This window comes from Mus caroli, unplaced genomic scaffold, assembly GCF_978045245.1.
Source record: "Mus caroli unplaced genomic scaffold, Mus_caroli_1 scaffold_13, whole genome shotgun sequence".
Lineage (NCBI taxonomy): Eukaryota > Metazoa > Chordata > Mammalia > Rodentia > Muridae > Mus > Mus caroli.
In genome coordinates, this window is record NW_028227268.1 from 47941494 (window position 1) to 48012511 (window position 71018).

Here is a 71018-nt window from a genome sequence, read left to right on the forward strand (position 1 = left end):
GCTGCTGAGACGCTGTTCCCTACTTGGGTAGATTCCTTCTCTTCCAAATCTGTATTGTTTGCTATGGTAGCAACTAGCCATATGTGGCTGTTAGGCGTTTAAAACCTGCTTAGCGCAGGCTGAGATGTGCAATAAGGTAAAATATGTGACAGGTTTCCAAGAATTGATAACTAAGAAACATAAAATGTAATCTCAGGCCAAATGCAGTGTTTGGGAGGCTAAGTGGATCAGGAGAAATGGGAATTAAAAGTAGGGCTTTGTACATGGTAGGCAAATGCTGTATCAATGAGCTTTATAGCCCCAGCTATTCAGACTCTTGTCTCAAAAACAAAACAACACAGAAGCTAACAGAGGAAATTCACCTTTTTTTGAGACAGGGCCTTATTGTGTCACCTAAACTGGCCTCGACTTTATAATCTTTCTTTCTTTCTTTTTTCTTTTTTTTCCTCTTTCTTTTCTTTCCTTTTTCTTTTGTTTTTGTTTTTGTTTTTTTAGAGACAGGGTTTCTCTGTATAGCCCTGGCTGTTCTGGAACTCACTTTGTAGACCATGCTGGCTTCGAACTCAGAAATCCACCTGCCTCTGCCTCCCAAGTGCTGGGATTAAAGGCGTGCGCCACCACAGCCCCGCCTTTATGATCTTTCTATCTCAGCCTCTCAAGCCAACCTTGCTTTGGTTTTGCTGGTAGAGCAGGCTTGTCCAACCATACTGGGTTTGACTTTTCCTTTTCCTTTGGTTTGGTTGCCACAGAATATAAAAATATGGCTCCTATTATGTTTTATTGGGAAGTAATATAAATTTAGTAGGAGGTTTTGGCTTTTGCCTGTTAAAAAGGGTTCAGTGTTTCCTCATGTGTGTATGCTTATGGGTGTGTGTGCAAGTGAGAGGTAGGGACTGAATCCTTGACCTTATAATCCTAGGCAAGTACTGAAGTACATCTCCAACTTTGCTTTTAAATGTTTAAACTTATTTATTATTGCTGTTTGTGTGTGTGTATGATGGGGGGCAGTTCCTGGGGTGGATGGAGGACCACTTTATAGAGTTGTTTTGCTTACTCCATCTTTACATCTGTTTTGGAATGTGAATGCAGAGACAATCGCCTATACCCACTGCCCAATCTCAAAGGCTAAGGCTACAAGTTAAAATCAAAGTGTTTCCAGGTGGTGGTGGTACTTGCCTATAATTCCAGCACTTGGGAGGCAGAGGTAGTCTAGTCTATAGAGCCTGTTCAGGACCCTTAAAGCTACACAGAGAAACCCTGTCTCAAAAACCAACAAAAGAAACCACCACTACCACCACCAACAATAATAACAAAATCAATACAAATTCATTAAGGTGAATGTTTAGGGGAAATATATTTATCAAAGCAAAATCTCCAGCCCAGTTTTTGATCAATTTCTATTAGTAGAGTTACTCTTTCCAATCTTTTTCTATTTTTGTTTCAGTAACTTTTTGTCCTGTTTTGCTTTAGGATTTTCGTTTGCTTGCTTTCCTTTGTTTTTGTTTCAGAGACAAGATCTCAGATAGTCCCGGGTGGTCTCCGACTCTGGCTGTAGTGAGGATGACTTTGTTTTTTTTTTTTTTTTTTTTTAATCTTTACATATGAGCTTCATGACTTATTTATTTATTTATTTATTTATTATATGTAAGTACACTGTAGCTGTCTTCAGACACTCCAGAAGAGGGCGCCAGATCTCGTTACGGATGGTTGTGAGCCACCATGTGGTTGCTGGGATTTGAACTCTGGACCTTCGGAAGAGCAGTCGGGTGCTCTTACCCACTGAGCCATCTCACCAGCCCGTGAGGATGACTTTGAACTGATCCTCCATTTCTTGAGTACTGGGATGACAGGCCTGTGTCATCATGCTTGATCCACAGGTCCTGGGATATTGAACATAGTCCTTTGCACAAGCTGGGTAAGCACTTTTTATCAACCTCTCTCTAATAAAAAGTTTTATTCACCTACCAGGGGTAATTTTACTATCTTTAAACATTTTTTTTTTCAGCCGGGCATAGTGGCGCATGCCTTTAATCCCAGTACTTGGGAGGCAGATGGATTTCTGAGTTTGAGGCCAGCCTGGTCTACAGAGTGAGTTCCAGAACAGCCTGGGCTATACAGAGAAACCCTGTCTCCAAAAACCAAAACAAAAAAACAAAACAAAACAAAAAAACAGCAAAAGATTAACTCAAGGGCTGGAGAGATGGCTCAGCGGATAAGAGCACTGACTGCTCTTCGGAAGGTCCTGAGTTCAATTCCCAGCAGCCACATGGTGGCTCATAACCATCCGTAACGAAATCTGGCACCCTCTTCTGGAGTGTCTGAAGACAGCTACAGTGCATTTATAATAAATAAATCTTTAAAAAAAATTAACTTAAAACAGGGACTGGGGTGCAGCTAGGACTACAGACACATGATACGAATCGAGTCCAACTGTACTAATTTTTGTTTTGTTTCTTGAGTTAAGGTCTCTCTGCATGGCCCTGACTGTTTTGGAAATCACTGTGTAGACCAGGCTGGACTTGAACTCACAGAGATTCACCTGCCTCTGCCTCATGAGTGCTGGGATTGAAGGCATGTCCTATCATGCCCGGCCAAACTATATGTATTTTTAAATATGCCCACGAAAGAAGATAGTCATCAGTTTTCGAATATTCCAGGGTAGTTCTGCCATACAGGACTGCTTCATTGCACTGCTTGTTCTGCTTATCCACGGTTTCTGATCACTCCAGGCCTTCAGTAGGGCAAAGAACAAAGGGCAATTTCAATTTTCCTTGAGGAATTATTATTAACCTTTTAGGTGTTATAATGGTAGGCTGTTTTTCATTAATTTTCATTAGTTTGTTTTGTTTTGTTTTTTTCGAGGCAGGGTTTCTCTGTCTGTCCTGACTGTCCTGACTGTCGTGGAACTCGCTCTACAGACCAAGTTGGTCTCAAACACACAGAGATCCACCTGTCTCTGCCTCCCAAGTACTGGGATTAAAGATGTGCACCACCACTGCCTGGCTTGTTTTATTTATTTTTTAATCTATGTATTTTTTTTTAAAGTGACAACAGGTGTGATGATAAATATCTTAAATTTCAGCACTCAGGAGTCTGAGGTAGGAGGATTGTGTGAGTTCAGGGCTAGCTTTGAGTTATGTAGAGCACTCTTATCCTAGATAAATAAACAAATAGGCTGCTTTTTGTCTTAAAACGACACACTAAATTACTAGTACACAAACTAATATATTTAACCTGTGTAAAATAACGTGGAGAGGAATGTGTGCAAACCCAGATGACACAAAATCTGCTATGACTCTGTAATTTGTTTGTTTGTTTTGTTTTGTTTTTCGAGACAGGGTTTCTCTGTATAGCCCTGGCTGTCCTGGAACTCACTTTGTAGACAAGGCTAGCCAGAAATCTGCCTGCCTCTGCCTCCCAAGTGCTAGGATTAAACGCGTGTGTGCCACCACTGCTTTTAACTGTGGAGCCAACTCTCCAACCCTCAACAGGAGATTTAAAATTTTCTTAAAATCAAAAGGGTGGGTCAAAATGAGCATGTTCTTTATTCTGTTTCTTTGTTTGCTGTTTTGAAACAGGGTCTCCTGAAGCCTAGGGTGCCCTTTAAGTCGTAATTCTCCTGCTTCTACCTCCTGAGGGCTTCTGTTCTGTTGGCAAGTACTGCTTGAGGCTGGGGATTCCAGCATTCCAGACAAGCATTTTTATCAACTAAACTACACCCCCACCCCAGCTCCTCCTTTGCCATTTTCAGAAATGGATTTCATTTTAATTATTTTAAAGTGTGAAATGCTTTATGAGCTTGTGTGTCATCATTGCACAGGGGCTGTGTGCATCTTTTCTATGTCCTTTCAATTGTCCTATATGTGTTGCCGAAATGAGTACCAAAATCTATTTAAAAACCACCTCTAGGCCGGGCGTGGTGGCGCACGCCTTTAATCCCAGCACTTGGGAGGCAGAGGCAGGTGGATTTCTGAGTTCGAGGCCAGCCTGGTCTACAAAGTGAGTGCCAGGACAGCCAAGGCTACACAGAGAAACCCTGTCTCAAAAAACAAAAAACAAAAAAATAAATTAAAAAAAAAAATAAAAACCACCTCTTTCACAAAGACTTCTTTAAGTTCTCCAAATAAGAGCTAACCTGGGCTGGAGAGATGGTTTAGTGGTTAAGAGCACTGGCTGCTCTTCCAGAGGTCCTGAGTTCAAATCCCAGCAACCACATGTTAGCTCTCAACCATCTGTAATGGTATGCCCTCTTCTGGTGTGTCTGAAGAGAGCAAGAGTGTACTCATATATATAAATAAATCTTTTAAAAAATAACCCTTTATCCACTAAGTACACAGAAACAGGCATGAAGACAAAGACCCTGTGCTCGGTCTCTTCAGTGACATCCTATTGGACAGCATACATCTTTTTGTGTTGTTTATATTAGTACTTTAACTTTTCTTTATTATCATTGTCACATGTCAGTGTGGACATGAGTGTGCCACGGAGTGTGCATGTAGGTCATAGGACAACTTGTTGAATTCAGTTTTCTCATCTTATCAGTGGATCTGGATGATAGAACTCATGTTGTCTCTCTCATCAAATGCTTCTACCTGCTGACCCATTTCCCCCACCCATAGGTTTTTTTTTTCCTATGTATATTTCATGTCTATTTAAAGTATTTGGATTATAAAGGTTCCCTCTGGCTCCTCCTTGTTCCACTAAGCTGAGAGTTTGACTCTGTGGATTCCCTTTCATTTGCTTTTATGTGCTCGCAATGTTCGTGACACATCCGGATGTCACGATGCTGAGAAGAATGACTGGTCTCGTTGGATCTGCCCACACTGACACATCTATGCCTTGTGGAATTTCAAGTACCCAAGTTAATGAGTGGAACTCTCCTAGAGTCAGTGCCTGGTCAGTTGGGTCATGGTTCTCTTCTGAATGGACTTTAACTTATATAACTTGCATTTCCCCAAGCTTCCTTCTTACCATTTGTTAGTTTATTTCTCTATTATTTTCACACATGACATTGGACATTTTCCTGTAAACTACAGAGGCCAGTTGAACTTTCAAAAAAATTGTTGGTTTTTTTTTTTTTTGATGAGTGATTTTTCTTTTGCGTGTTCATGTTCATATGTGGGAGTTTGCTTGCACATGTGTGTGGTGGTTGATACCCACTTGGCTTTTACCAGCATGTGGGGCATCAAACTCAGGTCCTGATGTTTGAGGAGCAAGCACTTTACCTACAGAACAATCTCCTTGGCTCCTTAGAACAAAGTTTTAACATTCTTACCCTTTGTAAACAATTTTTCCTTTGGCCATACTTATAGAAGACATTTTGTTCTCTCCCCAGTAGCAATATTTTTGGATTGTTTCTTCCAGTCAGCTTATTTGCAGAATTGTTTTAAGTAACACTAATTTTGCTGCAGCAATTGAAACAAATTTGAAAATGTCTACTGGAAAAATAAAGATTTGTAATTCAAATGAATGGAGGGATTGTTAGATTGTTCTTAGAAAAAAAAATGAAATGTTTATTTTTTCCACAAGAAAATATAAACACTATTCAAAACATCCATTAGTAAATGTTTCCTGAGGAGACCTAGGTTCTACATAAGGACTTATGAACTATGATTGATGGCACAGATGTCTTAATTCTCCATTTTCAGTAGACAAGTATTTGTCAAAGTGGATATACAGTGTTAGCAACTAACTGAAAACGCACAGAACTGTAACACAGTTGCTTCATGTCAATTTAAGCATATGATCTGTTCAGAAAAATTACAATCCAGGGAGAAAAATGTTATATCTTCCCCCAAAGGAGACTTACTGCTTTTTTGAAGGATTGCTACATAAATAAAATCTTTACTTATTTTAGTACATAATTGTACAATCTAGGTCTTATATTTTTCTATACATAAAACATGTGATCTCAGGGCTTATTCGAGTTAAGGCTACCTACTTGTATTAAATTGGTGTTTATCAATGTGCTTCCAAGCAATTTTGTTGCCTTTTAGAGCATTCGTTAAAAAAAAAAAAAAAAAAAAAAAAAAAAAAAAACCCTAGCCGGGCATGGTGGCGCATGCCTTTAATTCCAGCACTCAGGAGGCAGAGGCAGGCGGATTTCTGAGTTCGAGGCCAGCCTGGTCTACAAAGTGAGTTCCAGGACAGCCAAGGCTTTAGAGAGAAACCCTGTCTCGAAAAGCCAAAAAAAACCCAAAAAAACCAAACCAAAACAAAAAACAAACCAAACCAAACCAAAAAAACCCTAAAGAACTGATTCACTCATCTGATTAAATATTAAACAAGATACCAGGCAATATTGAATATTTCAAAAGATAAAAAATGAGAGGTGGGTGAATTCTTAGAATCAGGGACACTTTAATATATTGAATGTTTCTTGGCTGCTTTTGGATATAAGTGATAGGATCAGGCCTCTGTCTCATGCTGTCCATAGTTTTGACTACAGAATCCAAATACTGATTATTTGATTTAGTTTCTTGTGTTGATGAAGGAAAAAAAAAAAAGAACTAATCCCTTCAGGCCATTGGATTACATTTTTTAAAAAAATTTCTAGGGATAAAGATAAGCCATCCCAACACAAAGAGACTGGCTTTGGTTCTAGACAGTAACGGTTACATGAGTTATGAATCAAACCTCATGCATTAACCCATGCAACATCTAGTCTCACAAAAGCCTCACAGATAAATCAATTCTATAATTTTTTTTCTTTCTCTCAGCAAGTACTCTACTACTGAGCTGTGTCTTCACCCTTTTAAAAATGATACATTTAAAAACATTTGAGTTTTCCAGGTAGCCCTTAAACTTGTGATCCTTATTCTTCAGCCATTCCATGCTGGAATAAGGGATGTGTGCTTCCACCCAAGGTTTGCTCAATTAGTATTTATTCTTGGAGACAGGGTTTCTCTATGCAGTTGTCTGTCCTGGAATTCACTGGGTAGAGAAGGCTCTTGAACTTGGAAAGATCCACCTGTCTCTGCCTCCAAAGTGCTGACATTAAAACACCATGTCCATCTTTAAGTCATTATTTTAAGATAGGGTCTTACTATATACACCATGCTGGCTTCAAACATGTGGCAAGCCTCCTGCCTCCGTCTCCTCAGTGTTAGCATTACAGATATTTACCCTAGCTTGTTTATTACCATCATCATTGTTTCTTGTTTTTTATAAAAAGGATGCTCCTGAGGCTTGCAGAGAACTTCTGGGCTCTTGCTGGTCTCCTGCCTCCTGAGTAGCTTGGGCTACGTGCCATGTGCCACTTTGTTTGGCTACTAGGTTTATTTTATACTGATACTGAGGCCAAAAAGATATGATAATTTAGTCAAGGTCACATTCCCAGTGGTGACACCAGGATTCATACTGGAGACATTAACTCTGCAGCTTCCCAAGCGCTTTTTACAGTATTTACCTTCATCGAGGGAAGTTATAGAATCAGTTACGCCTCAGTGCTGGAAAACACAAGTGGATAATGAAGTAATCTCATTCAATACTTAAATATCCTATATTGAATTATTCAGAGCCCCAAACCTTCCCTTTCAAAAATCAAGTGTCTCTTTGTGGAAAAAATTGACATCAAATCCCCCCAGACTTGTCATCAATATATAATTCATAATATAGTAAAACACAGACATGTTTTGTAGAGAATAAAGTTCCAGGTCTTTCTGTGGATTTCAGTTTCCAGAATCTCTGATGAATACAAGTGACTAAGGAAAAGAATAGCTGAATCACATCTACAGGCGATTCCTTCCAATTAAAAATCTGTACCAGAAAGGAACACAAGGCAGTCCATCTGCCTTTTAACCTCAACAGCTCTTCTGTCCAAGCCCACCAATTTACTTTGGTCCTTTGGGGTGGGTAGGTAGGTGGGGGATGGGGAATAATCCCACAGGCTAAGGCAGAAAGGAAGCATCCTGGCTTGGCTCCTGCTCTAGTCAGCAGGGGCCGAGATGCCTTTGCACCGGGTACCCGCGGTCCGCCGGGACAGCGCAGTGACCGCTGAAGCAGAGCTAGAGTCGTGATGGACGCCAGCCTTTAGGCAGTCTAGAGAAAAAGGGGTGCTTCCCAAGGGATCAGGGGGCAGAAGCGAGAAAAGCCGCGGACCGTGCGCAAGCTCGCCCGTCGGCTCGGGGTACAGACGCCAGCTCACCCTGCGGAAGGGCGCGCGGCCCAGGCCCAGGCCCAGGCCCAGGCCCAGGCCCGGCCCGCGCATGCGCCGAGGGCCCTCCGCTCCCCTCCCTCTTCCTGGCGGGTCTGGGGCGGCGGCGGCGCGGTGACGTCAGGGCGTTGGGGCAGCTCCTGTGACAGACGGAGCTGGAGCGGCGGGGCGGCGGCGGAGTCCGGCGGCCGAGATAGCGAGTGAGGGAGCGAAGGAGCAGCGAGCCGAGAGTCCAGGGAGCGAGGAGGAGCCGGAGGGGAGCGCTCAGGCGCGAGCGAGAGGACGAGCGAACGCTGGGCTAGGGCTCGAGCCCCGGAACGGCCGAGGAGCCCGCCCGCGGCCCTCCCCTCCCCCTCCCCGGGACCGGGCCCAGCGCGCCATCCTCCCCCTCCCTCCCTCCCTCCCTCCTTCCTCCCTTCCCTCTCCCTCCCCCTCCCCCGCTGGTGGATGGGAGTGAAGGACGGAAGAGGCCCTGCGGAGGCGGTGGTGCAGCGCTCCGGTAAGGCGGCGACGCTCTGTGCCCTCCCCTCTGTCTCTTCCATCGCGCTCGGGCGGCTGCGGGCCGGGCCGGCGGCCTGACGATGTGGCTGCGCCGGTCCCCTCCCTCCCATTCTCCCCTCCCCCTGCCGCCGCTGCCTCCTCCTTCTTCTTCTCCTCTCCTCGCTCTCAAAATGGCGGCCGCGACGGCCGTTGAGTGAGAGGCACCGAGGAGGGGGCCCTGGCCTGGGAGGGTGCTTGCCCTGGCTCCGGTTCCTCCGACCCTGGCAGCGGGCTACTCGGGCTGCTGAGGCTTCAAGCCGTGGCCTCTCGGGCGGCATCGCCCTCCTGCCGCCGTGACTTAGCAAGAAAAGTATTCTTGGGTGGGAAGGGCGTGGATAGCAGGTCGCTCTCTGATCTCGGGGAAAGGGCTCAGCCCTCCTGGGCCGCGGAAGCGAACCCGCAGTCCCCACCCCTCCGCGGCTGGCGACTCGCCGCCGGGGCTCCAGCAGCTACCAGGCCTTCCAGGCGTCGGGTTCTCCGCCTGTCCTTAGGTTGAGGGTGGACCCGGGGAGGATGGCCCGCCGCGCAGGCCCTCGGCCCCCCGGTGCGGTGGTGGTCCAGCCTCTGCATTCAGTAAAGATCTGCAGCATCCACCCACCGAATCGGGCAGGATTTTCCTTTTCGCTACTGACTCCTCGCACGGGAGTTGTCTTTTGACGCTGCTAACACTGAGCTCCCAGGTTCTCGATCATTCCCTTCATCCCATCTCTCCACTCCATTAGGAAACGCTGTGACTATTTACCCTCTCTAGCCTCCCAGGTGAGAAAATGTTTTTTGAGACGGTGGGCTTATTTTGTCTGCCAAGAGGAAAGAATTTCATAGTCTTGAGATAGGAGAAAGCAAGGTGCCTGGCTTTATTAACCTGCCTGTTTTTTCCAGTGACTTAGCAAGAAACTCCTTGGGAGGAGCGCAGGAAATTTTCTGTTGAGGTTGGGTTTGGGTGTAATTCCTATCAGTATTTTTGGCTAAGAAATTGTGCCTTTGAAGAGTACCAGATTTGTGGTCTCATTCTCAATGGGCGATGTCATGTCAAGGATACCCCCACCCCCTAAGAGACAATTGGGAGAAAATAAAATTACTGCTTTTCTTACCTTTAATTTCAAACACACCCTCCTAAAGATTTACAACCTTTAAAAGATCCAGTAACAGAAAGGTCATTTTAGCAATTCTCTTTTTGTTGGGTTGGCTTGTTTTGTGTGAAATTTCTTTTCTGGGGGTGGGATGGTGGAGACTTTGTTTGGGCCTCATACCAGTAATATTGTCTTCTCTCTTCATTTTGCCACAGCAGTGTTTGCTGTATTTCCCCCTGCAGTAGAGCTTCATTGCTGCAGGATTCAATCCCTTAATTAGGAATATTCTTAGTTGGGTATGCTAGTAATACTATGCTGAATTTACATTAAAAGCTTTAACTTTAAAATTTGATTTGGTATTAAGGCTTTAGCAAGCTTTTATTTCTAATGTGTCTTTCAGGACATAGTTGTGCAAATAATTGGCAGTTACAAATTGTGTTTTTTTTTTTTTATTAACACAGAATATGTATTTAGAGTAATTTACTCTTTCACGGTCTATTTAAAAGATCATTGTTTGATTTCAGAGGGAAGGATTTTCTGTAGTATATTTAAAGCTGTTATATATAATTTTAAGAGTCAGAAAGGAAACCAGTTTTTTCACAAAATATTTGTGCATATGTTGGTTTTGACAGAGCATACCCTGTTTTGGTACATCCTCCCACCCCCTTAAAAATAGGCTAATATTTGTGGCTGCTGTAAGCAGCCATTGAGCCGAGAGGACTGGGTGGAGTAAGGGTGCGCCAGCAAAGCTGTGAAATGCTCAGTTGCCCTTTCACTGGGTTTTTTCTCATCCTTAATGATTGTAAGGTTATTCAGTATTAATTGTAGGGACAATTAAGGCATTTCTCTATAGTGGATCTTAGAATCTCAGAATCTCAGTTTTTCTACCTTTTTTTTTTTTTTTTTTCTTAAAGAAGGGCATTGAGTAATTGGAATAAAGGCAGTATCCTTGCTCTGAAACAAGTACTTATTGTCCATGTGTGTGCATGTATTAAAAAAACTCCACATATATGCTCTGGATAATGTTTTTTTAATTATTCTAGCCAAATGGGTGTTAAATTAACGAATGCTAGGGATATTTGGCAACAAAAAGCATGGTGTAGTGAAAAAAAATCAAGTTAAGAATACTAATTTTCACTAAAATAGTTTTTTTTTTCTCTTGATGAACATCAAAGATGAGAAAATAGACAGTGGTTATTTTGTATTAAGAGCTCTTTAAATAGACCTTTTCTCTTGTGTTGCTTCTTGCATAGGACCTTTTCTGTGATAAAGAGCATAGCCCACTTTAGTTTCTTCTTGTAAAGAATTGTAAATATGACAATGTAATTCTGATGAACTTTATGAGTGTTGTAACTTTGTATTTACATTTTTTGCTAATTTTCATGTAGTTAGGAAGTAGAAAGGCTATTATGGTGATGGATGAGAACATTACTATATTGTGTCTCAAATATCTTTAGCCCTACTCTTCCTAGTTAAGAGTGGTGAGCCTCCACCCCAAGCTCACGGCCACCCAGGAGCTTACTGATAATTTGATGGAGAGTACAAATGTGCTTTCATTCCTGGTGAATCTTACTTAATTTGATGGAATCAGTTTTAAAAATCAATTTTTTTTTTTTTTTTTTTGGAGACACGGTTTCTCTGTGTACCCCTGGCTGTCCTGGAACTCACTTTAGACCAGACTGGCCTCGAACTCAGAAATTCGCCTGCCTCTGCCCCCCCAAGTGCTGGGATTAAAGGCATGCGCCCACAATTCTATATTTTTAAAAGTTTAATGAAGTCTGTTTGAATTTCTTTTTTTTTTCACTTGTTCATTTTTATGTGTTTATGTGCATCAATTTACAAGGATTACAGCTTTCCTGTCACCATGTAGGTCCTGTGGATTGGACTCTAGTCAGATTTAGTGGCACACATCTTTATCCACTGAGTGGTTTCACCACTTCTTTCTCTTGCTCCTTTGAGATGATGTCTTACTGTTATGTATAGCCCAGGCTGTCCTTGAATTTGCTGTGGAGCTAGTCCTGACCTTGAGCTCTTGATAGTTACAGACACTCTTGACTGGCTTAGCTCTCACTCCTATGTATCCTAAGCAGGCCTCTAACTGCCTTTTTTCTACCTTAGAAGCCGCCTGAGCTCTGCAAAGCAGGTGTGTGTCAACATACCACACTTTTAGTAGTGTTTGGTATGTTTTTAAGCTCTGTTATATACATAACTTTCTGGATAAAATATCCATATTATGAAGGGATTTGTTTCTGGGAATGAAACTCAGTATCTTATAATTGTTGGTTTTCTAGTTTAGAGCATCCACGTTACACGTCTGTTTTAAGAAAAGGAAAGTGGGACTGGTGAGATGGTTTAGTTACCACTTGCTGCTAAGCTTGTCAGTATGAGTTTGATCCCCAGTGTCCACACGGTGGACAGATCCAAGCCCCACAATTTGTCCTCTGACTGACACATACACATAATGGTGAAAAGGGAAAGTAAACGTTGCTGGCTCTTAGATTATATACAAAGCTATCTGGATATCTGGATGTGCATGGGTATAAATGACTTAATGCTTGTATTTTAAGTATCTGAAAAAGGGACCTTTTTGTTCATATATGGTTCATATTATTATTCACAATTGTCATCTCAGTAAGTGAACTATAGTAATTGTAGACCATGTCATTACTAAGGTAGCACTTTCTAGTTTGATTACATGAGTGTGTGTGGCTAGTTGTAAGTGTGAGTACAAGTGCACATATTGCGTCCTCTGAAGCCAGGTGGTTGTGATCTGCTCAGAACTAAACTCTGGTCCTCTGTGAGAACAGTAAATGCTCTTAACCACTGGACTCTCCCTCCAGACTAATATTATTTTACATTACTTATATTTGTGTGTGTGTGTGTTCTTTGTGTGGAGGAGGTCAGAGTACAAATTTAGGGGGGTACTCTTTCCACTCTTGAGTCTCAAAGTTCAAACTCAGGTTGGACAGGCTTGCAAGCAAGCACCTTTACTTTCTGAGCCATATTGCCCATTTTAAACAAGCCCCTTCTAGTACCCAGGAGGCAGAGGTGGATCTCTGTGAGGTCCAGGCCAACCTGCCTCAAACAAAGAAACAAAAACATGCCTTTCCCTTGCACCCCCCCAAAACAAAACCAAAAACTAAGTAAAAATAAAAAACAAGCCCAAAGCAAAATACAATACAAATCGAATGTTCAGTTCTAAGGCTGTGATATAAGGTTTTTTTGTTTGTTTGTTTGTTTTGGTTTTTTGCCCCAAAACTTAAAAAGTTAGCTTGCATACTTAGTTGGTTGTATGGCTGCACTAGCTTGTGGTCCTACGAAGAGACTGGGGTGGGGTGCTGGGGATAGATCTCAGGCTTGCCTCTTGGGCATTATCCATCACTGAACTAGCCCTGGACAGAATTTTTAATTGCTTCTAATAGAAGTCTGTTATAAAAGTATTTTATAATGACTGGTAGCCTACTTTTATAGACTTTAGAAGGAATCATTTGAAGTGAAAATTCTTTGTTACTGTTTTTTGTCTTGTGCAATATAATCAATACTTTTTTGGTTGATAAGTGTATTTAAAATAAAACTAAGCCATGTGGTAGCATAAGCTTTTGATCCCAAGAGTTGGGAAGCAGAGGCAGGTGGATTTTGAGGCCAGCCTGTTCTACAGCCAGGGTTACACAGAAAACCTGACTTGAAAAACCTGGGTGTGTTGATTTGGGGGTATTGATCTTTGTTTTTTTTTTGTTTTGTTTTTTGAGACATGGATTCTCTGTGTAGCCTTGTCTGTCTGTCCTGGAACTCACTATGTAGCTCAGTCTGGCTCTGAATCTCGACTCCTGAGCACTTGATTCAAGGCATAAGCCACTGCTACCATCATTAGGCTTGATTTTTTTTTTTTTTTTTAACAATGAAAAACTGAAGAGAAAAGCAAATTTACTTATATTTTGAAGATGCTTAGCTGTAGAATGAGTCCTAGTTTTAAAAGCCATTTTGGGAAATGTGTATGTCTTTTCTTTGTTCTGGTATGGGGGTCTCACATAGGCTAGGTTTTGAATTCTATATAACTTAGCTGTCCTTTAACTTCTTATCTTGCAACCTCAAAAAAAGAAAAAAGGCATTTCAAGAAAAAAGATGCTATTACAACATATTGTGTAAACATGATTAACTTCACTGACGTCTTCTTGGATTGTTTCAACAAGGTTACTGGTTTGGTATGATAATTTGTACGTTGCACGGTCACTTAAATAGAACTTTTAACTTCTATTAATTTTTGTCATTGGCACAAGAGGTAGTTTGTGGGTTTTTTTTTTTAAGATTTATTTATTATACATAAGTACACTGTAGCTGTCTTCAGACACACCAGAAGAGGGCATCAGATCTCATTATAGATGGTTGTGAGCCACCATGTGGTTGCTGGGATTTGAACTCAGGACCTCCAAAGAGCAGTCAGTGCTCTTAACCACTGAGCCATCTCTCCAGCCCAAGAGTTAGTTAGTTTTTAATTGCTACCCACGCTTTATACTCGCTGGGAACAGTCATCATAAGTACTTATTATTTTGGTTGCTTCTTTTTAAAAATTGGTGACTGTTAAAACAGGACTAATCTGTCAGGGATTCTCTAGACAATCTCTCAATAGTATTTATTTATTTTTTGAGACAAGGTTTCTCTGTATCCCTGGCTGTTTTGGAACTCACTCTGTAGACTAGGCTGGCCTTGAACTCAGAAATCTGCCTGCCTCTGCCTCCCAAGTGCTGGGATTAAAGAAAGGCATGAGCCACCACTCTCAGGCTCTCAATATTATCATTTAGCTGCGTCAAACATTATCTAGTTTGTCGCTACTGAATTTGGTAGCAATTTCTACTTTTCTTTCTCTTTTAAGTAGATGGGTATTTTCATCTATGAGAGAACTAAAATTCTACAAATTTCTTCTCCTGAAGTCACTTGGGAAGTAGTAGCTGGAGTGCCACCTGGGTGTTGGCTTACATGGTCAAATAGTTCTTTTCTATAGTGATTAACTCCTTTGGGAAAAAAAAAAATTTACAAATACTTAGTTTTCACATGTTTATACCACAAAGCACAAATATTAAGGGTCTATGATCAAAACAACTACAGAGCAGCTGTTTAAGAGGTGAACATTTTTATATTTGAAAATTCTCACAGGCTCTCCCTTAAATAATTAAACAATTTACATTTTATTTATTTAGTTGCGGGTGTGGGAACACATACCACATTCTGAGTTGGAAAAGTCAGAGGACAACTTTCGAGATTCTATTCTCTTTAAAATCATTTGGGTCCCAGAGATTAAACTCGGGTACTCAAAACTTGTTAGTAGACAGCTTTGCCAGCCCTTAAATGTTTTGTTTGTTTGTTTATTCTCTTTGAAACCAGTCCTGGCTCGGGTATAATTTGAAATGTTTTCATTTCGGATGGGATGTTGCACTAGCTTTCACTGAGCAAGCTCAGATGTCAGTGTTTTGCTTTTTTACTTTTTTAAAAATAAGCCTTGAAGAAAACTAAGTTCTGGAGGCTGGCAAATCAAGCATCAAGGTGCCAGGATCTGGTGAGACATCTTTTTGTTTTGTTTTCAAGACAAGGTCTCTCTATGGAAGGCGTGGGACACACTCCTGCCCAGCTCAGACCTTGCGGCATCATCACTTTGCCAGTGCAGCATATGATGAGAATGAGATCAAGTGTGTAAACTTGTTTCTCTGCTTTCTTTTCTTTAACCTTTTTTATCTTAATTTTGAAAATGGTGACTGTAGCATTCATTTATTGCCTGTATTGTTTAATTTGGCATTTGTTACCTTTGTTCTTGCATTGGATATTTTGCCGGTATAAGGCTTTAGGCATTTGAGTAGGGGTTGTCAGATAATATCTAACATTGCCTTTTAAAAATTTTATTTATTTATTTTATGTATATGAGTACACTGTAGCTGTACAGATGGTTGTGAGCCTACATGTGGTTGTTGGGAATTGAATTTAGGACCTACCTCTGCTCCCTCTGGTCGGTTCCAGCTAGCTCTGGCACAAAGATTTATTTATTATTATATCTAAGTACACTGTGGCTATCTTCAGACACATCAGAAGAGGGCATCAGATCTCATTACAGGTGGTTGTGAGCCACCATGTGGTTGCTGGAATTTGAACTCAGGACCTTTGGAAGAGCAGTCAAGTGCTCTTACCCACTGAGCCATTTCTCCAGCCCCTAACATTGCTTTAAAAATACTATTTTAGTGGGCAGTGGTAGTATATGCCTTTAATTCCAGCACTGGGAGGCAGGCCAATCTCATTTGTAGGCCAGCTTGGTCTACAGAGCAAGTTCCAGGAAGCCAGGGTTACACAGAGAAAGAAAGCCTGTCTCAAAAAAAACAATAAAAATTATTTTAATACTTTACACTTGATTGAATTCAGACTTATGTGAAATGTGATAAAAAAAGACTAGGAGTGTGACTCAGTAGCAGAGCAGGGTCATAGGCACAACCTGGCTCCATAGGTAAGTGTAAGGGAGAGAGAGGCCTAACGTTCTTTGTAAATAGAACAAAAATCTCTAGAGGTAAGGTATGAGAGTCAGGTGGGGCTAGTTCTTCTATAGAAGGTTAGTGTCTCAAAGAACAGGATCACATACTTTTACAGAATGCATTAACTAGATAAATTAAGGATGCATTTTGTTAATTTGCTCTTACATTGACAAGAATTGGCAGTTAAATCCTACTAGGAAATTTTTTGACAGTTTGCTGAAAATATTGAAACTTGGGGGAAATTTAAAAATTAAAAATATTTTTAAGTGTTGGCTTAAAACCTAGGGCTTTATATATGTGCTTTTAACACTGAGCTGTACTCCCCAGGCCAAATATTTTAACTTTTGAAGTATTGTAAAAAGTCTTATGTTTGGAGTCATCAAGGTGGCTCAGCTACTAAAGGCATTAGTGACCTGAAAACCTAGTGACCTGAGTTGGATCCCCAGAACCCATATACAAGGATAGAATCATTCCACACTGTTTTCTGTAGGTGCACCAAGGCATAATATATATGGTCCCACATACACACATCATTCTTTTTCTTTTTTTTTTTTTGGTTTTTTGAGACAGGGTTTCTCTGTATAGCTCTGGCTGTCCTGGAACTCACTTTGTAGAGCAGGCTGGCCTCCAACTCAGAAATCCACCTGCCTCTGCCTCCCTTACCTTACTATACAATTTAGCCATATATAGTTCTTAATGGATTTTTTTTTACAGGTTTGTTTGCTTTTTTACTTTTTTGAAGTAGGATCTTGTGGTTTTATTGGGGGGTGGGTTGACAGGGTCTCACTATGTATGTGGTATGTGTCTTTGCCTGGCCTGGAACTTGGAGAGATCCATCAGCTGCCTGAGTCCTGGGATTAAAATCATGCTACCTTGTAATGTGGTCTAGTTTAAGCCTGCAACTTCTTCACTAAAGTAATCCTTTTGCCTCAGCCTCCTAAGATTAGAATTACAATATGTATCATTATATCTGCCCCCAAAGAAGATTGAAGTACTTCAGTTAAATTAATAAAAAAGTATTTTGACTAATTAGAAACTGAATATTTGTTTTTTATACCAATGTGTTAAAGATCCCTCAAAAGTCAAAGAGAGGTAGGATTCCTTCAATTGGAGTTACAGGCAGTATTTTGAAAAGACTCTTTTAAGTAATTGGAGCAGACACTGGGGAAGAGCATCTTGGTAGAAACAACAATATGTTGGTACAAGAGCATGGAAACTTTTTACATGTATACTGGTAGAGTTTGGGAGGGGAGAATGTGGGTTATGAGGATGGAAAATTATATGAGCTAAACTGATATAATTTGTATGTTCTGTATAGCTAGTAGGTAATTTAGAAGTCATTAAACAAGTTCTAGCAAAGGCAAGCATTCTGATCAATTGTGTATCACATATTTTATATGGGTGGCAACAAAGATGATAGATCGCAGTGTGAAGGTCACAGTTTTTCAGAAAAGAATGAAAAGAATGATTACTGTTTGAACTATGGCAATGAAGATTATTGACTGGAGAACGAGTGAAGTAGAATTGTGAATACTAAGTGCAGTGGGAATAGGAAAGTATAGATAGTAGCTTGAGTGAGAAAATGGAATTGAGAAACAACTTACCGAATAAGAGTTGAATAGGGGCTGGTGAGATGGCTCAGTGGGTAAGAGCACCCGACTGCTCTTCCGAAAGTCCAGAGTTCAGATCCCAGCAACCACATGGTGGCTCACAACCATCCGTAATGAGATCTGACTCCCTCTTCTGGTGCATCTGAAGACAGTTACAGTGTACTTAGATATAGTGAATAAATAAATCTTAAAAAAAAAAAAAGAGTTGAATAGGATAGTAAATAAAGCTGTTAGATAAATTTTCTTTCTCTTCTTTTTTTTTATTGGATATTTTCTTTATTTACATTTTAAATGTTATCCCCTTTCCCAGTCCCCCCTGAAACCCCTATCCCATCCACCCTCTCTCCTTGATAATTCTCTCTCTTTTTTTTTTTTTTTTTTTGAGAAAGGGTTTCTTTGTGTAGCCTTGGCTGTCCTGGAACTCACTGGCTGGCCTTGAACTCAGAAATCCGCCTGCCTCTGCCTCCAGAGTGCTGGGATTAAAGGCGTGCTCCGCCACGCCCGGCCTCCTTGATAATTCTTAAACCACAGTTCTTAAGTCCTTCCTCCCTAGCTTTCTTTTTTTTTTTTAAATTTTATTTTATGTATGTGGGTGCTTTGCCTGAATTTGTATGTGTGTACCATGTTTGTGCTTGTTACTGGAGGAGTCCAGAAGAGGGTATTGGATCTTCTGGAACTGGAGTTAAGAAAATTTGTGGCTTGCTAGAGATCAAACAGGTTCTCTGGAAGACCAGGAAGTGCTTTTAACTACTGAGCTATGTCTCCCCAGTTTGTGAATGACTAATCTGATTCAAAAAGATCAGATTGATTGTATTTTTCCTGGCAATTTAGAAATCCAGGCTGTACAGAACTGCCACTGACCTATGCCTCTAGGCACCAAAGTGATTGTCTTAGTCAGGGTTTGTATTCCTGCACAAAACATCATAACCAAGAAGCAAGTTGGGGAGGAAAGGGTTTATTCAGCTTGTATATACCTCCATATTGCCCTGCACAAAACATCATAACCAAGAAGCAAGTTGGGGAGGAAAGGGTTTTATTCAGCTTGTATATACCTCCATATTGCTGTTCATTGCCAAAGGAAGTCAGGACAGGAACTCACACAGGGCAGGAACTTTGAGGTGGAAGCTGAGGCCATGGAGGGGTGATACTTACTGGATTGCTTCCCCTGGCTTGCTCAGCTTGCTTTCTTATAGAACCTACCAGCCCAGGGATGGCATCACCCACAATGGGTCCTCCTTCCTTTGATTGCTAATTGAGAGACTGGATCTTACAGCTGGATCTCATGGAGGCATTTTCTCAAGGGATGTTTCTCTGTGATAACTCCAGCTTGTGTCAAGTTGTCACACAAAACCAGCCAGTATGATGATATTTAAACTTTTGTTGCTTGACTCCAAAATTCTATTCATTAAGACATCAGAAATATAGAACTGGTCAGAAATGGTGGTGTTTGTAATCCCAGTTTCTACAGAAGCTGACCTATCACAAACAAGGTCAGGGCCAGCCTGGGCAACACATTCAGGACCTTGTTTTATAAACCAAACCAAAATAAGCAACACAAAATATGGGACTAAATTCTGCCTGTAATGGACCTGTGTACAGTCATAAGTATTCTTGAAATTTTAAGTTTTATTTTTATTTACCTTTTTTGCTTTGTTTGGGTTTTTTTGTTTGTTTTGAAACAGGGTCTTTCTACATAGCCCTGGATTTACTGGAACTCACTATGTAAACCTGTAGATCAGGTTGGCTTTGAATTTAGACATCTGCCTGTCTCTGCCTCCTGAATGCTGGGATTTAAAATATGCACTACAATGCTTATCTAAGTTTTATTTTTAAATTATGTGTCTGTGTTTGGATTTATACATGTGAATGCAGGTGTCCACAGAGGCCAGAGTAGGCATCCAGTCCTCTGGAACTGAAAGACAGGTGCTGTGAACTCTATGGTATGGTTGTTAGGAATCAACTTTGGGTCCTCTGGCAGAACAGGTAGTGGTCTTAACCTGCTCTATTGCTAGCATCATTTTGTTTTTTAATTATATAATACATTATGTATACAGAAAAAAATTACGTAACAAAATGCCTATGTAACTACTATTAAAGCTTTAAAAGAATAAAGTATTACAGTTGCAATTGTATATATCCCTTTTGTACCTATTCTCAATCCTGTCTTGTTTCTTCCTAGCTACATGCCTCCTGTTTGTATATATTCCTTTTTTGTTTCTTTGAGACAGGATCTCACTTTATAACCCTGCCTGTCCTGGAAATCTCTTTGTAGACTAGGTTGGCCTCAGACTCAAAAATCTGCATGCTTCTGACTCCTGAGTGCTAGAATTAAAGGTATGTGCTACCTACCACACCTGGCTATATATGCCTTAAAACAAAATAAAACAAAAACCCAAAGCAAAAGTAAGTGTGTGTGTAATATTTACAGAAAAACTTACTTCTAGTTGTTTCTTTCCTTTTACCTGTGAGTCCTGAGATTAGGGATAAGGTGGTCAAGATTGGTGATGAGCTTCTTTCACCTGCTGAGCCATCTCTCTTGTCCTGGTTTTTTATATTAAGTGCACATCAGGAAACAATGTGAGTGATACTTCACCTAGTAGAGTGTGTGTGTGTGTTGTTGTTGTTGTTGTTTTCTTTTTTAAATATATTGTATGTAAATACAATGTAGCTTTCTTCAGACACACCAGAAGAGGGAATCAGGTCTTGTTATGGATGGTTGTGAGCCACCATGTGGTTGTTGGGATTTGAACTCAGGACCTCCAGAAGAGCAGTCGGTGCTCTTTACCACTGAGCCATTGTTCCAGCCTGAGTATTTTAAAGATAGAAACAGTTAACAGTCGTTTTCTGAGAACTAACATTGCACTGTTTAGAATGCTGGTGTGAATATGGGTAAAGTATTTGCAGATGAGATTGTTTTTGCATGCAGAATTTATCCTTAGGTTAATTAAAATGTTTTTCTCTTAGTAATTTTTATGATTTGGATTTAAATATAGAATGATTAAAATTGTTAGCATCAATTTTAGATCACAAATCCCTGAACTTTCTCCTTTCCCCCCCTCATTTCCTTGACCTTGAAAACCTGAGTTTATTCATTTACTTAGCTAGAGGTTACATGCTAACCACTTTCAAGTCAGACTAAGTTTTGCAGGAAATAATAAAAAGAAAATGATGTGTTCCTGTGCTACTCTGTGCACCGGTGGGCCACCTGGCTCCAGCAGGGCGTTCTCATCTCAGCATACTCTGGCCCAGGGCTCCCAAGACGTCTCTACCTGACTCAGTACTTTCCCTTGGCGGGTCATTGTCATGCCAGCCCCATGCAATCATCGCCCACCTCGGGGTTAGATATCACAATACCCAGTAACCTGGTAAAATCAAAACTCTTGAAGCTTATAATTAACCAGTCACACACACACACACACGCACACACACATATATATAAAACAATAAGTTCTCAATTCACAAGATGCCCACCCAATAATTTCAGGGCCAATTGATAATGATACAAGCTGCCCACCTACATTAGACAATTTACTCCTATTATTTTATCCCAATGTGAAATTATATGTACCTGTGGCTATTTAAAGCCATGCTGAATCTGAATCATCCTGTTTGTTGTCCTCCATCTTGCTTCCTCTTTTCTCTTCCAAGTCAGCTCGCTCTGTCCCTGCAACTCTTAGCTCCACCTCCCTTTTCCCTGTCCAATCACAGGCCTCCTGCTTCAGTAGTATTTAAATTAATTGGACAGGGAAAATCCTGCTACAACTAAGTTTGTAAATATATTTCTTTTGGCCTTGTATAACTAAAAAGGTTTTAGGGGCTGGATAGATGGCTTTGTGGTTAAGAGCACCGATAGCTCTTCCAGAGGTCCTGAGTTCAACTTCCAGCAACCACATGGTGGCTCACAACCGATGCTCTCTTCTGATTTGTCTGAAGAGAGTAAAAGTGTACTCATGTACATAAAATAAATAAATCTAGGGGGGTGGGAAAAAAACAACCCTGAGTTTAAAAAAAAAAAACAAAAGGGCTGGAGAGATGGCTCAGAGGTTAAGAGTACTGACTGCTCTTCCAGAGGTCTTGAATTCAATTCCCAGCAACCACATGGTGGCTCACAACCATCTATAATGGGATCCAATGCCCTCTTCTGGTGTGTCTGAAAACAGCTATAGTGTAGTGTATTCACATATAAAATAAATAAATTTTTTTTTAAAGATTTATTTATTTATTATATGTAAGTACACTGTAGCTGTCTTCAGACACTCCAGAAGAGGGCGCCAGATCTCGTTACGGATGGTTGTGAGCCACCATGTGGTTGCTGGGATTTTGAACTCTGGACCTTCGGAAGAGCAGTCGGGTGCTCTTACCCACTGAGCCATCTCACCAGCCCTAAATAAATTTTTAAAAGAAGTTTTTAACCTATATTTATATTTGTACGGTCTCCTTTCAGATCAACCTGAACACCATGTGAACATAGCTCAGCTGTTAATCCTAGCAGTAAGGATAAGGAGAGATATCTAGGTTCAGGGTCTACACAGTAAGACCCTGTCTCAATAATAATAATAATAATAACAACAACAATAACAATAATGGCTTAATGGGTAAGAACACTGGCTGATCCTCAGTTGAACTTGGGTTCAATTCCGAGCACCCACATGGCAGTTTACAATGACAGTTAACTCCTGTTCCAGTGGATCCAACACCTTCACACAGAGACAAGACATGCACGTAGGCAAACTACCAATGTACATAAAATAAAAGTAAATTATTAAAAAAAAAAAACTAAAAAAAAAGTTTATAACTTGTGTTGTTCTCTATAGAAATTAGTTTATGATTCATACCTTTTTTGTGTCCAGATTATTGAGGACTACCCCACAGTGCAGTGAATGATTATTAACAAGACCTAAAACTATATAAATCATGGAGTTCTGTGCACAATGCCAGATAGTGTTTTATACCCTCAGATTCTAGAAAGACTTTAAGCAGAATTTAAAATTGGTATAATCCTATTCACTGTGTACCCCTGACTAGCTTGGAACTTGATACTAGACCAGGCTGGCCTTGAATCTGCAGAGATCAATGGCCTCTGCCTCTCGAGTGCTGGGATTGATTAAACGTGTGCCATCCTGCTTGGTACAGAGTATAAGAGAAACTCAGAAAAACTGCTAGAAATAAATTGCTTTGACAGAATACAGTTCCTACAAACCAGGACTCAGATTTCAGCGTAAAATAAATGTTGGGAAAATTTTTTGTTGTTGTTTTGGTGATTTGTTTTGCTGTGTAGCCCAGTTCAAACTTTGATCTCAGCCTCCAAGAGCTGGGGTGTGTTCTACTGCACCTTCTTAGTGTTATGGGTTTTACTAATTCCTGTAATAAATACAGCTTTGCCTTTTTCTCAAACACAATTCACCTTTATTTAGAAGTATTTATTTGTTTTCTTTGACCGTATGAGAGTTAACATGTCTTTGTCACTTCTGACCTTCTGGAATTTATTAGAGTACAGATAAACAGCCTTTCCAGCTGTTTGCTATCTTTAGCCTTTATAGTAAGGCTGTATTTCCTAACTACTCAAAATTTGCACTTAATTTTTTCCACATTATTTCCTTTTCCAAAACCTGCCTCAAAGAATTGTCAGCCAATTCCATCTCTTTTTAAAATCTTTTAGTTTATAATGCTGACGTAGTCAGTTAGAACAACAGTTCTGTCAGTATTTTTACCCTGCCTTCCTATCCCTAGCCTTCTAGCTTTTAACTGTATTGTGTGTCTCTTTAGTGGATTGTATTTTGTTAAGCTTTATGTTACAGTATAGAGCCTATCAAGACATAATCAATAAATCCATTAGCTCACATCTTCAGTTATTTGTTAAGTTTCTTAAGGGCAGACACTACTAACATTTTTTTTTAAATTGTGTGGTTTTTGCATGTACATTTGCTTGTGTGCCCTAGCTCCTGTGTGGAGGTCAGAGAACAGTTTTCAGGAGTTGGATTTCCCCTTCCACTCTGTGGGATGCGTGGCATGCACATCATTAGGTTTGATGGTGAGCAAGCACCTTTACCTGCAGAGCCATCTTGCTAGCTCCATTTCTAAGTTATTTGTACAAATGGAGACAAACATTAGTGTGGATAATAGTTAGAAACCAGTTGAGGAATACTACTTTTATAACTTCTGAGCAGTTGCTGTGAGATCAGCCTATAGGATCAAGATCATACCCTAGAGAAAACATCTTGGGGCTGGGGACATATTTCAGTGGGTAGTGTGCTTGTTGTGGCATAACCATAACAACTTGAGTTTGTATCCTCAACATTTACATAAGACGTGTCTCTCTCTCTCTCTCTCTCTCTCTCTCTCTCTCTCTCTCTCTGTGGGGGGGGGAGAGGAAGGGGGAGAGAGATATGGTGATGATGATGATGTAGGGTGTGTCTAAACCCAGCTCTTGGGGTGAGGCAAAGAGAAATGCCCATTCTGGGAGCTCACTGGCCAGACAGTAGCTAATTGGTAAATTCTTGGGGCCAAGAGAGACCTTACTTAAAAATACAAAAAAAATATATAAGGTAGAAAGTGATAGAGGAAAGACACCTAATGTCAGCCCCAGCCTCTTGCAGTAACATACAGAAAAAGAGAATACTATCTTCAAAACCAAGAACAAATACCAGACTGTTTAAAGGCCCTTCCTACTCCACTGATATAAACACCCTTCAACTCAGTGCCCCTCCTTTCTACTCCCTTAGGTTCTCTCCCTCTCAACTGGTTACTTGTCCAACCTCTTGACCTATGGTTCACTTCGTTTAATTCTGTTTACAGAACCATTTTGGATTAATGGTGTCTTCCAGGGCTGAGCCACACAAGGGTTTTCTAGTTCACAATCTTGTGTTTTACAGTGTGATCAAATATCCTGCAGCATTGTAGTTAAAAAGACATGGTGTTGGGGATGGGGGTGCCAGCAGAGGCAGGCTGATCTCTGAGTTTTTGAGGCTAGCCTAGTCTACAGAGTGAGTTCCAGGACGGCCAGGGCTACACGGAGAAACCCTATCTTGAATAAAACAAAAGATAAGGTACACCAGTTGTGTGTGTGTCTGTCTGTCTGTGCACGTGTCTGTGCTTATGTCAGAGTCTATGTTAATCTGTGTGTGTGTTTACTTGTAGAGGACCCAAAAGATGGCATGGCATCAGATCCCCTGGAGCTAGTGGTACAGGCACTTAAGAGCTGGCTAGCATGGGTGCTGGGCAATACAATTGAGTTTTCTGGAAGAGCAGGATGCATTCTTAACCTCTGGGCCATCTCCACAGCCCCTTACATGGATATTTTTTTATTGTTCATGACTAAGCTTTTTTCTCTTCTGTTTTGAGGTTAAAGGCAGGATCTTATATATTCTAGGCTGGCCTCAAACTTGCTCTGTAGCTAAGGATGACTGCTTTCTACCTCTTGGATGCTGGGCTAACACATTCACCAACAATAACCTATTTGGGTTTAATTTTTTTAAAAAATCATAATTATAGACCATTCTAGTTGAGTTTGTCTTAGTATCTCTTGAAAATATTAGAAGAACCCAGAACAGCAATGTACATGCTAAAGGTAATAAAAAGTTGAAGTATTAGTTTTGAGGCAGCTGGTCGATTTTTTTTTTTTTTTTTTCTTTTCCTTTCTGTAGGATTTTTACAATCACTGTATTGCTCTGGTACATGCTAATGCCAGTCTTTAAGAAAGAATAAAGGTTTGTTCGGAGTGGTGCCGCAAGCCTAGAATCAAAACATGGAGGGAGGGCACAAAGGCAAGGGGATCCTTGAATTTGAGGGCTGTTTGGTCTGCAAAGTGAGTTCCAGGGCTACACAGAAACCCTGTCTCAAAAAAAAAAAAAAAAAAAAACCAAGCCGGGCATGGTGGCGCACGCCTTTAATCCCAGCACTTGGGAGGCAGAGGCAGGCGGATTTCTGAGTTCGAGGCCAGCCTGGTCTACAGAGTGAGTTCCAGGACAGCCAAGGCTACACAGAGAAACCCTGTCTCGAAAAACCAAAAAAAAAAAAAAAAAAAACCAAACCAAATTTACATCCAACCCAACCCCAAGTAACTGAACTTGATGAATCTAACTGACTAGATTTTAGAATTTGTTTGGCTTTTTAAAAGAGAAAAGAGACTGAAGTGATGTAGTGTATTTGCTTTCTGAGACTACATTACAAATTGGTCTTAATCTTACTATGATTCGTAGGGTAATTAGGGAACAAAAGATTGCCTATTTGTGTACTAATTACTGTGAATTTATTTTAGAGATAGAATGAAAAATATGCCAAGAGTTGCTGCTTTGGAGGAGCATTGTTCAGCTATCACAGCATATAATTACAGTGCAGTGTGAGAAGTCTTAAATGTGTGTACAAGGTACTAGGAAATCACAGGGGTTACTTTGCTTAACTGTTTCATATAAAAACATGTAAAGGTGAAGAAAACTCAGGGTCTGCTTTTATGGTAGCTGCTGAAAGTTTTGGTAATATTAATTAAATATTCATGAGTATTAAATTGAACTTGCAAATAAAAATTTGAAGTTTTACAGGACATGACCCTAATAATAGTGTTTTTTTTTTTTTTTTTTTTTTATGCACACATACCACATCACATATATGGAGGTCAGAAAACAACTTGCTGAGTCTGTTCTTTTTCATTGTGTGGGTCAAAACAAAAACCTAGAAACTGGGTGTGTATTAATTTATGCTGCTGAGGATCAAGCTCATGGCCTTGTATACATTAGGCAAGTAAGTACTCTACAATGAGCCGTCTTCCAATAGCACCCATAAGATTTGCTGACAATGTTAGTTTTCAGTTTTCTTTTTCTTTTTTTTTTCTTCTGTAATTTTGCTTTTAATCTTTTAATACTAGCTAGCCTTTATACTGCTTTCTGTTAATTTATTTTTATGGTAGTGGTAGGATTTGGCTCTTACTATATAATTTGCTGTAGTCAAGGTTGACCTTGAACCTGAAACAAGTCTGCCTTGGCCTCTGGAATACTAGGATTATAGGCTCTTCCACCACTCCCTATTTACTGTCTGGTTCAATCATTCGTTCGTTCTTTTTCTCTCTCCTTCCTTCCTTCCTTCTCTCCTCTTCTTCTTCCTCTTCCTCCTCCTTCTTCCCCCCTCCTCCTTTTTTGTTTTTGTTTTGTTTTCAAGACAGGGTTTCTCTGTAGACCAGACTGGCTTCAGACTCGCAGATAATCCACTTGCTTCTGTCTTTTGAGTGCTTGGATTAAAGGTGTGCACTACTATCTGGCTCTTTATTGGGGGTGTGCATCAAAGTCATAAGGATTACATTTTATCTGTTGAATAAAATTAAAATATATATGCTTCTGCATTTTTGAGAATGAGGCCTAGCTACTGTTTTCAGAGTTTCTTAGGTGATTCTGATGAACAATTCTAGTCTGTATTTAAATAGTTAACTATAGCAAAATTATTTTGAGAAAACAGTGTATGTCCCCTTTATTGTTCTTTCTCTGAAGTGCTTTCTAGTATAAAGAATTATTGCTTTATTTACTTAAACTGGTATGTGTTCTCCCTTGACAGCTTTCAGTTAATAGAATAATAGACTCCCAAGTTATGTTCCAGTACAGGAGTATAATTTAGTGTAGTTTTCATATTATGTAGTAATTTCTTGCCATCATAGAATTTCAGTAAGCCAAGAAATAGTGGCTGAGCAGTGGTGGCGCACGCCTTTAATCCCAGCACTTGGGAGGCAGAGGCAGGTGTATTTCTGAGTTCGAGGCCAGCCTGGTCTACAGAGTGAGTTCCAGGACAGCCAGGGCTACACAGAGAAACCCTGTCTTGAAAAACAAAACAAAACAAAAAAACACACAAAAAGAACTAGTGGATTTAGGGCTGGAGAGTTGGCTTTTTAAGAGCATTATTTACTCTTGCATAGGACTCACGTTTGATTCCCAGAAGCCACATGTTGGCTCATACTGTCTTACTCCAATCCAGGGCATCTGACATCCTCTGGCCCCAGACACTCCCATGATATGCACACATTTAGGGAAACCATTCATACACATAAAATTTTAAAAAACTTGGCTGGGCAGTGGTGGCGCACGCCTTTAATTCCAGCACTCGGGAGGCAGAGGCAGGCGGATTTCTGAGTTCAAGGCCAGCCTGGTCTACAAAGTGAGTTCCAGGACAGCCAGGGCTATACAGAGAAACCCTGTCTCAAAACAAAACAAAACAAAAACAAACAAACAAAAAAAAAACTTGAAAAATTGTGGATTTAGTAGAATAGAGTATGCTTATTGGGAAACTTTATTAGGAAATAGCACATCTTCATATTACAGATTGTTTAAAGCAATGTGCCAAGCATGCCTATACATGAACTTTGCAATGCCTAGCTACGTGTTTGCAATTATGTAAGTGTAGACTAACACTAAAGTAAGTTTAAAAGAAAAAAATGTGACCTTAAAATAAGTATTTGTCTTCTTTTTTTTAAAATACGTTCTCTGATTATAGACATGTATCACAAAAACAGCATCTGAGGTTTTATTTTCTGGGCTGAGGAGCTGTCTATAATAAAGTCCTAACAATTCTTAGTTTCTTTAAAACTGTCAGAGGTTCAAAATGACTTATGAAGTTAAAGCAAACACCCTTTTTACATTTGGGAGCTATGAATAATCTTTGTTGAAAAAGAACACTATTTTCTAGTTTGTTGTATGTTTGAAAAAGGTTTTTTACTTAAAAATATTTTTATGTGTATGGATATTTTGCCTACATGCAAGTCTGTGTGACATGCAGTTAGTACCTTGGAAGACTGAAGGTATTAGACTGGAATTACAGGTGCTTGTGAGCCGCCATGTGGGTGCAAGTATTCAAACCTGTGTGTGGCATGGTGGTGGGGGAGATAAAGTGTAGCTTTGGCTGTCTTGGAATTTGCTTTGTAGTTCAGGCTGGCCTTGAACTCATAGATCCCTACCTGCCTGTGCCTCCAAAGGGAATTTATGTACCAGGGTATCTAGCTAAGGTTTTTTACTTTTCCTAACCCTCAAAGGATATTAGTTTTCACAGAGAATACCAAGGGAATAGCTGCTAAACTCCCCCAGTAAACTATTAGTAGCTTTTTAGAAAAATCTAGTGTACTTCTTTTATTTACGAATAGAGTTCTTTGGCTAGGTGGTGGTTATGCATGGCCTTTTAATCCTAGTACTTGGTAGGCTGAGGCAGGAAGATCTCTGAGTTTGAAGCCAGGCTGGTCTACAGATCAAGTTCCAGGACTACAAAGAAACCTTGTTTCTGAAAAACCAGGGGGAAAATACAGTTCTTCAAATCAGGCCTCTGTGGTACTTAGGTTCCCTTTGTATATATTCTCTTCCACTTTAAACATTGAACTTGTAATGATTTTCTTTGAGCAAACCAAGTAAAGTTAAGCAATATGAGAGTACTTATTCTAGTATCCTTTCTTGTTGATGAGACAGCGTCTCATTTTGCAGCTCTGGCTGTTCTGGAACTCACTAGCCTATGCTGGCCTCAAACTCACACAGATCTGCTTGCTTCTGCTTGCCTAAGGCATGAGCCATTATGTCCAACTATCCTGTACTCTTTAGGATAGTCTAAACCCCTATAATTAAAGGGATATATTTTACTGTAACTATAACTGGCAGGATTTGCATTCACCTACTTGATTTTAAGAAATTAAAAGTGAAGGCTGACAGACTAAAAGGGAAGAATTGCTGTTCTGGTGTGAAGGATATGGAAAATCTTTACTCATAGATCTTCTACTGCTAGCTAAGACCCATCTGTATTATAAAGAGTAATTGGCCTTACTCAGGGTATGCTGACCTTTTTTTAGGGTATGTTGATTTAAATAGTAATCCTATCTAAAATACCTACAGTCACAGCTACATTAATGTATGGCCAAATATTTGAGTACTAAGGCTTTCTTAGCCAAGCTGACACACAAAATTAACTATCACAGGGAGTATAATAGAATACATGTTTTTTAGTGAAAGGTCACATCAAGTGATTGATAATACCAGAAAGCAGTGGATGTCTAGTTTGGACTTAAAAATTTGAATGTAAGTCTGTTTGATCTAAAGCCCAAAACCTACTTTGATAATCAAATCTATAGCACTTCTACTTTCAGCTCTTTGCTTTAATTTGGGAGCTACTACACTTGAGAATGGTAGAAGTGATTCTTGGTGGGGGGAAAAAACTCAGGCTGGCCTTAAATCCATATTCTCCCATGTAACCTAAGTCTGTGTGAAGGAAATTGGATAAAATGGCTTACTTAGGAATACACCTGTACTCTGAGTGGTAGTATATATTAATGTTTTAGAATTATACACCAATAATGATCATGCCTAACCATTTTTATTGCATCTAAATCTCATTCCCTCTCTTTCCTCTATTACTCCTCTGAGATTTGTGGTGGTAAGAACTGTGTGTGTGTGTGTGTGTGTGTGTGTGTGTGTGTGAGTGTGAGGTTTGTCTGCCATGGAACTACGTCACAGGTCTACTTTTAAAAGGCTTTATATGCAAAATACCTAATTAGATAAAACCAAGAGAATAGTGAATTTTGTAATTTTTTAATAATCAGTTTTCTAATCAGTATTCAGATTTTTCCAAGCATCTCTGCTCATTGCTTTATTTTATAGTTTGTTTGGATTGAGATCTAAACATTGTTCATAAAATGCAGATGGTGAATATCTCTTTATCTTTTACTTGATTTATTTATTTTTGAGACAACCCAGACTGGCCTTAAAACTCATAATTTAGCCAGGATTTTACTTGAGCTAGTGAAGATACTCTTGTCTTAACCTCTTGAATACTGTGATTGGAGGTTTGAGCCAACTTGTCTTTGAATCCTCAGGTTCCTTTTCTGTCTTTCTTTTCTTGAAGAAACTAAATAATTTGCTTTCTAAGGCTATTTGTTCCCCTGCCCTTTACTTATTACAAATTGATAGAGTCAGAGACTTGATCAGATTGATTTTATAGTAACAATATTTCAGTATTCTTTCACTACACTAGTATAAAATACATAGGTATAATTGTACATCCTGTTTGTCTAATATTATAGTAGCCTTTTTTTAGAGTATCTACAATTAAAGCTGGGAGTATTTTGCTTATATTGAAATTAAAATTCTTTAAAACTTGCCAGGTAGTGGTGGTGCACGCCTTTAATCTTGGCAGTTGGGATGCAGGGGCAGGCATATCTCTGTGAGGCCAGCCTAGTCTACATAGTGAGTTCCAGGACAGTTAGGACTACATACCTTGTCTCTAACAAACAAAAAATTCTTTATAATTTTTTGTTGTTGTTGTTTTCTTTTGTGTCTATTTTTTCCCATCAATGTTTAAGCATCTTTTTTTTTTTTCTTCGAGACAGGGTTTCTCTGTGTAGCCCTGGCTGTCCTGGAACTCACTCTGTAGACCAGGCTAGCCTCGAACTCAGAAATCCGCCTGCCTCTGCCTCCCGAGTGCTGGGATTAAAGGCGTGCACCACCACGCCCGGCAATGTCTAAGCATCTTAACTGGCAGAGAAAACAAATGCTTATATTTACCTGTAAAAATTTTTATGGTATCATCTTTACTCTTTCTTATCCATTTAAACTGTTTTCTAGCCAGGCATGTTGATGCATTCCTGTAATCCAGTACCTGGTAGGCTGAGGTGGGAGGGTTGCCAGGCCAGTTTTTGTTGTTTTTAAATAATTAATACTGTCATGTTAAGCCATTTTTTTTTAACATTTGGCCAAAACCATTCTCAACAAGGTTATCAGTGAACTTCGTGCTGAATGCATCCAACGATTTTGGTGTCTGTGATGGACCTTTACTTCCTTGATTGCTTTTTCTCATCCTCACTTGTAGTCAATCACCCTTTCACAATGCCCATATATTCTTATATACTCACACATACAGAGACTCTATACTTACATACTCACTCAAATATATACACCCTGTACCTCCTTTTTCTTTTTTAATATTATTTTATTTATGAGTACACCCTCTTCAAAAGAGGGCTTTAGATCACATTACAGATGTTGCAAGCCACCATGTGGTTGGTGGGAATTGAACTCAGGTCCTCTGGAAGAGCAATTGATGCTCTTAACTGCTGAGCCATCTCTCTAGCCCCCACCATTTTCTACAGCAGCTATATATTAATAATAGAAATTAAACAGGCAAATTTGCTATGTTGCTGGATGTGGTGGTGCATGTCTGTAAACCTAGTATTAGAAGCTGAGGCAGGAGGATTGTTAAGAGTGGTAGGCAACCAGGGCTACCTTGTTAGACTCCCAGCTCAAAAATAGCAACAAAAGTACTGTTTTGCATCATTAGATCATTGAAAGTAGTAGTTTTAACTACATAAAGTATGGCTGGGTTTGGGGATACTACCTATGTCTGAAACACTTACGGGGCCAGGAGGATGCCTGGTCTACATAGCAGTTTTTGGGGTTTTTTGTTGTTGTTGTTGTTTTGTTTTGTTTTTTTGTTTTTTGTTTTTTTGGGGGGATAGGGACTTACTTTAGCATTGACTAATTTGTTTTTTAAACTGTAGGTTGACTATATCATCTAATATACACATTAATTAGCATTATAATACTGCAGTTATGTTCTATAATTAATAGTTTAGTAATAATAAAATTTTAGGTGAGGGGAATAATTATATTTTTTCTTTCTTTTTAGGTGGAATGAACCTTACTTGTTGACTGGTTGCTGATTGGATTCACTTGAAAAAAAGAATCATTTTTCCCTCTGTGGAAGCCACATAGTGGCATATTTAATTCAAATCCAGGGATCACAACTTTTGATTTTTCTGGAGGGACATACCACTATATCAAATAAGCTTGACATTAAAGCCAAAATGGTGCTGTCCCAGAGACAACGAGATGAACTGTAAGTTTCTGTTTTCTGCTACTTAGAAACCTCTTATAAACTAGGCATGAGTAACTAGGCCTAGGGTGGTAAAGACAAGCCCATCCATCATCTTCTACCTTGGAAGTTCATGGCTAGTCCTGGGCTACCTGAAACCTTGTCACAAAAGATGGGAGAAAAACCAGGGTGGGAACAAAACTGGTTTTTGTTTTTGTTTGTTTGGTTGGTTTTTGGAGACAGGGTTTCTCTGTGTAACCCTGGCTGTCCTGAAACTCACTCTGTAGACCAGGCTGGCCTTCAACTGAGAAATCTGCCTGCCTCTGTCTCCCAAGTGCTGGGATTAAAGGCGTGTGTCACCAGTGACCAGCAGTAGCAAAATACAATGCAGTCTTGGGAAGTCCCAAGTTTAAAGTATTTTTACCAGCATCTGCTATATTAGTGTTGACACTGTCTTGCCTTCAAATTTGGACCTTCTTTTAGCAAGGAATTACTTACTTCATACATACGTACGTACATACATACATACATACATACATACATATATACATACATACATACTCGGGAAGCAGAGACAGGCAGATTTCTGAGTTCGAGGCCAGCCTGGTCTACAAAGTGAGTTCCAGGACAGCCAGGGCTATACAAAGAAACCCTGTCTCGAAGAACCAAAAAAAAAAAAAAAAAGAAAGAAAAAAAAGAAACAGAGATATGTGGGTCACTGAATTTGAGGTCAACCTGGTCTACATAGTGAGTTTCAGGCTATCCAGAGCTACACTATGTCAAAAAAGCAGAACAGAAGGAAGAGTAATTACTTAATTTTATGTAATTGTATGATGTGTGCATGTATACATATTTGTGTGCATGTGTGTGTGTGGGGGTATAGTTATGCCACTGTTATTCTGCAATTTTATTTTTTGAGATAGTATCTTATTACTATTACTGAGCAATTCGACAAAGCTGGCTGGCTGGGCATCTGAGCACTGCCACCAAATCTAGCTCGCTCTTTCTTTCTTTCTTTCTTTCTTTCTTTCTTTCTTTCTTTCTTTCTTTCTTTCTGATTTATTTATTTATTTATTTATTTATTTATTTATTATTATATTTAAGCACACTGTAGCTGTCTTCAGACATCCCAGAAGAGGGCATCGGATCTCAGTACAGATGGTTGTGAGCCATCATGTGGTTGCTGGGATTTGAATTCACGACCTTCAGAAGAGCAGATGGCTGAGCCATCTCTACAGCCCCCCAAATCTAGCTCTTGTATGTAAGTGTAGGGGATCTGAACTCAGGTCCTAAGACTTGGATGGCAAGCAGTTTTCTCACTGAGCTATCTCCCTAGCTTGTTTGTTTTAATCTAGGATGTTATAAAACATACTCCTTTAATTTGTCATAGTGTCTCTTTATCTTTTATCAGTAAAGAATGGCTTAAGCAAAGAATCATCATTGGACATTAAATCTAGAACTGTCAATAAGGAACAAGAAATATATGCATGATCCTAAATGTCCCACTTACACAAATCAAGAAGAAAGAATAGATAAATCCAAACCAAGAAATAGTCTATTATTAAAAATGAAAAAGAGGGGTAAGAGAGTTGGCTCAGTGGTTTTTGAGTGTGGAGTGTGTAACTATTCTTGCTAAGGACCTGTGTGTGTCCCTAAAATCCAAGTGATGTGGCTTACAACTCACTGTAATTCCAGCTCCAGAGGATCCAATGCCTCTAACATCAGAAGCATACACACCTTTAATTTGGAAGGCAGAGGCAGGCTGATCTCTTGACTTCGAGACCAGCCTGGTCTATGAAGTGAGTTCTAGGACAGCTAGTAATGTTACACAGAGAAACCCTGTCTTGGAAAACAGCACTTGGGAGGCAGAGGCAGGTGGATTTCTGAGTTGGAGGCAAGCCTGGTCAACAGAGTGAGTTCCAGCAGGACAGTCAGGGCTACACATAGAAACCCTGTGTGGGGTGGGGAGGAAAACAAACAAAAAGTTCTTGGTATATATGATTGCGAAAGATACTATCTATCTGCTACCTATTATATGCCACAACAAAAAAGTGTCTGGATATTGCCAATGCCAAGTGGTTAAAAATCACTGGTAGGGGCTGGCAGGATGGTTCTGTGGTTAAAAGTGCCAACTGCTCTTCTGAAGGTCCTGAGTTAAAATCCCAGCAACCACATGGTGGCTCACAACCATCCATAACAAAAAATCTGACGCCCTCTTCTGGAGTATCTGAAGACAGCTACAGTGTATTTACATATAATAAATAAATAAATCTTTAAAAAAAAAAAAAAAAAAAGAAGCCGGGCGTGGTGGCGCACGCCTTTAGTCCCAGCACTCTGGAGGCAGAGGCAGGCGGATTTCTGAGTTCGAGGCCAGCCTGGTCTACAAAGTGAGTGCCAGGACAGCCAGGGGAACACAGAGAAACCCTGTCTCGAAAAACCAAAAAAAAGAAAGAAAGAAAAAAAACCACTAATAAGGGGCTGGAGAGATGTCTCAGCGGTTGAGAGCAAGCACATCTTCCAGAGGTTCTGAGTTCTATTCCCAGCCAACCACATGATGGCTTACAACCATCTATAATGAGATCTGATCTCTTTGTTGGCATGCAGGCATACATACATTTGGAACACTCATACATTTAAAAAAGACAAAAATAAAACAACAAAACACTGATAGGTATATGCACACATAAACATCTTTTATAATTCAGGATATCATGATTCTTATAATTCCATCCTGTTGTATGTACATGGTTCCTTCTTCTTTCTTTTTTTTTTTTTTTAGATTTATTTATTTATTATATGTAAGTACACTGTAGTTGTCTTCAGACACTCCAGAAGAGGGCGTCAGGTCTCGTTACAGATGGTTGTGAGCCACCATGTGGTTGCTGGGATTTAAACTCAGGACCTCTGGAAGAGCAGTCAGTGCTCTTAACGGCTGAGCCATCTCACCAGCCCCTTCCTCCTTATTTTCTATGTCCTAGTTATATCTTCTGTCATGGCAACTGTAGTTCTGAACAGTAACATTGATTCATTTGATCAATCTTGAAATACTTCAATTAGTTTTAGAATTGTGTTACTAGTATTACTATAAAATCCTATCTTCCTGGAAAGAATTCATAACCTATTCTAATTTCTGCCCTTATCCACCCTGGGCATGAAATACATTTGTAAGTTATTTGATTGATTGTATTCTTATTGGTATTCCATTCTGTGAAGATTATTTTTCTAAAATAGAATTGTGTTTATATATTGTAGTTTTATAGGTTTTTGGCATCGTGTTCTGCATCCTATTATTATGTAGTCTTGCCTTGCCTGGAAAGATCTATGTCGATCACCAGGCTATCCTTGAATTCATAGACATCAGTTATGCAGACACACACACTACACACACCACACATACACAGTATTTGTGTGCATAGTTACACATAAATAATAAAACACATTTTTTAAAAATGTACACATACAGATAAACATTAAAATGTCTTTTGCTGTGGAAGCAGCTCTGTTTGTAGAGTGCTTATTTAGTATGCATGAACCCATGATTTGGGCCCAAGCATCACATAAAGCCTAAAATGGACATAAAGGATCTATGAAGAAACCAAGGTCATCTTGGCAACATAGCAAGTTCAAGGCCAACTTGGGCTACACAAGACTTTGTTTCAGAAATAAAGAACCAGAAGCTATGGTAAACACCTTTAATCTAGCATGAGGGAGATAGGCAGGCTGGACTTCTGAGTTCTAGTCTAGTCAGGTTATATGGTAAAACATTTTCTCAGAAAACCAAGCAACTACAACATACCTATTCAGAAATCTTCTTTACTGAGCTGTATCCTCAGTGTGTGTAGAAACCATTTTCATTGTTTTTAAAAATATGAGAAACTAGTGTATTTCCATATTTCTTTATTAAACATATTTCGTGTGCCTGTGGTTTGGGGGTTTTTTTGCTTTGCTTATTTTTAAAATTTTATGTATATGGAGTTTTTGTATTTTGTACTATGTGTATGCCTCATGCCCAGCAGGGACTTAGATTCCCTAAAAGTGGAAATACAGAAGGTTGTAACTGCCATCTGGGTGCTGAGCATGGAACCGGGTTCCTTTACAAGACTAATTAATGTTCTTAGCTGCTGTGCTGTGTTTCCAGCTCCTTTTGTTTTGTTAAACTTCCTTTATTAAAATTTTTTACTTTTGATGTTCTTTATAATGTTTTACTGTTTAAAAATTGATTTTTATTAGCAGAGAACATATTTTTAATCTTTTTACTATGTGTATAGGTATTTTGTCTTATGTGTATGACTATGCATCATGTACATGCGTTGTACCTATAGATTATCAGAAGGGTTGTCAGGTTTTCATGGGACAAATTGTGTATTACCATGTAGGTGCTGAGAATCTAATCTGGGTCCTCTCTTCACCCCACCCTACCCCCATTTTGTCATTTTTTTTTTCCTATTATGTATGTGGAAGCCAGAGGTGAATTGTTAGGTGTCCTTCTTAATCATTTTCCAGGTTTTTTTTCCCTTTTCCTTTTTAGTGTATGTGTATATTTTGCATTCATATATCTTCACATAGAATAGAATATCAGGTGTTTCCCTCTATCACTGTCTGCCGTACTACTTTAAAGTATGGGTCTCTCACTGGATAGCCCTCACTCCTGGGATCTGCCCATCTCTGTCCCAAAACAATGTGATTACAAGCACACATGTAGCCATGCCTACTAAGGGTGCAGAGGATTCAAATTCAGCTCTCCATATTTGCACAAGTGTTCTTCCCCACTAAGCCATTTCTATTTTGTGAGGCACAGGATCTTTTAACTGAATCTGGATCTCACTGCAGCTTGTTTGTATTAATTGGGGCTTCTAATTCTGTGAAGAGACACCATGACCAAGGCAACTCTTGTAAAGGACATTTAATTGAGGCTGGCTTACAGGTTCTGAGGTTCAGTGGCATCCTAGCTACAAGCCCACCCCCAAAGTGGCACACTTCCTCCAACAAGGCCACACCTTCTAATTGTGCCATTCCCTGGGCCAACCATATTCAAATTACTTCACTCTACTCCTTAGCCCCCATAGGCCTGTTCAAACAAATGAGCCATAGCATACCTGGCTAGTAAGTCCCAGAAACTCCTTTTTCTGCCTCCCCACCTCTAGGATTTCAGACATGAACTGCCATCCATACCCAGTTTTTTGCATTGATGCTAAACTCAGGTCCTTATACTCTTGTGATAAGTACTTTACCAATTAGGCCATCCTTCAGTCCCTTGTGTTGGCTTATTTTTCTGTTAGTTTTGTTTGATTTGTTTGTTTGTTGTTTTGTTTTAAGGTAAGCTTTCACTGTGTCGCTTGATTTGTTTGTTTGTTGTTTTGTTTTAAGGTAAGCTTTCACTGTGTCGCTCAGAAACACTCTGGTACCCATTCCCAGGCTGACTTGGAATTTGAGAATCTCTTGCCTCTCCTGAGTGCTGAGATTTACAAATGTGGGCCTCCCCTTAAAGTGATAGAGGTTGGATCCAGGGTTTTTTGTGTATACTAAGCATATGTTCCACTACTGATCTACATTTTTCTTTCTTTAGTGTTTTAATTACTGTGTGGTGGTTTGGGGGACAGTTTTAAATACTAGTGATCATAGGCATTTCTTCTTTGTGTCTTGCTTTGTTTCTAGAGCTATATTTACTGAAGTTAGTAAACAACAAAACCTACTTTGAAACATAGTTTTTTTTTTTCTTTTAAGATTTATTTATTTTATGATTACACTGTTGTTATCTTAAGACACACCAGAAGAGGGCATCCTATCCCATTACAGATGGTTGTGAGCCACCATGTGGTTGCTGGGAATTGAACTCAGGGCCTCTGGAAAAACAGTGCTCTTAACTGCTGAGCTATTTCTCCAGCCCCTGAAACAGTTTTTTTTTTTTAAAATTTAAATTTAAGCTTTTGTTTGTGGGAGTAGGATATCTTGGAGTCCAGGTTGGCTTAGAACTCAGTATGTAGCTGATGGTACCTTGAACAGGCATTCCTCCTCCAGAGGGCTGAGATTACAGAGCATGCCTCACCATGTCAGGTTTTAGTGTTTATTGATAAAAGAATGAAATATTTTAGTTACCTTGCTGCCGTGACAAAATTCTTGTAAAAAAATAGCTTATGAAGGGAAGGGTTTACTTAAACTCAGAATTTGAGGGCATAGTATATTCTAGGAAGGTGAGATGGTGGTCGCATTGTGTCTGCAGTCATGAAGCAGAGGTGTGAGTGGGAAGTTGGTGCTTAGCATTTTCTTTTTTTATGCAGTCTAAGGCATGAGACCCCTAGTCCTCTCTCCCCTTTCCCTTTTCCCCTTTCCCTTTTCCCCTTTCCTCAATTGTTTTGTTTTTTGAAATGGAGTTTTTCTGTGTGGTGTTGGCTGTTTTGGAACTCTCTCTGTAGACCAGGATGGTTTCAAACTCACAGAGATCTACCTGCCTCTGCCTCCAGCATGCTCGGAATAAAAAGGTGTGTGTGTGCCATCACTGCCTGACTAGAGTGGTTATTTACTGTTCACTTAAACCTTACAAAAATACACAAATATACCCGAAAGGTTTGTTTCTATGGTGATTCTAAATCCTGTTGTGATGATGAAAATTGATCATATTAGGCATCTGTGAAGATAATTGAGATAAAAAAGTGGATCATAATATATTTTCCTGTTGACTAAAAGAATTTCAAGGTGACATACTTAATAATATTTACTACAATTATCAGGTAGATTCTGAGTTCAATGTCACAGTCTTTAAAGACTGGCTTTCAGGTGAATGTAATTTGTTTCATGGTTAACTTGAAGGTCTGTTTGCCCTGACCTGACTTGATTTCATTCTTTTACTTTCTCATTGCCATAAGCAGAAGCTCATAGTACCCCCTCTCTAACTGAAGACTCACTAATAGTTGAATTGTGAACCACCTTTTTGAATTATGATGACTTTTGATCATGAGGGGTGATCATATAACTCTTTGTTAGATTTCATAGGGCCTGCCACATTGGACTGGAACCTGTCCTACCTGTGCTGTCCCATTCTTATTGGAGGTCTGGCTCGGTGATTCAGTGGGTAAAAGTGCCTGGTGCACCAAAATGTTGGGAGTTCAGATCCAGGTCCCCAAAAATTGTCTTTTTACTTTCACCTACCTGACCTAACTCCCATGTCCTTACCCCACATACATAGACAAGGATAATACATGAAATAACTTCATTACTCTTCATCTCTGTTAGGAAATGTATGGAAATTGTCTTTGAGTGGAATAGTTAAATTTCAGTATAGTAACCCCAGTATTTAGCAGGCTGGGACAGGATCATAAGTACTGGGTAACTCTAAGCTTCATAGTGAGCTCCTACTTTAAAAGGGAAAAAAAAGCAATTATTTTATAGAATGATTCTTCATTTGACTTCATGTTGTCTCTTATGGAAATAGAATTTAAAACTAAATGAGTTGTTTCAAGCCAACAAGGACTTTGTAGTTTGACCTTGTCTCAGAAAAAGAAAAAAAAAAACAAAACAGAATCTAAAAACATGATGGATTATCTCTGAAAACACGTAAATCACAGTAGTGATTGCCTATGTTAAAATATTGGAGATCAGTGGCACATATGGCCCTATTGAGTAGGGCTAGGGCAATATCATAGACAAATCCTTGGATTTGATTTCTAGTGCCTTACATTGGCTAGGTATGGTGGCTCATGCCTCAAGGATCAGAAGTTCAAGGTACGACCGTCCTACATAAGTAGTTTCTGACCAACCTGGGATTTACAAAACCCTGGCTTATAAAAGCAGAGAGGGCCAGGCATGGTTGCACATGTCTTTAATCCCAACGCTCAGAGGCAGGGGTAGGCCATATCTCTGTAAATTCAAGGCTGGCCAAGACACAAAGACTGGTTTTCAAAAGAAAAGAAAAAATAAAATTGGCTAAAGGATGTAATGATACTGTTATTGTATGTATATTTAAGTTTTATTTAACTCATGGCTTAAACTTTTTAATTCCTCAAGTTAGTTTAAAGTCTTACAGAGGAATCCTAAATCAACCTTTTCTATAACTTTGTGAATAAAGGCTCAGAGTAATGGGGAAATGTTGAAATAGGAGAGCAGGGATGCTTGCCAATATTGTTATGACAGAACGAAGAGAAGTATAAAAATACATTTCAAGCCACTTCAGCTTTGCTGCCTTTAAATTATAATTCTAAATCTCATTCTAAGACGTTATTTCTTTTGTTTGTTTGTTTGTTTTGGGGAGGCAGGGTCTCAAAGCAGTTTCTCATTAGCCCTAGCTGTCCAAGGACTCACTCTGTATACCAAGCTGGCCTCAAACTCGGAGATCTGCATGTTTCTGCTTCCTGAGTCCTGGGACTAAAAGCATGTACCTCCATTGCATGGCATCTTTTAAAAATAAGGTCCTTGGTTCAAACTGGCTTTGAACTCACTATGTAGCCTGGGGTGGCCTTAAACTCCAGATCATCTGTCTTAGCCTCCTTAGTGCTAGGATTAAAGGCATGCACCAACACTGCATTTCTTTTTTTTTTTTTTTTTTTTTTAAAGATTTATTTATTTCATTTATATGAGTACACTGTCTCTGTCTTCAGACACACTAGAAGAGGGCATCAGATCCCATTGCAGATGGTTGTGAGCCACCATGTGGTTGCTGGGAATTGAACTCCGGACCTCTGTTAGAGCAGTCAATGTTCTTTATTTTTTTATTTTTTTTTTTTTTAGATTTATTTATTTATTACATGTAAGTACACTGTAGCTGTCTTCAGACACTCCAGAAGAGGGCGCCAGATCTCGTTACGGATGGTTGTGAGCCACCATGTGGTTGCTGGGATTTGAACTCTGGACCTTCGGAAGAGCAGTCGGGTGCTCTTACCCACTGAGCCATCTCACCAGCCCCCAACACTGCATTTCTAATACTAAAATATTTACTGTAGGTTTTTTGGGGGGTGGGGACTGATGTGCCTGAGATACATTTTTATGGTTTATGTGTGTGTATCTGTCTGGAGACAACATTCTACCTGTTCCTTTTGAATAGCAAGGTTACTTTCTGAACTTTGAGCTAGAATATTTTAGCTAGTCAGCAAGCCTCAGACAGGCACTTTCCACCTCCCTTATTCTAAATGATGTACAGACTTAGCATAGGACACCCAGCCTTTTACATGAGTGCGGGGACAGAAACTCTAACCTATATGCTTGCACAGCAAGGAGATGATAACCATTGAGTCTTCTCTTTGTATTCTTAGTAGAGTTTTATTAAAAACATTTCTATGCAAAACTCAGTTCTAATCTCCAATGTTTGAGTATGTTTATCAACTATTAAGAGAAGGTGAGGGGCTGGTGAGATGGCTCAGTGGGTAAGAGCACCCGACTGCTTTTCCGAAGGTCCAGAGTTCAAATCCCAGCAACCATGTGGTGGCTCACAACCATCCGTAATGAGATCTGGCGCCTTCTTCTGGAGTGTCTGAAGACAGCTACAGTGTACTTACATATAATAAATAAATCTTTAAAAAAAAAAAAGGAGAAGGTGAATGTCAACACTAGAAAAACTGATGGTTACTTTAACCAATTGATATGTAGGTATAGAAATACATCTAGAGCCGGGCAGTGGTGGTGCACGCCTTTAATCCCACCATTTGGGAGGCAGAGGCAGGTGGATTTCTGAGTTCAAGGCCAGCCTGGTCTACAAAATGAGTTTCAGGAGAGCCAGGGCTAAGAGAGAAACCCTGTCTCAAAAAACCAAAAAATATATTAATGTATATATGTGTGTGTGTGTGTGTGTATTTTATATTTTTAAGAGAGAGAGAGAGCAAGCAAGCGAGCGAGCGCTTCTGAGTGCCCACAATTTACAAGCTGCCTTTGCCTTCTGAGGTGTGTGGTGGTGCACGCCTTTAATCCCAGCACTTGGGAGGCAGAGGCAAAGGCAGGCGAATTCCTGAGTTCAAGGCCAGCCTGGTCTACAGAGTCAGTTCCAAGACAGCCAAGACTATACAGAGAAACCATGTCTCGAAAAAAAAAAAAAAAGCCTATTAAAAGGGTAGTAGCCGCTTGTGATGGAGCACACCTTTAATCCCAGCACTCGGGATTAAAGTAAGTGAGAAATTTATAAAATGTCAGAGGCTGGGACTAGAGCTTAGAGATGGGTTACTTACCTAGCATGTACAGTGTTCTGAGTTCAGCCCCTTGCATCTCTGAAAATAAGAAAAGAGAAAAGATGCTCAAAAATAATACAGATAAATTATGACAATACCTAAATGTTTTTGAAGTTTTGGAAGTGTGTCCATTTTATTTCCAGAAATATTTATGATTTACTTTTTTTTTTTTTTAAAGATTTATTTATTTATTATATGTAAGTACACTGTAGCTGTCTTCAGACACTCCAGAAGAGGGCGCCAGATCTCGTTACGGATGGTTGTGAGCCACCATGTGGTTGCTGGGATTTGAACTCTGGACCTTCGGAAGAGCAGTTGGGTGCTCTTACCCACTGAGCCATCTCACCAGCCCCCCCTTTTTTTTTTTTTTTTTTTTTTTTAAATTTGGTTTTTCGAGACAGGGTTTCTCTCTGTAGCCCTGGCTGTCCTGGAACTCACTTTGTAGACCAGGCTGGCCTTGAACTCAGAAATCCGTCTGCCTCTGCCTCCCAAGTGCTGGGATTAAAGGCGTGTGCCACCACACACCTCAGGAGGCAAAGGCAGGTGGATCTCTGAGTTTGAGGTTAGCCTGGTTTACATAGTGAGTTCCAGGGCAGCCAGGATTACACAGAGAAACTACCCCCTCCCCTAAAGATTTTAATAAGTGTAGTTCCTCAAATAGAAATGAGATATGTTTAGGACTCACTTGAATTTTTTCTTTCAGAAATCGAGCTATAGCAGATTATCTTCGTTCAAATGGCTATGAAGAGGCATATTCCGTTTTTAAAAAGGAAGCTGAACTAGATATGGTATGCGTGACTTTATAATTATCAGTCTTCTAATTCTTCATAGTATAGTAAATGGGTTCAGTAGTTAGGTCAATTCAGCTGTTCGAATTTTGCCATTTGTTATTGTGATTTATTTAGTTTTGAGCTTAATTTTCCCACTTTTATATAATCAAATATTTAAATGTTTTATCTTAAAGATTCATGGTTAAGTCATTTTTTAAAAAAAAAATCTAACTTTTTCTCCTCTAGAATGAAGAATTAGATAAGAAGTATGCTGGTCTTTTGGAAAAAAAATGGACATCTGTTATTAGATTACAAAAAAAGGTAACTAGGTCTTCTTAAGTCAGTTTATTCAATGTGTACTTAACAAATTTTCTGAAAATATTGCCGTAAATTGCTAATCTGCTGATACTCATGTTTGATCTTGGGTGAACAAAACATTTTTTTTTTGCTTCATGAAAACATTGATTTTAAGTTCATTATTGGTGCATATAAGTTATACAGTCTAGAGATTAGAACCGGCATTGTCTTGACTAAGAAGTTGATAGTTAAGACATCATTTATGTTCTTAGAACAGTGCTTCTCATTGTGTGTTGCACTGCACCCCTTTGGGGATGAACATTAGATACTTTTTTTATTATCAGATATTTACATTATAATTCATTAACAGTAGGAAAATTAGACTTCGGAAGTAGCAACAAAAGTAATTTTATAGTTGGGGGTCACCACAATACAAGAATGTGTATGGTCAAAGTGTTAGCAAGGTTGAGAACCAATGCCTTGGAAGTTATAACTAGTTGTAACTGAAAAAAGAGCACTATGTGTCTTATATGAGTCAGTCTCTGAGGTTTTTAGTTTCTTTTTTGTTTGTTTCTTTCTTTAATATGTAAGATGAAAGTAACATACTATTCCATTTCTAAAATACTCTTCACAGACAAAGTTAGAGTAGACAACATTGTTCTAATGTGAGCCCAGCTATACCAAGCTCGTGGACAAGAACCAATGCCTAGTAGATGCTCAGTAAATATTAGCTTTTGTTGTGAATATTACTACCTGTAGGATAAATAATAAACTGGTGTAGGGAAAAACCTAAAAATTACAGGCGTAAATCAAGCAAGATAAGTGTGATGATCATCTATCTCTATTAATAAATGTAAATGAAAGTTGTCTGAGTGAACTAGTTCCAGCTGGGCATAGGAACCCCAGCCTGTGGGAAACAGGAAGACCCTAAGGTCTGGACTACCGTAAGCTTCATAGTCAGAGCCTACCTAAAAGGGGAAAAAACCCAAATATATTATAGAACACATCTTTATTTAACTTCATGTTCCCTCTCAAGGTAATGGAATTAGAATCAAAACTAAATGAAGCAAAAGAAGAATTTACATCGGGTGGTCCTCTTGGTCAGAAACGAGACCCAAAAGAATGGATTCCCCGTCCACCTGAGAAATACGCATTGAGTGGTCATAGGAGTCCAGTTACTCGAGTCATTTTCCATCCTGTGTTCAGTGTTATGGTCTCTGCTTCAGAGGATGCTACAATTAAGGCAAGTTCTTTTCATTTGTTCATTTTGCTTTTTGTTTTGTGGTTTTTGTTTTAATTTTGTTTTGTTTTGTTTTGAGAGACATGATCTTTTTTCTATGTAGTCTTGACTGTCAGACTGACTTTGAACTCAGAGAAATTCTCCCACCTTTGCCTAGTAAATGCTGTGATTAAAGTAAGGTAAATTTCTCTGAAAGGCAGACTTGATGTAAGTTAGGTGACAGAAAAGATTTTGAAAATAAGGACCTAAGCAAAGGGACACAGAAGAGAGGGAGCTCTGAGTTTCCTTCTCTCAGAAATCAAACTTAGGATGTCGACAGGTTTGGTAACAGGTAGTTTTTTAAAACTGTATTGAGTGATTTGGGTACTAAACCTTAAAGGTAGACTTAAAATTTCATTATAGCTCTAGAGAGGCATTCTTCCATTAAGTAACTGATATATTTGAGAAAATGTGGAGTATGTCATCCTTTCCTTTAATAGATTCTGTTCTTGGAAAAAAAAGAACTTTGTCCTTTTTTGGGGGGTGGGGGTGGGGTTCGAGACAGGGTTTCTTTGTATAGCCCTGGCTGTCCTGGAACTCACGTTGTAGACCAGGCTGGCCTTGAACTCAGAAATCCGCCTGCCTCTGCCTCCCAAGTGCTGGGATAAAGGCGTGCACCACCACGCCCGGCTTGTCCCTCATTTTTAACCAGGCAGTAAAAATACTAGTTTCCAAAACCACTCTCCCCAAAACTTTAGTCTAAAGTACTGTACAATTTTCTTTAATCTACCTATAATAAAATGACAGTTATGTAAACCATATATAAAAAGATAGATAAAATACAGATTTTTTGTTTGTTTTAAAGCTTATTTTATATGAAGAACCAAAGTTGTTTTATTTGTAATAGTTTAATAAAATGTCATTGTATATATCACAACAGTAGTCCTGACGCAGGCATGACTATTTTATCATTTCTTGAAATAGAGTGTTTTTGGTTTTGTTTTTGTTTTGAGACAGGGTTTCTCTGTGTAGCTGTCCTGGAACTCACTCTGTAGACCTCGAACTCAGAAATCTGCCTGCCTCTGTCTCCAGAGTGCTGGGATTAAAGGCATGCACCACCACACCCAGCTTTTTTTTTTTTTTTTTTTAATAGAATCATTTATTTTATTTATATGAGTCCACTGTAGCTGTCTCCAGGCACACCAGAAGAGGGCATTCGATCCCATTTCAGATGGTTGTGAGCCACCATGTGGTTGCTGGGAATTGAACTCAGGTCCTCTGGAATAGCAGTCGGTGCTCTTAACCACTGAGCCATCTCTCCAGCCCCCTCTGTCCACTTTTTATTTGGGTTCTGAGGATTGAATTCAGGTTGCCAAACTTGTTGAACAACTTCCTTTAACTGATAAGCCATCTCATCAGCCCATTTTACCTTTTAGACAAGTTATTTCCAGTTATGATGAAAATATGCATGCTTACTACATTTTAAACAATAATAGACTACATGAAGGGCTTTAAAATTTAGTGGGACACTGCCTTTAAATAAAAAGTGAAGTGGCGGGTTAGAGTTCAAGTCCTGAGTTCAGTTCCCAGCAAGCACATGGTAGCTCACAACTATATCTGTCATGGGATCTGATGCCCTTTTCTGGTGTGTCTGAAGAGAGCAATGTTGTACTCATACATTAAATAAATAAATAAGAATTCAAGTTCATTAGCAGCTATATAGCAAATTTGAGGTTAGCCTAGGCTACCTGAAACCCTGTCTCATAAAATAAAAATAACCCCCTGATATACTTCGGGATAAATCTAGCTAAGCAAGCACAGAATTAAATACACAGTGATCACTTTCATGTAGATATGCTCGAATGTATGATTGAAGTTAAAGGTTTTATTTGTTTAGAGCTTACAATGTGCCCAGCACTCCAGAGTGAAACAGATGGTTCATGAATAAGCTACTAGCAAGACTGCTTTAAAAAAAAAAAAAAATTCTGGCTGGGCACATACTGCATACCTTTAGTTCTATCTCTTATGAGGCAGAGGCAAACACCTCAGTTTAAGGTCAACATGATCTAGATAATGAGACAACAAAAATAAAATTAGGAAAAATACTTTACATTGTTGTGGCATAAGATATAAATCTGGGCTGGGCGTGGTGGTGCACGCCTTTAATCCCAGCACTTGGGAGGCAGGGGCAGGCGGCAGGTGGATTTCTGAGTTCGAGGCCAGCCTGGTCTACAAAGTTAGTTCCAGGACAGCCAAGGCTACAGAGAGAAACTCTGTCTCCAAAAACCAAAAAACAAACAACAACAAAAAAAAACACACAAAAAAACAAAAAACAAAACAAAAAAAAATATAAATCTGTATCTTATTGCATGCATACTAGAATTTCCTTATAGTTTTTATATTTGCTTATCAGTCCTCTTTCAATTTTTTTATTTTGGTTTCATTTATTTATATATGTGTGTGTGTGTGTGTGTGTATTTTTTTGTCTTCTGGGGTCTGTTTATTTTTTTGAGACATGTTTCTCTGTAACAAGCCGTGGCTGTCTTCGACTTCCTTTGTAGACCAAGCTGACTTAGATCTCAAAGCAGTCTACCTGCCTGCCTCTGACTCCTGAGTCCTGGGATTAAGGGCATGAACCACTAGGCCTAGTTTATCAGTTTTATGTTGACTATTTAGATTAAGTTTTTAAAATGTGGGCTGGAGAAGATGGCTTAGCATTAAAAGCACTTGCTGTTCTTACAGAGGATCAGTGTTTGGTTCTCAGATCCTTTATGGTGGCTCTTTAATGAATTGCCTAGGAATTTTAATTTTTTAATATTATCTATTTCTCCAAATTTGTGTGTGTTTGTGTGTGTGTGTGTATTCCCTATGACATTTAAAATTGCTCACTGTAGGTAGAGTGGACTAAACTGAGTTTAGAGCACAGAATCAGTATTCAATTTTTTTTTCCTTTCTATTTCTGTTTGTGGCCATTGTTTTTGTTTGGATTTTTAATGTTTTCCTGAGTTGTTGGAGATTGAACTGAACCTAATACTTGTTGCATGTGAAACAAGTGCAAAAATCGGTATTTTTAAAAATTACTTATATCAGACTATGATTTGGCCACCAGAGCAAAGAGTATTCTTGAGTGATCATTCTTGCTAATTCATAATTTCTGTTTTATAAAAAATGTCTTTTAAGAATGAGACTTCTTAAAGCTGGGTTGGTAGCACAGGCCTTTAATCCCAGCACTCCATAGGTAGAGACAGGTGAATTTCTCAGTTATAGGCCAGCCTGGTCTTCAAAGTTCATTCCAGGACAGCCAAGGCTACACAGAGGAATCCTGTCCTGAAAAAGGTGTTTTGGTTAATCATGAGCACTTGATTCAGGCATAGTTTATAGTTTATGATTTCTCCTTAGTCCTCTCAGTATCTGAACACTTAATACTCTAGTAAAGTTAAGACGTTAAGTCAGTCCACTGTTCTAAACAATGCTCCTAACACATCTTTGTGCATGTATGCCTAATACTATCTACTAGAGTGTGCTGACTTTCTGTACCTTCTCATTAGCATAATTAAGTGGTAGATACGTAACAAATGCAATACTGAAGGTCTTCTTGAATAGTTGGAGCATTAATTTTTCTCTGTAGAGAGAAGCCACTTTGTACTTGAAGATTTGATATTTCTAACACAGATTATTTGTTATTTTGGAAATTAGTCAATTGTGAAATGAGGAAGCAATGGATTGGTGTTAACCATTTTTTTATTCACTTGACAGGTGTGGGATTATGAGACTGGAGATTTTGAGCGAACTCTCAAGGGCCATACAGACTCTGTACAGGACATTTCCTTTGACCACAGTGGCAAGCTTCTGGCTTCCTGTTCAGCAGATATGACGATTAAATTATGGGATTTTCAGGGTTTTGAATGCATCAGAACCATGCATGGTAAGGTAGAGGACAGTACTTTAATCTCAGACAGGGCATTAAGATAAAAAGTTTGCTAGTCATGTTTGGGTGTCCTACACTTAATTCCTAGTTGTCTGCTTTGATGTGCAAGCTTGATGAACAAGCTTTAGTGGTAGAGGTTATTGTTAGGAGCACTTAAGGTTTGTATGACATACTAATTTATATTATCAAGTATATTTGGATAAGAAAACTGACAGGTCACGTGAATTAGTCCAAGAGAAATGGACAGTCAATTTACTAAGGAGATTGTTTCTTTTTTATTTTATTTTTTATGAAAAGAGCAGGCAATATGGAAGCTAGAAGCCAGAGTTCGGTGCTGTAGTATCTAAGTGTCCATAGGTTATTTAATCTGGAAAATAAAGAGGATGATGCCTATGGCATAGAATTATAAAGATAAAATAACTCATACCATCTGGTCGATAAGAGATAGTGACTTTGGCTTTTAGATTTTTGGGACAGGTTTTCACAATGTAGCCCTGCCTGGCCCGAACTCAGAGATCTGCTTGCTTTTACTTCCCTCAAGTGCTGAGGTCAAAGGTATCACACCTGGCTCTGTTTTCTTTAAAGATAATGGAATATGGTTGTTTAGATGTGTGTAAGAACAAATGCTGTGTTAGCGATTTTAAAACAAGCCAGGTGAATTGGAGCATGTACATAATCTTAGCAGGCAGGAGTCCTTTGTGGGAGGATCACAGGTTTAAGGCAAATTCCAGCTCAACTGGGCTGCATAGTACACCGGTCTCAAGAAATCAAAACAGTCCTGGCAGTTTTGGTGTATGCCTTTAATCCCAGCACTTAGGAAGCAGAGCCAGGTGGTTCGAGACCAGCCTGGTCTACAGAGTGAGTTTCAAGACAGCCAAAAAAAAAAAAAGAAAAACAAAACAAACAAACAAAAAAAACAAAAACGGAAGGGGAAAGGGAAAGGAAAGGAAGCAAAACATTAAGATTATCTGGTATTTAGCACACAGTTTATTATTACGTTGAGTATATGGTTGAAGTTTGTGTTTGTTCACCCAATTAAGGTCTTAGGCAGGTCTGTCAAGTGTTTTAGGCCAGCTTGGGCTCTGAAATCCTCTCTTAAAAGACAGAAAAGTTGCTTGCAGTCATTGTCTATTTCTTGAAAAATATGTTAGGAGTTTTTTTTCCCAGAAAACATAGCTAATTTGGAATGTGAATGGTATTTATGAACTAATAAAGCATTTTCTCCTATGAACATCATCAAAGATAGACTTTTAAATAGAGGATCAAATTCTGCCTCTTATTTCTTTTTCCCTTACTACTTTTAATGATCTTGTCATTTAGATAAAGCTCAGTGTAAGAGTGCTTTCTGTAGTTTTTAAATACCATAGTAAAAACCCACAGTAAACTGTTGAATACTTTGCTGTATTTTGTGTTTTAGGTCATGATCACAATGTCTCTTCAGTAGCCATCATGCCTAATGGAGATCATATAGTGTCTGCCTCAAGGGATAAAACTATAAAAATGTGGGAAGTGCAAACTGGGTAAGTAGATTTAGTTGGAAAGCATCAGCCAAAAAAAGATTATAAAAACAAAACAAAAATTGTTTTTTAAATAGTAATTTTATCTTTAATCTAGAATGATCACTATGACTGACAAACACACATATATTTGAGGACTTGGAAATTTAGCATAGTGGTAGAACACTTGTTTTAATAATGCACAAGGCCCTAGCTTCCAACCCTAGCACCAAAATACATTTTACATATGTACATACATACATACATTCATTCGTCCATATACACACTGCACTGTATGCACTGTGAACATGAATGCACTGTAGGAAGAATTTTTGAAAGCCAGTTCTGTGAGATATCTACTTTCTTTCTTCGCTGTGTGGTTTATTTTTGTTGTTGTTATTTTGTTTTGTTTTTCTTTTCTTATCTGGGTTTAAATTAGAATTTAAATAATGTATATGCTGCTGGTATACATTTATTAGACTTGAGGTTTTTAAGTTTTATTGTGTTTAGTGGTGTTTCCTGTCAGCTTATTTTACCTAGTGTTGTTTTACTTCAGGTTAGTGTCTATTTTTTATTATTTTTACTTTTCTTTTTTTGATGTAGTGTAATTTCTTTAACTAATGATATCTCTTCATCTCAATTTGTATCACTTTTGGAAAGTGTTCCAGTGATTACCATTTATTCACAAAGTTCACTTCTTAAATTGACAGCTACTGTGTGAAGACATTCACAGGACACAGAGAATGGGTACGTATGGTGCGGCCAAATCAGGATGGCACTCTGATAGCCAGCTGTTCCAATGACCAGACTGTGCGTGTGTGGGTTGTAGCAACAAAGGAATGCAAGGCTGAGCTCCGAGAACATGAACATGTGGTGGAATGCATTTCCTGGGCTCCAGAAAGTTCATATTCTTCCATCTCTGAAGCAACAGGATCTGAGGTACTGTACAATTGATTCCATGTCTTTTTATGATTTTGTTACTGTGTCAAAGGGCAGAGCCTTAGGTAACTTGTGCGATTTTCAGTCTAAGGTCTCTGGTTACAACTAAAACTGTAACCTAGAATTCTGAGTTTTGAGGCTTTTTGCTCTTTGTAGTTGTCAGTTATTTATTATTGGGCCAGTAAATGGCTCAATAGGTAAAGACACTTGCCGCCAAGCTTGGTGACTTGAGTTTGATTCCTGAACCTACATCGGAGGAAGTGGGAACCAATTCCCTCAAGTAGTCCTTTGATGTCTGTCTGCATGCCATGGCAAGAATAGAGTACACATACAAAGATAAACAAAATATCCTTGATTTGTTATAAGTTGGAGATCATCTACTAAAGGCAGACTGGATCATTTAAATCCAGGTCTGATGGCCCTGAGATGATTTATAATCAACCAACCCCCCCCCTTCCAAAAAAAACCCCTACATATTAATAAAGCTCTAAATAATTTTTTAAGTTTTGGGGTTTTTTAATTTATTTTTTATTTATTTATTTATTTACTTATTATTTTTGAGACAGGGCCTCATTTTGTAGCTCTGGTTATCCTCAAACTTTCTAGACCTGTAGACCTGGCTGGCCTTGAACTGCTAAAGATCTGGCTCTAAATTAATCTTTTGTTTGTTTATTACAAACAAAAGATTACAAATTACAAGCTCTATTTAAAGTTCAACTATTAAAAATTCTAAATAAAATTCTTTGTAGTACCCTCTGATGGTTGTTATATACAATATGTAATAAGTTTGATGCTAAATTTATATAAAAAATACTGTTTGGTTTAAAAATCTTTTTTAATCCTGGGTTTGATACTGATATTGATCAGGGCCTTTTTTCATGCTAGGAGAGAAATACATCACTTAGCTATATATACCTAACCTCATTGCTAAAGCCATTGTTGGTATAACCTAGGCAGAGCTTATCTTTCTTTGTAGGCTAGGTCCAGCTATATATTTCAATAAATGAAAACAGCTTTTTTTGCAAGATTTCAAGTAAATGTCATTATTTTAGAGAAGTTATTTTAAGTCCTTATTTTTTGTATGGGAAAAGTAATTTTTATGTTTTCTTTATAGACTAAAAAAAGTGGCAAGCCTGGACCTTTCTTGCTATCTGGTTCCAGAGACAAAACTATTAAGCTGTGGGACGTCAGTACTGGCATGTGCCTTATGACTCTTGTAAGTCTGCATAATCATATTACTTCTTTGGTATCTTCGTTGTGCACTTACCTTTTTGGATCAGATAGTCTTGTGCTTTCTTACTAAATATCAGTTCTGGGACCTTAAAATAATATACAATTATAAACTTTTTAAAGTTTTATAAAGTACTAGTTTATAGAATGCAGTGTTATAGAAAATAAACCTATAAAAACCAGTCAGTGCTGGGGGTAGGGTCTTAGTTCACTATGTTAACTATGTTAACGCGGGAGGAGAAAGCTCTTACAGACTTGTTTACTTTTTAAAAGATATTTATTTTATGTGCATTGGTGTTTTGACTGTATGTGAGGGTGTCAGATCCTCTAGAACTAGATAAGAGTTACAGACTGGTGTGAGTTTCCATTTGGGTGTGGGGAATTGAACCCTGGTTCTCTGGAAAAGCAAACAAAACTCAACCACCGAGCCATCTTGCCAGTACAACTTCTTAAAGATGTTTTTTTCTCTTTTCAGCTATTATCTCTTTGTTGGCATTTCTTACTTAGTTTATTTTCCTCTTGTGAAATTAACTCTTATGAATTAAGCAATTTTAGCAGTTTTGGAGATTCAATGTAAGAGGGAGGTGGATATTAGACATTCTGGTTTGCCTAAGAAGCTCTAACTGGATATTGTTAAGCTAGTAGCAGGTCTTAGAATATAACATTCGTGGTTTTAGAAACTACATAAGTGCTGATTAGACCTGCATATAGAATGTTAGCAACATGTTAAAGGATTCTACAGGATTAATTGAGAAGGGAATATTGGATGCAGGAAGGGTACAGTGGGGAGATGGGAGGAGAAATTTGGGAGAAGGAACAAGAAAGATCAACCAAAACTACATAAGTAAATATGACAATGTTGAAAGAAAACCGATTACTGTAAACCTAATTTAAAAGATAAAAGGATCGCCCAGTCAGAAGTGGTGGTGGTGGCAGCAGCACATACCTTTAATCTTCATAGAGGCAGGCAGATCTCTTGAATTTGAGGAAAGGCCGGGGCTACACAGCATGACCCTGGCTTGAAAAACAAGAACAAACACGAAATAGAAATTCCCAATACTCAAGAGGCAGAGGCAGGAGGAACTCTGTTAGTTTGAGAACAGTATGGTCTATATAGAATCCAGGTCAGCCGGGACTTCATAGTCAAGACCCCATTTCTCAGAAAAACTGTTGTATTCTAGGTTCATTTGTACCATGTTGAAAAAATGGATCTTTATTTAAAATCTTCATGCTCTTTTGTCTGTAATTGCAAGGTCGCCATTTTCCTAGGTTTCTGCTTCCTACTGTTGGGCTAGTGAGATGCTTTTTCCTGCTTCCTTTTGGTGTGGCCACAAAAAATATATGGGGATTTGTTGTTGTTGCTGCCCTGTTTTTTGTTTGTTTGGTTTGTGTTTTGTTTTTGAGACAGGGTTTTACGACATATTCCTGTCTGGCCTGTAAGTAACTTAACTAGGTAGACCAGCTTGGCCACAAACTCAGATTGATTCAGCCTGCCTCTGCCTCCCAAGTACTGAATGTGTACAACCATGTTCAATTCATTTTTTATTGTGGTTTTTTAAATGTACTTTTGTATTTATGTTTATGTAGATGTGCCAGCCCCTGAGTAGGCCAGAAACATTGGCTTCTGAAGCAGGAGTTACAGGCAGCTGTGAGTGGCCGTATTGAATGCTGGGAACCCAGCTCCACTCCTCTAAAAGCCATTACCTTAGCTGCTCAGTCAGTGCCTCTACTCCTCATTTTTGTTGTTTTGTTTTGTTTTGTTTTTGGACAAGGTCTCTCTGTGTACTGGAATTCTCTTTCTAGATTAGGCCACCTGCCTCTGCTTCTTGAGTTCTGGGATTAAGGGTGTGTATACCACTAATTTATGGATCCCCTAAAATTCTCTTAACTGCTCAGTCATCTCTTTGGCTCCACAATTTTTATTATTAATTACTAACATTTTTAAAAGATAATATCAAGGGTCTGGAGAGATGGCTCAGTGGGTAAAAGCACTAGCAGTAGTTAAAAGTTCTTCCAAAATGTCTGGCATTGATTTCTAGCACCCATGTGACAGCTTACAACTCCAGTTCCAGGGGATCCAATCTCCTCTTGGGCTGCTGAGGGCACTGCATTCAACGTGTTGCATGGGCATACATATAGGCACAACACCCATACACATAATACTTTTAAAAAAAAATAGTGAAAATTTGGAAGAATACTAGTGTATCTTAAGAGTATAGCTCAGTTAGTTGAGTGCCTGCCTGGCATAGCATACATAGAGCTATGGGTTAAAACCCCAGCATGGCACAAGATCAGACATGGTAGTACATATCTATGATTCCAGCATCCGAGGTGGAAGCAGAGAGGGTCATCATCTCAAGGTCAGTGAGTTTAGGCAGCTCTGAGCTACATGGGGCCCTGTTTGCATGGGGCAGGTTTCTGAGATGTGCCTCACTTGATAGAATAGGTATTTACAGGCATAAAGACCCTGGGTTTAGTTCCCAGTAGCACATGAACTGAGTGTGGTAGTGCCTGCCTGAAGTTCAAGGTTATAAGGCCTTGTCAAGAAAAAAGAAAAAAGGACTGATATATATGGTTTTAGTGTTAAAATGTGTTATATCCTAAATGTTACTTAAATAAGTCAAATACTTTTTTGTCTTTAAGGTTGGTCATGATAATTGGGTACGTGGAGTTCTGTTCCATTCTGGGGGGAAGTTTATTTTGAGTTGTGCTGATGACAAGACCCTCCGTGTATGGGATTACAAGAACAAGCGATGCATGAAGACCCTCAATGCGCATGAACACTTTGTTACCTCCTTGGGTATGTACACATTGTGAGGTTTCTGAACATTTGAATTTTGGAGTGCCAGATGTAGCAGTTTTATGTAACCTTGTCGACTTTTCCAGGTAAGAAGTGACCGAGTTCTATAAGGGTAAAAGGCCTATTTCAACCTTATGGGTTCCTGACAGTGGCTTTAAGCTTCTCTCTTTAGAATTAAGCTTATAGTTAAAATATTGTTTTCTCTGTTGTGCATTGGGTTTGGAAACGACTTGGAAAGGATACTTAATGATCACTCCTTCTGACTGGCTGGTAATTTTTTTTTTCCTATTAACTTGTAATTTTCTTTTTTTAAAGATTTATTTATTTAATATATGTGAGTACATTGTAGCTGTCTTCAGACACTCCAGAAGAGGGCGTCAGATCTCATTACTGATGGTTGTGAGCTACCATGTGGTTGCTGGGATTTGAACTCAGGAGGACCTTTAGAAGAGCAGTCAGTGCTCTTAACTGCTGAACCATCTCTCTAAAAGAAATCTTAAAAGTTTTCAACCTGTAGATTGAGGCCCCTTTGAGGTTGCATATCAGATTTCTACATTATGATTCATAACTAGCAAAATTGCAGCCGTGAAGTAGCAATGAAGTAATTTTATAGTTGGCAGTCACCACACCATGAGGAACTGTATTAAAGGCTTAAGTGCTATGGATGTTGTTCAGTGGTGTACCAGCTAGCGAGGCTTGACTGAGATGTTAGTGTCACTCCCTGATACTGCAGAAGAAGAACAAATGGGATCTTAAATAATAATCTGGGCTACATAGAAGATCCTGTTTCGAGGCACAAAAAAAAAAGAAATAGGGCTAGCAAGATGGTTCCGCTGGTAGAAGTGCTTTTGGACAGGCCTGAAAACCCATGCTTAATCTCCACATCCCACATGGCTCCTGGGAGTTGTCCTCTGACCTTTCTGTACTTGATCCTGTATGTATACTTACACACACGCACAGAGACAGGCAGACAAAATATTTGGAGGCATGGTGACACATTCCCCAGTTTGGGTGGCAGAGCAGGATGATTATGTCCCAAATTTTCATCCAGCTTGATGTACATAGTAAGAGATAGGTGGCAGGACTCTATTGTTTAAGAAAGAAAGGAAAAAAAAATCCACCATCCACTATATACCACCATCACCAGGTACTTAGGGAATTGTATAAACGTCATGTCCTCAGTGTCATCTGGAGTTCCTAACAGTGAATTCAGTAAGTTGTAATGCACTAGGGTATGATCGACGAACCTCGTGGTGACAGTAAAGCCCTTGGTAAATTGGGCAGGAGTGCTGCATTGGTTCCCATGTAAAGCATTAGTGCTAAGCCTGGAGCACAACATTCAGTAAATCAGTATGCTGGGTGAATATGCACTTGTTAGTAGATTTGAGCATTGTTTGGGATGATACTAGTGACATCAAGTGGAATTTAATAATTGAGTTTCACCTTTCCTAATCCAGTTGGTAAGCTCAGTAATTTTAGAGGTATGGATGGGTATGTATATAGAGAAAATTGTGGACATTGTATCCAAGTGTGGAGGCAGAGGTTCATAGACTCCCAGAGCTTGGGAAGCGACCTGGAGGAAATCAAGTACAAGGCCTGCTGGGGTTATGTAAAATATACTGCTCAAAAATCGAGCAAAACGTTCTGTCTGGCTTAGTATGGTTTGAAAACAAGCCTTTTCTTTTCTCTTTCAGATTTCCATAAGACGGCACCCTATGTGGTTACTGGCAGTGTAGATCAAACAGTAAAGGTGTGGGAGTGCCGTTGATTGAGTCACATTTGGTTCTTCCTCCCTTTTTTCCTCTGGATGCACTCTGATGATACCATGGTTACCCCATTTGAGCTCTGTTTAAATAAATATTGTCCTTTCATGTAAATTATTCTGGATGTAGATTGAGCTTATTAAATGTTACACACAAAGTATTCATGCATGGTGAATCCAAATTGTATACTGTAAATTTACATATGTTGTCTAGAAGTACCATAGGGTTTAAAAACCTGGGCTGGCATTGGTCACACCAGGCCTACAAGGGCAGAAGTTAAATAAACTGAACTAGGGCACTAAACTGAATAGTTGACAGTGTCATTTTATGTTGGATTATTAATTATTGTTTTTCTTCCTGCTATCTGTTGGTGCCTGACTTGATGGCCTCATTTTGGGGAAAGTGGTGGTTATTAGGGCTTTTTCTGAAATGTGTATCTATGTAACATCACTTAAGTGTGCTTAATAAATCTTTAAGGGTGTTAGATAATAAGACTACAATTCAGAATCTTTTGCTCCATCTGTGTAATGGGGATTACACATTGAAGTTTTTGTCATGACCCCTTTGCCAAATCAATAGGATATGTTTGTTTTGGCAGCCTATCAAGCAAAGGCTATTGGTTTATTTATGTAAGAAAATGATCGTAAATCTCAAGAAAAATCTCAGCAGCTAATAGTGAATCCTTTTTCATTTGGGTCTTACTGCTTTGTAAACAGGTCAGGAAGCACTGTCCTACTTTAGGCTTCTCTTCACACTAGACATGCGAGTTGTATTCTCCAGACTGTTGGACTGTGTAGTGATGTGACTCCCCAGGAGAATTTGATCTTCCCATTGAGTGTCATGGTACAGATCACTATGTGTTTATGATGTTTGTAGGGATGTGCAATGTGCATGTCAGAATTATGAATGCTGACAAAGCTGGGTGCGCATTTTAAAGGAGTGGGAGGAACAGTTTCCAACATGACCCTGATAACAATTCGAACTGTTTCACTTACAAGCTATAAAAAAAGTGACAGGGTGTAATGAAGCGTGCATAGAAATATACTGGGGTTTTTTTTTTTCATGTTTTGTTTATATGTAAATGTTTATAAGTATATGGGCCTATCTATAAGTGGATATGTCTATATATGTATATCACACACATACAACCTCCATGTTGTTGGGTCTTAAGTTTTTGAAGAAGTGCTAAAACTTTGGCATAGAGTAAATCTTGCTGGGGAACACCAAGCACAGCCGTGCTTCAGAGTAAACTCTTCTGCTCTTTCTGACTCTGAGGAGCTTTCTAAGCTCAGAGAAAGTCACTTCCTTTGTCCTCCCCTCTAATGTGGCCAGTCACCATGCTACACATTCCTTAGAGGCTGTATATTTTGATCCAGAGTTACTACAGTAGGTTTAAGAGAATTTTGCCCATGACTTTTGGAACACTATTCCATTGTCAATTTTTAATAAAGAATTTATCACCTAGCTAATCAACTTTTTTTTTTTCTTTTTAAGAAAATCAATTTGAAAGGTTTAACAGAAACAATGACATAACAGTGACAGTCTAACAATGATATTTTTTTTCTGGACTGCATTTTATTCGTTTGTAAAATAGATTTTTTTTTTTAAGTCCCTTTAAGTATTGAATGGAAATTTGATTCCTGAAAGGACAAAGGGTGAGAATTAATGTCCTGTAGATATACACAAGAGATTAGGCTCTGACAGCAGCTCACTATCTAGCTTGTGTGCTTTTGTTTGTTCACTTGTTTGTTCTTAATATTCCTCAGAGATTTCTCTAGAAAGGAAAAGTGTTTTGAGAATTAAGTGGCTATTCTTTGAGGACAAAAACTCCATCGTGACTCCATAAACAACACCGTAGGTTAGCTATTAGGACAACATTGCCTCGCAGCCCTGCTTTCATTAAGAAGTCTTTTTCTCCTAGCTGTTCTGACTGAATTTTTCTCCAAAAGCTATAGAAAATACCTTTGTTCTCATTTGCTGCTATTTCCTGTCCTATTTCAAGAATATAAATACATAGAAATGGTGCATCTTAACATTTGTTTGTATGTGTTAAAATGTCTTGTTTTCTAATTCAGTTTTAGCATGTAGCAACATGAATTGTTTAAGGGTAAGCCACAACATCTAGACATCATTCATAGAAACAATAAAGAATGGTACCAATGTAGAGGAGCAAAGCTGCTGTTCCTGGGTTTCCTCCCCTGCAGCAGTGACTCACTGACAACGGAGGAAAGAGTGCTCTGTAACAAAGCTGTCCTTACTTGGGAGATTGCCACAGCCTGCTGCTTAGCTGAGTTACCAGACATCCTCCATTTAAGCAGCAGCAAACATTGAATCTCAGGGATGGTCCACAGCTGGATCCAAACATAACAAGCCCTGTTTGAATAATGAAGGGTGGCGGGGCAACATCCACATCTGGCATCGGATTTGCAAAGGTTTCTCACACTGTTGTTTGACACTGCCCTGTTGATGCCCTTACTCTTATGTTACTGTTTTCTGTCTGCTGTCTAACCCTGTGCCTTGCCTGGGATAAGGACAATGATAAAGTTACTGGTTTGGGTTGTAGGTAGAGGACGTTATGAATTGGTTAGCGGTTCACTGCTGCTTTGTTACTTTCTTGAGTCAGATTGGCTGCTTATTAAATAAAAAGCTGATAGAATTGTGTACTCAGATGATTGTTGATTGTGTGTGTAAACAGACATTCCAGTGCCACCTATAGCACAGCGTGCCCAAGAAGTCCTAACCGCATGGAGAGTGCAAACTGCAGGTTTGTTTGTGTAGACATGACCTGGAGAATAGTTGCTTTTCACATGACATCTTGCACTTTAGGAGACTAAGACCGTCCTGTTCTGTCTGCATGTGGTGTGACCAATGGTGTGCTCAGAGCACTACCCACAATCACTAGTATTAGCAAGCCGTCCCGGGCCGTGACGCACTAGTAGTCCTTTGGAAGCTTTGGCTTTAGGCTCACCAAGCCCAGTCTCCTGTTTGCCTCTTTCTGTTCTTTGTGAACTTCCAGATAATACCACTCACTAAAGTTTATTTTTTTGTTGTTTTTTAATTTAAAAAAAAAAACTATTTAAAAATAAGGACATTTTGTTTGTTGACAGTGGTGGCTTGATAATCCTTAAGCAACAAGTTGAAATAGAAGGAAAAGGCACTTGAAAAGGTTACTCTTCCTGTCCAGCTGTATATAAACCCAATGTGTTGGTTAATTTAGATGGTGCAAAAAGGAATGTCATGGTAGACAAGCAACATGGGCAAAATTGCAAGAAAGGTTTTGGGTTTTTTCCAGTGGGATGGGTTGGGTGGGATGGGGTAAGCTGGACTCACAAGTCACAACTGGATGGGCCTTTTTATCCTTTCACTGTATCATGTAAGTAGCTGCTTTCTTGCCTGCTTATCCTTCAGGCATCCCCAAAGCTCACTCTGAAGACGTTAGAAATAAACACAAACTCTACGAGTTAGAAGCCGGTCCTGACACTGACACGAAGGCAAGCATTGATTTCATATGAACGTTGCAGAGGTGGTCATTGGAGAAAACAGTTCCCAGATTGTAAGAGTTCACCGAAGATATCGGCAAAATTTTAAAAATCAGTAAAGGAATGTATATAATATTGCTCTTGTGTTTTACAGTAAGATTTGTTGCTCTCAGACTGTGTAAAACAAAATTTATTCATGTTTTCTGCATATTAAAAATCTTATTGTACCAATTGGTAAACTATTAAATGCCTATAAAACTAGATCTGGTGGGGTTTTTTCAATGGTCATTGGGGGTGAGGTTGTGTTGATTTTGGTAGGAAGTGAGACTTGGGAACCAGGAACAGAAAGAACGTTAGTTGGCCATAAGCAACGGAGCTGTGCTACCACTGCCTTTTGCTGTTGTCTACCCCCTATCTGGAGGGAGCAGCATGTAGGTAGGTCTCTAGCCATAGGCTTGAGCCTAACTAGAACTACTGACTGCACTGGACAGCTAAGCACACTTTCCTCCAGCTCTATGTTCTGACAGTGGCTATAAACTGGTCTCTTAGAGATACAGACTCAATTCCAGAGATGAGGGCCCTGCCCATTTTGTATCTATCATCTCTTACCTTGGAGATAAACATCCTTTTTTTTTTTTTGTTTTTTGTTTTTTGTTTTTTTTTTGGTTTTTCGAGACAGGGTTTCTCTGTGTAGCCCTGGCTGTACTGGCACTCACTTTGTAGACCAGGCTGGCCTCGAACTCAGAAATCCGCCTGCCTCTGCCTCCCGAGTGCTGGGATTAAAGGCGTGCACCACCACGCCTGGCTTTGATAAAACATCCTTAATGTCAGGTTTTATGAAATGTACCAGAGTAAGTGTTCACTTTGTTCTAGGTGCTGTGTCTCATGCTGGTACCTCCGCAGCCTTTTATATACAAGAGTGCAGGTTAATGTGCCTCCTGTTGGAAGGTGTCTTCCCAACCAAAAGAAATGTATTTGGCAAAATGTATTTGGCCAGTTTTCCTACAAGACCTGACCACTTTCCCTCTGGTTGGAGTTCTAACTTAAATATCATATCCTGTTGTGAATTTGGAAACTGGTTGTGTATCACACCTTGGCCTCTGTCCTAAAGGCAGGGAGATGGCTCTGTGCAGGATGCCGGCTGCATCCATCCTTCCTGGTTAGTCTGGTGAGAACTTGTGCAGACATGAATTCAACTGCTAGCAGCAATTTTCTGCTTCTGAGTCAACATATCCTCATTAGACATGTATATTCTAGCGCCCCCCCCCCCACCCACCTCAAGACATACTAAGAACCAGTACAGGCAGCCTTTTGAACAAGTCCTCCAGATTAGCCTAACAAGGCTGAAGATAAGTGTCTCCAGGTTAAATGTCTCACAGCAGGACTTGGAATTCAAACCCCTTCTCCCCACACATACATACTCCTTTGACCCCCTTCCTGTGCTGGTGGGGTGGGGGGTGGGGTCAGGGAGCCACATTCCCAGTCTCTGCCATGTAGTCACTGCCCTCTCATCTCAATGAACATAGAAAATAGTTGGCTTTTGGGCCGGTCGTGGTGGCGCACGCTTTTAATCCCAGCACTTGGGAGGCAGAGACAGGCGGATTTCTGAGTTCGAGGCTATCCTGGTCTACAAAGTGGGTTCCAGGACAGCCAGGGCTACACAGAGAAACCCTGTCTCGAAAAACCAAAAAAAAAAAAAAAAAAAAGTTGGTTTTTAAATTTTAAAATTACACTTAACACATATACCTTATGTGCATCTGTTTATGCTACAGTATAAGGCCAGAGCTTATTTGGGAATGGGTTCTACCATTGAAAGTGGAGTCAGATTTGACAATAAGTACCTTTTTCTACTGAACCATTTCACTGACAGTGAATTGGGAATTTATTTATATTAAATGCAGGGTCTCACTATGTAAGCTATGGTTGGCCTGGAACTCAGAGATCCACCTGCTTCCCAAGTGCTGGGACTAAAGGCATCCACCATACTTGGCTACTTTATTAGTTCCTCAGTATGAAGAGGCCAGTAAGATAGCCCTTCATTTTGGGACTCTTGAAACTGGGTCAGTATCTAGCTCAGGCTATCCTTGAATCCCATCAATAGCCCTGCCTCAGCATATACCACCACTTCCAGCTTCCTCTTAACTGTCAGTGGCGTCAGCTAATCGCCCTAACAGTTGAATACCTTCTTGCATTGAAGCTGCTCTGAGCCACTTCAGGATACTTCTCAGCCATAGAATATATAGGGATTCCTCAGGTTGTCCCTGTGGCCCTCAACTGAGTTTCTTGTTGATTTGTCAAAAGATCTAATTGGCTAGTGAGATGTCTAAGCAGATAGAAGTGCTTGCTGCACAAGCCCTGAATTCAATCTGAATTCCATCCCAGAACCCACTGTGGAAAGAACCATCTCTCAAGTCATGCTCTGGGTTCATATACGCACTACCTGCACTCATATCTACACATAATTTTTAAGATCTTTACATGTTCAAGTATTTTGCCTGCATGTGTGTACATATGTGTACTATGTATGTCCCTAGTATCTAGCGGCCAGAAGATCCCTTTAACTGGAGTTGTGAACCATTGTAAATTCCCATATGGGAGCTGGCAACCAAACCTGGGTCATTGGGTCGTTCTGGAGAAGAGCCAAAGTTCTTAACATCTATCTGAGCCCTCTCTCGCACCCCACAATATTTTACAAAGGAATTTAATAACACGAATATGCTTAAGGGAACCAACCAAGAAAAATGGGCCTCTAGGGTGACTTGTAAGCATCTGATTAAACTATTAAGCTCATGCAGAGCAGCCTCAACTTTGTGTGATGTCCCTTTCCAGAAGTGGGGAGTCCAACAAGTCAACAAACACATTTACAACAAAATGAACCAGGTGTCATATGCACACCGGTAACCAGGAACTCAAAGTCACACTCAGCTTAAAAGGGATTTTGAGGCCAGTCTTGGCTCTAAGAGACCAAATTATAAAGGGAACATACACAGTAGACTTAAATGATCAAAATCATTGGTAAGTACTTAACAGATGTTACTTAGTATCAAGATCAGAAACATCTTTCTCCCACTGGCTTAGGAAAAAAGGATCACAAATTAGGGCTGGTATTTTTCATAAAGTCATAAAATGTAACTCTAGGACTTTTGAATCCCTGAGCATCATGAAGCCAGAAAGCATGTTCAAGCACGTCTGAGGCCTGCTGACTGGTTAGGACCACTACTGTGACAAGTCCACTGGTTGGCCACCTCTTCCCTCCACTCCACTAGCCCTACATAAGCTGACTCTTACAAAACCAGCACTCCTCTTTTCTACTTGCCAAACCCTATCTACCAGCTACAAGGGAAGGGAATAAGGCACAAGCCTAGCTAGTGAGATGTTCAAAAGACTACAAAAGAATCAGAAGCTTGCCATCAATTCCCTCTTCCGGAAACATCTTTCACTACATCTTGTTTTTTTCTTGTGTAGGGCCCAGCTTAACAACTGGAGTCGCACCCCTTCCACTTCAGTGACTTGAACATAACGTTGAATTTGACACAATATATACATAATTACCTCCCAGCAGTACTTCTGAGCCTCACTCAAGCAATAGGAACAAGTTCCACAGAGCACACAGGGAAGGCTGGGGCAGCAGGTTTCAAAAACTCACTTTATTCCAATGTGAAATGAAGACGTGATGGTTTAAAAACAAGAAAACGTTCTTGATAGCTGTGGGGGTGCCTTGCTGGCCCAGGCCCATGCCCTTTGAAACAAGGTCCCTGGACAGATACTATCCATCAGCAGCTCCAGAAAAGCCCCAAGCAGAGGCTCTGCCTAAAACAGCTCCCTTAAGTTCAAAGGGTGGCCATCTCCTTCAGGGACAGCAGACAAAGAGAAGCGACACAGGCAGGGAGGGGAGAGAGAGGGCAGCCAAGGCAGTAGGAGCCCCAACACCCCAGAGCTTCTTTGTATAAGTGCTTATATGGCAAAGACCAAGGAGGAGCCAGGCTCCAGAGGTGACAATCACTCCTGTGCATGGCACTTTCCCTGGGATCCACAATTCAGCCCTGGGTCCCCACCCCTTACCCAACTGTGCATTAGGCAGCTCAGGTTTAAATGGGGAGAAAGATACATTCAGACTGTTGGCCCCCAAGGTTATGCTCACCTGGGGTACAGGGAGCAGGGAGGCAAGTCAAAGCCTGTAGCAGGACCTCCTCTCCTGCTTGGCCAAGGCCAGGCACATGGATGTGTAGGGTCTACCACTGCTGGCCCCTTCCCTTCACCCTGTGGCTACAGGTAGGCCAGGCCCAATCACAGTAAAGCCACTGCAGGTCTCACCTTGCACCCTACCAGAAGACATCTGGCTCCCCCTCCCAGGACACACGAAAGCCCCCATCTTTTTTGGCTGAAACCTGGACTTTAAGCCAGGCTGGGCCCAGGGGTAGTGGCAACAAAAGCAGCAGCCATAATGTCAAACATATAAATGACCTGAGAAATTGCATCTGCACGTCATCCACTCAGAACTGACTGGGCTATGTACATCAGAAAGGACGGAGCAAGACATCCACAGGCATGGACACACACACATCTGCTTGATGCTGGGGAGGCACTCGCCCCCCAGCTGGAGCTGATGCCTACACACTTTACTTTCATGTCTTCAATTAGGCCTCTGCATTGAAAATTCATTGAACCAGTGCAAAACCATCTTTTAGGGGCAGGCAAACCAGAGCAGGGCCCCAGGCAGATGGTGGGGTGAGGTGGGGGTAGAAAGTGGAGGACTAGCTTCCTCTCCCAATCTGCAGGGCATGCCCCCAGAATTCTCCTGGAATCTGTCTGCATCGCCGGGTAATGGGGCTGCTGGACTGTCCATCTTTCTCTCCTTTTTTATCCCTGTAAGTTCAGGGAAGAAGGACCTTCCTAGGCAGTCTGAGGGGAGCCCACGTCCTCCGCGGCTCTCTCTGGCTCAGGCTCAGGCTCGGGGGCCATGGGTTCTTCAGCCTTATCCCTGTTTCTGTTGGCCTCTTGGAGCTGGTGTCGCCGTGCCACCTCTGCCTTCAGGTTTTCCAAGTCTTTTTGGCTGAACATTAGGAGGCGAAGGTGAAGTCAGAGTAGCCTGGACCCCCTGGCACCCTGCAGCTTTCAGGACACTGCCACTCAGGACAGTGGAGATGTATGGAACGGGCGCCCCTCCTAGAAATGGAGTGCTGACTACACCTGACAGCATGTGGTGAGAGTGTGCCATCCCTACACCTAAGGTCAATCTGCTCTCAACCTCTGCCTTCTACAGCAGACCAGAGGCAGCAAACAGGACAAGGGTGCTCCCTCCCATTGCCGGCTGGCCCACCAACAGCATCTCCCACATCCAGGAAGGAGCTACTTTCAAAGCAGTCTGCAAGAATTGTGGGAGAGTTTTCAAAAAACTAGCTGACAGCCCTGCACTGGAGAAGCAGACAGCTACAGTCACATCATATGGACTGGAAGTGAAAGATCACCAAGATATAATGGGAAACAGAGGGCCGGCCAGGAAACAAAACCAGGAGCTCAAGGCCATTCTCAGCTACATAGCCAGTGTTAAGGTAAACACGGGCTACATGAGACCTTGTCTAAACCAAAACAAGAAAAAGAAGAAATTTGAACGAGGTATGCTAAAAGCTTAAAGGAAATCAGGTAGTAGTCCACAAGTCAACTGTGATCTCAACACTTGAAAACCTGAGGCCAGAGGATCACGTGCTTGAGGCCAGCTCACTCCAACCCCAGCACCCAGAAGATGGAAGCAGGATGGCTACTAATTTGAGGCTGGCCTGGGCTACATCATGAGGTCATGGTTAGCTTGGAACTCTGTCACAAAATAAATGGCCAGGCTGTGGTGGCACATGCCTTTAATCCCAGCACTTGGAAGACAGAGGCAGGTGGATTTTTTTTTGAGTTCTGCAAAGTGAGTTCCAGAACAACCAAAGCTGTTGCCCTGGCTGTCCTGGAACTCACTCTGTAGACCAGGCTGGCCTCGAACTTAGAAATCCGCCTGCCTCTGCCTCCCGAGTGCTGGGATTAAAGGCATGCGCCACCACACAAAACAGACAACAAAACTAAAAACAACAAAAATAAAGAAAAATAAAACACTAGCTATGTTTTTCTTGGATTACATGGTGTCTGGGAAGAATCACAAGGAACCTTACTACAGGCTATATGCTTTTAAAGTCTTGCTCATTTAACTTAAACTGACTGCCAGGGCTGGGTGGAGGCTCTCACCTGAGAGGAATGAAGAGGATACCATTGATGACATTGAGCTGCTCCAGGACACTGGTCATGCTGGGAGCTGTGAACTGAGGGTAGCATGGAAGGCCAGGTTAGCGTGGCCTTGCCAGAGGCTAAGGCACTGCACCCACCCTGCTCAGCCCAGGTCTATACCTTGAGGGGTGGGATATTAGCACTGGAGCCATTACGGTAGATCTCATTCATGGTGCGCTGCAGGGCCACAGCCTGCTGGGTCAGGCACTTGAGGTACTCAGAGCTCTCCTTGGTTTTCTCATGGTCCTCACCGAGCTATAAAGGACAAAGGGAAGGGAGATCAGGACTGCATGGACGGCCACAGGCACAACCTTCTTAGCCCCTGCCGAGGCCCACCTGTGTCTTGTAGATGGTGTAACCTTCCTTCTCATGCTGGAGGGCCGACCGGAACTCAGCTTTGCTCTCATAAACCCGTGCGACAAGGTGGTGGCTGGGAGGAGCAGATTATATAGGGCAAAAGAGAGACAAGAGGTGGATTGTCTCCACCTGAGGACTAGATCCCCTCATGAGCTCCCGGGGAACCACTCAAGGAGAGGGAGGGCCCTTAGCAGAGGTAGAGCTTCCAAGAACTTTTCTCGACTGTGTAGACAAATCTGGGTCCCTTCCCAACCACTCTCTGTGTCTCCAAGAGTTTTCATGGTTCTTAGCCAGCACTGCCTCACCTGAGAGCCACCTTAAGGGCCTTGGGCCCATGGTACTTGGTAGTGACAGCCAGTGCGTTCTCCAGGAAGCGCAGGGACAGGTCATACTCCATTACTCCATGCAGCACCAGCCCGATGTTGTTCTGGGGGAGAAGGAAGAAACCATGTCAGTTCCTCCCCTGCACAAAGTCCATCCACGGTCTGGTCACCCACATTCTCCTCGCCAACACTCACATCCAACAATGCCATCTCAGGGTGATCCTCCCCAAACACAAGCAGCATGAGGTAGCGGGCACGGTACAGGAGGCTCAGGGCTGTGGACAGCTGGCTGCTGGCGAAGCAGTACAGGGCCAGGTGCATCTGTGGGTGGGGTCACGGTGGGTCAGGGTAGCCTCAGGCACCTACACCTACAAGCTAACCCCAGCCTGGCTACTCACATATTCCTGAATGGTGTTGGGGTGCTCAATGCCCATCACCCGCTCACTCATCAGCACGGCCTTCTGTTGATTGCTGAGGGCCTGGAAAGAGATGGTATCCATCTCAGGTGAGCACTGCTCCCCAACTGAGCAGCCCCACACAGCACGGGCTAGCCTGGAGTCCCTATCCTTTGCACACAGGCACAAGGATAATGGCTGCTCTGACTGAGGAGGTCTTCACCACAGAGACCATCGGAAACTCTTATCATTCTACATCTTCTTCCCTAACAAAGCCTATGCAAAAGCCAACATCTGAAAATGCATTAATTTCTAAAAAGCTTTCATAGGACAGCCTCTGGTTGAAAGAGCAGGGGGCCCAAAGCATACCGAGAGCCTGGGGACCAGCAAAATAGCTGGAATACCACAAAACACCGAAGAAAACAAGAGACCATCAGCTGGTCTTCCCATGGTCACTCAAAGGCCAGGTATTGTGTCACAGCTCTTACTCACTGGCTCTCTTGCCTGTGTCCCTGAGCGGTGTCATGTTCACCTTACAGAGCACAGGCAGCTACTGAGTTCTCCCAAGGACAGCAAGAAGAGCTGGTGAGCTCACAGAACAAGAACTTTGGACCTCCCTCCATGGAAACCCATTCTCCCTGTTTTAACAGGGGGGTGATGGCGGGGTCCCCAGACCTTTCCTTCATGCAGCCCCAACTAATACGTGACAGCCAGAAGTGCCACAGCCTACACACCTCGGCATAATCACCCATGATGTAGTGGAGGCGGGCCAGAAGACGCAGACAGGCACAGATCTCCACGTGCATGGCTCCGTAAACATTGTTGAACAGGTTCAGAGCCTCATTGATGAGCTCACAGCCTTCTTTCAGGAAGCCTACGAGGCAGCCGGAGTGGCAAGGTCAGGACTGGGCAAGAGACACTCCCGTTTCCCCCAGCCCACAGTGCCACGCACCCTGCTGTACTTTGGCCTGTCCACTCTGGAAGAAGTGGAAGGCATCCGACGCCTTGGGGTTGACATGCTTGACCACAGGGAAGATATTGAGCACATCTTCCTCAGTGAAGGCAGGCTTGTGGCGGCTATCAAAGCTGTATTCCTTCAGCAGAATCTGGGGACAGGGCCCAACACCCAAAGTCTCAGCCATGGACACAAGAACAGCACCTCCCAGCCTCCCATCACATGTCCAGAGACTACCATCCCAAGAAAGCTCCCGTCCCCTTGTTTTGTGGGCCAGGCTGGAAAGGAGGGCCCACCTGGATCCCGGTTTTCAGTGAGATCTCCCGCAGCAGTGTTATCTTCTGCAGCCCGTAGGTCTCCACAGCCTGGTCCACAGAATCACTAGGGGCAGGAGCAGGGGCTGAGCAGCCCTGCACCCACCTGCCACTCTGGACAGCTGCTCAACTCCATAGTCCATAATCAATGCTATCCACTGCTTAGCATAAACCCTCACAGCCAGCCCCACTTCCCCACGCTGGTCCCACATAACTAAGCCTGTTTGCCTGCTGTCTTCAATCTACTACCCTTAGACCACAGGCCCTAGATGCTGCCCCAACCCCACCCCCAGTCTCCTACACTGTGGTGACCCCTGTCCCCTGTGCCCATACCACTCAAGGGTGAAGTCAAAGTAGTTTTTGGCCTCATGGCATATGTTCTTCCAGAGCTCTTGGGGGGTCATCACAGCCCAGGCAGTGTTGTCTGCAGCTCCTGGGGGCCTGTTTTTCCTCCTCTTGTTCCTTTTCTTGGAGAGCAGCTCATCAGCAGGCAGGTGGGCCACAGGGTTGGGGTAAGAGCTCAGGAAACAGTTCAGGAAGTGGCTGATGGCAGCTGAGAGGCCTGAGAGCTCCACTCCCTGAGCCAAGTTTTGGTTGAAGTCAGGATGGCCCTAAGCCCCCACCCAGGGCTCTTCTCCAGGCCCCATGCCACCCGGGGAGGTCCCACTAAGTTGGGGAAGAGGGCGGCACCTGTAGATATGTCTTGAAGATGTGCTTGGCGGAGCGTGTGATGAGCTCTCCGATGCCGATTTTCTGGGGGAGTCAAAGAAGGAAGTCTCGGGCAGGTCCCAGGCCTCCAGCTGCCACCACCTCCCAGGCCAAGCCCCACTCACATAAATGTGGTCCAGCTGGTCTCGGGCTGGGCTCCGCAGCACCAGATCCAGCACCTTGCCCAGGTATCGCATGTTGATGCCACGCTGGCGCATCACCTCAGCCAGTGTGGCCCCATCCATGGGCAGCACAGCATACTCTGTGCAATCCTTTACCTGTGGGGCTGCATCAGGTCAAGACCAGCCCTAGCCCTTTGCCCCTACCCCTCTGGGTCTTCCCTAGAGCCCTAACGGAAGGACAGAACTGAAGCCCTGGCTTCCATGAGGAAGAGAGGGCCCAAGGTGTAAAAAAGGCACAGGAACCTATCCTGCCTTCTCGATGAGCAAAGGGAACAAGAAGAGTGACCCTGCCTTTGGGCAGCAGCCTGACCTCTTGGGTAAAGACCCAAGTCCCACAGGTGGCACAGGGCCATCTGGTCATGTGAGAAGAAACCACAGCGTGAGAGACTCACAAACCTGAGGCAAAAATGGCACCCAACCCAGGGATAAGAGGAAGTAAGCCTGTCACTCAGGAGCCTAGGCAAAAAGCTAGTGGAATCAGTTGGACAGGAAATACTAGGCCTCTGTTATTTGTGCCTCAAAGGACCAGAATCTCAGCTTTGGCAGGGCACAGCCTATCTATGTCTGATGCCTCCTTTGACTTATTGGGCACAGCCAGTATGCCAGGCTAGGAGAGGCCAATGCAGCAGTTACAAGAAGGTTTTCTATGTGATCCAGAGACCAAGGAGCAGGAGGCACCAAGGTCTGCAACAGCCCCTTTCAGCAGCCCCAACCCAACCTTTCAGCCCCTCCCTCACCAAACCAGGGATC

The 71018-nt window shown here is 40.8% G+C and overlaps 2 protein-coding genes and 1 non-coding gene across 4 annotated transcripts in view; 1 reads left to right on the top strand and 2 right to left on the bottom strand.

The window, feature by feature from the left end:
• Positions 1 to 3775: 3775 nt before the first annotated feature.
• Positions 3776 to 3882, bottom strand: LOC115032621 (U6 spliceosomal RNA). The gene has a single exon (XR_003838259.1). It is a non-coding gene; the product is annotated as a U6 spliceosomal RNA (small nuclear RNA).
• A 4405-nt stretch (positions 3883 to 8287) lies between these two features.
• Positions 8288 to 58352, top strand: Pafah1b1 (platelet activating factor acetylhydrolase 1b regulatory subunit 1). 2 transcript variants are annotated; one of them, XM_021175674.3, is made up of 11 exons: positions 8288 to 8654; positions 32516 to 32725; positions 43553 to 43637; positions 43866 to 43940; positions 44953 to 45159; positions 48892 to 49060; positions 50481 to 50583; positions 51270 to 51498; positions 52613 to 52714; positions 55372 to 55528; positions 57223 to 58352. In XM_021175674.3, exons 2-11 carry the CDS (start codon positions 32694 to 32696, stop codon positions 57294 to 57296), a joined length of 1233 nt encoding a protein of 410 aa, XP_021031333.1. In that variant the 5' UTR covers positions 8288 to 8654; positions 32516 to 32693; the 3' UTR covers positions 57297 to 58352. The 2 variants fall into 2 exon arrangements, with proteins under 2 accessions (XP_021031333.1, XP_021031334.1); XM_021175675.3 differs by lacking the exon at positions 8288 to 8654 and adding an exon at positions 8827 to 9454.
• A 6045-nt stretch (positions 58353 to 64397) lies between these two features.
• Cluh (CLUH binding protein of NUMT mRNA) overlaps positions 64398 to 71018 on the bottom strand; it is a 17953-nt gene continuing 11332 nt past the window's right edge. The window contains exons 13-26 of the mRNA XM_085829824.1: positions 71006 to 71018; positions 70212 to 70364; positions 70069 to 70131; positions 69712 to 69956; positions 69361 to 69445; positions 69062 to 69215; positions 68844 to 68983; positions 68113 to 68193; positions 67910 to 68035; positions 67697 to 67818; positions 67371 to 67464; positions 67155 to 67289; positions 66996 to 67069; positions 64398 to 65823 (exon numbers count right to left, since the gene is read on the bottom strand). The exon at positions 71006 to 71018 is cut by the window's right edge and continues 96 nt beyond it. Of these exons, the coding sequence (XP_085685950.1) occupies positions 65664 to 65823; positions 66996 to 67069; positions 67155 to 67289; positions 67371 to 67464; positions 67697 to 67818; positions 67910 to 68035; positions 68113 to 68193; positions 68844 to 68983; positions 69062 to 69215; positions 69361 to 69445; positions 69712 to 69956; positions 70069 to 70131; positions 70212 to 70364; positions 71006 to 71018 (1645 nt within the window). The 3' untranslated portion in view covers positions 64398 to 65663. The remainder of the gene's footprint in view (positions 65824 to 66995; positions 67070 to 67154; positions 67290 to 67370; positions 67465 to 67696; positions 67819 to 67909; positions 68036 to 68112; positions 68194 to 68843; positions 68984 to 69061; positions 69216 to 69360; positions 69446 to 69711; positions 69957 to 70068; positions 70132 to 70211; positions 70365 to 71005) is intronic.

Bases quoted from the DNA above. Each gene is read 5' to 3' on its own strand.
- Pafah1b1 (XM_021175674.3), top strand. From the start codon at position 32,694: ATGGTGCTGTCCCAGAGACAACGAGATGAACT. The intron at 50,584-51,269 runs GTAAGTAGATTT...TTAAATTGACAG, and splicing joins ATGTGGGAAGTGCAAACTGG to CTACTGTGTGAAGACATTCA. The intron at 52,715-55,371 runs GTAAGTCTGCAT...TTTGTCTTTAAG, and splicing joins GCATGTGCCTTATGACTCTT to GTTGGTCATGATAATTGGGT.